The sequence below is a fragment of the Camelina sativa genome, chromosome 1, assembly GCF_030686135.1.
Source record: "Camelina sativa cultivar CO46 ecotype springtype chromosome 1, ASM3068613v1".
NCBI classification, from domain to species: domain Eukaryota; kingdom Viridiplantae; phylum Streptophyta; class Magnoliopsida; order Brassicales; family Brassicaceae; genus Camelina; species Camelina sativa.
The window spans coordinates 21,935,183-22,007,271 of NC_141880.1; the positions used below are offsets into that span (position 1 = coordinate 21,935,183).

The 72,089-nt window shown below is 41.5% G+C and overlaps 5 non-coding genes and 1 pseudogene across 5 annotated transcripts; 4 read left to right on the top strand and 2 right to left on the bottom strand.

Annotated features, from left to right (window-relative positions):
- Positions 1-1,070: 1,070 nt before the first annotated feature.
- On the bottom strand, positions 1,071-36,422 carry LOC147950186 (uncharacterized; annotated as a pseudogene).
- LOC147950187 (small nucleolar RNA R71) lies at positions 5,902-6,008 on the top strand. The gene has a single exon (XR_015565371.1). It is a non-coding gene; the product is annotated as a small nucleolar RNA R71 (small nucleolar RNA).
- On the top strand, positions 18,746-18,852 carry LOC147950188 (small nucleolar RNA R71). Its single transcript, XR_015565101.1, has one exon. It is a non-coding gene; the product is annotated as a small nucleolar RNA R71 (small nucleolar RNA).
- LOC147950189 (small nucleolar RNA R71) lies at positions 28,439-28,545 on the top strand. The gene has a single exon (XR_015565144.1). It is a non-coding gene; the product is annotated as a small nucleolar RNA R71 (small nucleolar RNA).
- Positions 36,423-37,140: 718 nt separating the features above from the next.
- Positions 37,141-37,247, top strand: LOC147950190 (small nucleolar RNA R71). The gene has a single exon (XR_015565063.1). It is a non-coding gene; the product is annotated as a small nucleolar RNA R71 (small nucleolar RNA).
- A 14,704-nt stretch (positions 37,248-51,951) lies between these two features.
- LOC147950191 (small nucleolar RNA R71) lies at positions 51,952-52,058 on the bottom strand. Its single transcript, XR_015565102.1, has one exon. It is a non-coding gene; the product is annotated as a small nucleolar RNA R71 (small nucleolar RNA).
- Between the last annotated feature and the right edge of the window lie 20,031 nt (positions 52,059-72,089).

Sequence of the window (72,089 nt, forward strand, 5' to 3'; positions counted from 1 at the left end):
CTGCTCCCCTGACGGTGTGGCTGGCGGTGTGTATTCCTCTGAATCTGTTAAATCCTCCTGAATCTGCCTTACTCGCCCCACTGGTCTTTTTCCTTGAGCTATTTCAGCTCTCCTACGTGACGACTCCCCAGAGCTAACAACTCGATCCTGAGTTTGTGGGTTTCTATCGTGAGACAGTGACCGCCGTGGATGGATTGTTCGTCGAGCTGTTGTATCCAGTGATCTCCTAGAAGGTTGCACTGGCTCCACGTTTTGTACGTCGTCTACTTGAGGTTCGGCTGAAGCGCGTGACCCTCTAGCTTTGGCAAGCCTTATTACTTTGGCTGCAGCTTCCTTTCGTGTCAGACGCGAACCCTCTGCTTCTTCTTCTGCCTCAACCACTGGTGGTTCCTCCTCTTCTTCATCTACTGCCTCAATGTATCTCCGCCTCTTGTCAGTGATGCTTCTAGCTAGCTCAGCATCAAGTGGCTTGGTATTGGGTTTCCATCTAAGCTTGTTAAACATGGTGAGAAACAGAGATGAAGCTTAGAGAACTTGAGAGAGAGCAAGAATCGCAAAAGCTAAGGTTGATGAAATGTATGGCTAAGCTTAAACGATTTAGGGAGAGAGACGAGATATGCAAAGTTGAGTGAAGAAGAGTGTGACTTAGTCTTTTGTTTATAGTGGAGAGATGATAGAACTCGACTTGATGGGTGAGAGGAGACAGCTTTGTGTTGTCTTGTGGGAGACATGGTGGAGTTGGAGGAGACATGTGGTGGGACCGAGCTTGAGTTTGGTGGACAAGATTTAAAACGTGTTCTACCCACTTTTAGGAGCTGTGCGAAAATGGGAAGGAATCCAATGCTGCTATGTTGACTTGTGTTGACTCCGTCTCCAGCTCGATCACCACGCTGCATTGGGCCAAGCTACATAGTGTACGAACTTGATTTTTCTTTTAAAAACCTGAGAAAATCATAAAACTAACAAAAACAACCTAAATAGCAATAAAAAGAAATATATACAAGGATAAACATGGGACTTCCTCCCAAGTGAGCTTGTTTTAAGTCTATAAGCTTGACTTCCTGTTTCTTTTAGGCTTTTGGAGGATCACAGAGAGGCACAGAGGACCCCTCCGGAATCTTTTGATCTGCAAGGTACTTCTTGACCCTTTGTCCATTTACTGTGAATTCACTACCATCCTTGTTCAGCAGAGTTACTGATCCGTATGGCAAAAGCTCTTTAATCTCAAATGGTCCAAACCATCTTGACTTGAGCTTGCCAGGAAACAACTTAAGTCTGGAGTTGAAAAGCAAGACTTGATCTCCAGACTTTAGTTCCTTCACAACAATCTTCTTGTCATGAAAAGCATCAAGTCTGATTTCCTCAAGCTCATGTAGATCAACAACTCTCTTGGCTTGTGCTTTGTCAATGTTCAGATTTAACATCTTAATAGCCCAAAGCGCCTTGTATTTAACCTCCACAGGAAGGTGACATGTTTTACCATACACTAACTGAAACGGTGTTCTTCCAATTGGTGTCTTATAAGCTGTTCTATAAGCCCAGAGAGTCTCATCCAGCTTCATAGACCAATCCTTCCTAGACAACCCAACAATTCTTGACAGGATCCCCTTAATCTGCTTGTTGGAGACTTCTACTTGCCCACTGGTTTGGGGGTGATAAGCAGTCGCTACTTTGTGTTTCACCCCATACTTCTTCAGCATACCATCAAAAACCTTGTTGACAAAGTGACTTCCTCCATCACTGATTACAGCTCTTGGTACTCCATACCTTGGGAAGATGATGCTTTTGAACAGCTTCAAGACAACCTTATGATCGTTGGTGGGACTTGCAATAGCTTCAACCCACTTAGAAACATAGTCAACTGCCACTAAGATGTATTTGTTGCCATTTGATTTAGGGTTGAAGGGACCCATGAAGTCAATCTCCCAGACATCGAATATTTCCACTTCCAAGATTGGGTTCTGAGGCATCTCATTCCTTCTTGTGATATTACACATCCTTTGGCAAGCATCACACTTGGTGATGAATGTGTGAGCATCCTTGAATAGAGTAGGCCACCAGAGACCTGCTTGTAAAACTTTCTGGGCCGTCTTGAATGCAGCAAAGTGTCCTCCATACGTTGACCCATGACAGTGCTCAAGCACACCCTGTACTTCCTCTTCTGCTATACACCTTCTGAACAGACCATCAGACCCTCTCTTGAACAAGTAAGGCTCATCCCAGAAGTAGTGGTTGACATCTCTGAAGAACTTCTTCCTGTTGTAGCTGTCCAAACTCTTGGGAACCTCTCCACAGATCAAGTAGTTGACAAGGTCTGCATACCATGGAAACTTGTCTTCCTTCAGTGACAGTGCTTCAACCATCTCCAACTCTAACCCAGCGTATGTACTCTTATTCAGAGTCTCAAACACCATTAGTTGCTCTTCAGGCATTGAGTCATTAATGGGGACCATGTCTTCAATCCGCATTCTTGAGAGGTGATCAGCGACTCCATTCTCAATCCCCTTTTTATCGAGGATCTCCATATCAAACTCTTGCAAAAGAAGTATCCATCTCAGAAGTCTAGGATTGGTGTCCTTCTTTGCGTAGATGTAACGCAGTGCAGCATGGTCCGTGTAGACAATCACTTTTGAACTAACCAAGTAGCTCCTGAACTTCTCAAATGCAAACACTACTGCCAGCAACTCCTTCTCAGTGGTGGCGTATCTTCCTTGGGCGTCGTCAAGGGTCCTGCTTGCATAGTAGATGACATGCAACTTCTTATCAATTCGCTGTCCCAGAACAGCTCCAACTGCGTAATCAGAAGCATCACACATGATCTTGAAAGGATAGTCCCAGTTCGGTGCTTGGACTATTGGAGCAGAAATCAGAGCTTCCTTGATAAGCTTGAAGGCTTCCAAACATTCATCATCAAAGATGAACTCTGTCTCCTTGCAGAGCAACCTGGTAAGAGGTCTGGCTATCTTGGAGAAATCCTTGATAAACCTTCTGTAAAACCCTGCATGCCCAAGGAAACTTCTGATATCTTTCACATTGGTTGGGGGTTGCAACTGCATCATAACCTCAACTTTGGCCTTATCAACCTCTATCCCTTTCTCGGAAATCTTGTGCCCAAGGACTATTCCTTCTCTGACCATGAAGTGGCATTTCTCCCACTTCAGCACCAAGTTTGTTTCCTCGCACCTGGTAAGTACCCTGCACAGATTCAACAAACAGGAGGAGAAGGAGGAGCCATACACAGAAAAGTCATCCATGAACACCTCCACTATCAAATCCGAGAAAATAGAGGTCATGCACCTCTGAAAAGTAGCAGGTGCATTACAAAGACCAAAAGGCATTCTCCTGTAGGCGAATGTGCCATAAGGACAAGTAAAAGTGGTCTTTTCCTGATCATTTGGATGTATAGGGATTTGAAAGAATCCACTATACCCATCAAGGAAACAGTAGTAAGGATGATTAGCCAATCTTTCTAACATTTGATCAATGAAAGGCAATGGGAAGTGATCTTTCCTAGATGCAGCATTCAACTTCCTATAGTCTATGCACATTCTATGCCCTGTAATGGTCCTAGTGGGGATGAACTCATCTTTTTCGTTTTTCACTACAGTTATCCCACCCTTCTTAGGAACACAATGTACAGGTGAAACCCATGTACTGTCAGAGATAGGATAGATAATACCAGCATCTAGCAACTTAAGGATTTCTTTCTTGACTACCTCCTTCAGGTTTGGGTTTAATCTACGCTGGAGTTCTACACTAGAGTATGCTTCATTTTCAAGATGAATCCTATGTGTGCATAGACTAGGAGAAATCCCTTTAATATCATCTAGTGAATACCCTATTGCCCTTATAAACCTTTTCAGTTCAGTTAACAACATTTCCAATTCATCATGGCTAAGCTCAGCATTTACTATGACAGGGTAAGTAGAGTTAGGGCCTAAGAAAGCGTACCTTAGCCCTTTCGGTAGAGGTTTGAGTTCTACCTTTGGTGCTTTGAGTTCAGTCCAGTCATCAGGCGCAGGACTGCTTGTAGAGCTTTGCAGGTCGAGTGAAAGCATCAAACCTTGATTTTCTGCTTGGTCTGCACACTTGACATTCACTGCTTGTAGAGCTTTCAAGTCCTCAAAGACTGCAGATCCTTCTTCCTCTTTGTGAGAGTCCAAAATCTTCTGATAAGCTTCAGTTTCCAAGTGTAAGTACCCATCTTCACCAAGGTTCAGCTCTATCAGACCTTTCTTGCAATCAATGATTGCTCCAGCTGTTGCCAAGAATGGCCTTCCCAAAAGCAGAGGATCCTTTGGTCCTTCATCCATCTCCAATACTACGAAGTCAGTAGGAATCTCCACATCTCCAACTCTGACAGGTAAATCCTCTAAGATACCATTAGCATACCTCACAGACCTGTCAGCCGAAATCATAGCGATATTGCATTGTTCAAACTTCGTGAATCCTAATCTTTTAGCCAAGGAGAGTGGCATCAAGCTGATAGATGCTCCAAGATCGCAGAGACAATTATTGAAAGCGAATGGACCAAGGGAGCATGGCAGAGTGAAGCATCCTGGATCACCGAGCTTTTCCATGACAGACTTCCTTTGTATGAGAGCACTACACTCATGAGTTAGTACCACCATCCCCCGAGTCTCCTTGATTCTTTCATTTACCAGATCTTTCAAAAACTTGTGGGACTGAGGTATGAGAGCAATAGCATCGAGTAAAGGCATTTTCACTTCGATCTCCTTCATTTGTTTATCAAAAAGCGCTTTGTACTTTGCCACCAACTCTTTCTTGAACCTTCCTGGGAATGGAAGTTTAGGCTTGTAAGGAGGTGGGATGAACACTGACTTCTTTGCTTCAGGAACTGTTGCTTTTTCAGTCGAGGTTTTAGCTTGTAACTCTGGTTGAACTTGGATCTTGTCTTCCTCTTCCTTCTGCTCAGCTTGAATCTCTGGTTCACAGAAGTCCTCCCCATCTTGTTCATCACTGTCCACAGTGATTGCAGTAGGTCCTGTTTGAGATGGGAGTTTTCTGCCACTGTGAAGGGTAATACTTTGAGCTTGGTTGTACTCTTTCGGGGTTTGGATAGCTTTTCCTGGAAGTTGGCCTTGAGGCTTTGCAGAAGAAGTTGTAGCGTGGTTGCTCTCTAGGTACTTCACTTTAGAGTTCAGTGCCTCAACTTTGGTGTTCAAATCGTGAAAATTATGTTGCATTTCAGAGAACTTCTTGGCAACATCCTGAGCACCAGCTGCTTGTCCTTGAAGAAGTTGCTGAAGCATAGTTGTCATATCGGGAGGTGGTGCCTGAGGTGGAAAACCTGGAGGTGCACTCATGTTGCCCTGCTGCTGTGGTTGAAAGTACTGCTGCTTCGGAGCAAAATTCTGATACTGGTTGTAAGGAACGAAGGGCTTGTGCGGCTGCTGCGCCTGCTGTTGTTGAGGTTGTTGTTGCTGAGGGTAGACTTGATCCTGTGGATTAGCAACGTTTGTGCTTCTGTAGGAGAGATTCGGGTTAGCTCTATAGTTGTTGAAACCTCTATTGTAGCCACCTTGGTTCTGCATGTAGCATAACTCCTCAATTGGATCAACCTCCCCATCTGGGACCTGTATCTGCGCAACTTCACAGACAGAAATAACCTGCTTCTGTTGACCCAACAAAATCCTGACAAATTTCTCCTGAAGAGCCTTGATTTCCTTCCTGGTGTTGTCATCAGTATCGTTGTTGCTCCTAAAAGTCCTATCATAATCCTCATTGTAGTTCCCGTCAGATTGAGCTAAGTTCTCAACAAGCTCCCAACCATCTTCAACATCCTTGTTCAGGAAGTTGCCATTGCTTGCAGTGTCAAGCATCATCCTGAACTTAGGCAGAACGCCCCGGTAGAGAGTACTAAGGAGGGATTCCTGACTAAAACAATGGTGAGGACATTTAGTAGTGGAGCTCTTGAATCTTTCCCAAGCTTCACAGAAGGTTTCACCATTTTTCTGAGCAAAGCTGGAGATTGCATTGCGGAGCTTAGCAGTCCGCGAGTTAGAGAAGAACTTCGCAAGAAAAGCCTTCTTACAATCATCCCAAGAGGTGATGGATCCCTGAGGTAAAGCTTTTTCCCACTGATGTGCTTTGTCACCAAGAGAGAATGGGAACAAGCGCAGCTTGAATGCATCTTTGCTGACACCATTGATCTTTGTGAGGCTGCAGAGCCTGTCAAACTCGTCCAGGTGATCAAGAGGGTCTTCCATCGGCAAGCCATGAAATTTGTTGCCTTGAATCATAGAGATGAGACTACTCTTGATTTCAAAATTATTGTTTGGGATGGGAGGCACAATTCCCTGACGCTGCGTGTGGGTGTTAGGAGCATCACCAGCGCCAATGTGTCGTGGTTGGCGTGGCAGATTGTTTTGTGCACCAGGTGCATGAGGGTCGTGCTGTTGGTTATCCATACCAACGTGATCTTGTTGATCTAATCCGACTGGATTCCTTTGCTGTCTCAACGCGCGGGGTAAACGATCGATGTCGTCACAGAAAAGGAGATTATGACTGCCTTGGGAGCGTGTTTGCATGCAAGAGAGAACTCAACAGCACTGCTCGAGCTGTGTGTCGAAGGAGTGTTCCTGAAGCAAAAAGATAGACAGCCAACAAGTCAGTAAACGAAAATAAAAGAAAAACAGCTTGATCTTAAGAGATCGGAAATCTTAAATGTAACAGACAAACACCCAATTGGCAACGGCGCCAAATTGATAGTAAGATTTTACTACTCTACTGAAGTTCAATTCCCTAAGCACTTAAATTGTCATTGTAGTACAAAGGGTGTCAAACCAAATGGGTGAGCTATTAACCACAAAAGATGCAATCAAATCTAGCTAAGTCAAGCGAACCTTAGTTTTGATTTTCTAACAACCTAAGTGAGCAAGCAACAAAAGAAAAGGAGAACTAATAGCAAAACTAAGCAGTGTCTAACAAAAGTAAGCAGAGCTAAGCGAAACAAGCAAAACGTAAACTGATGCAAACAGATGATAAAAGAGAGCTCATGAGGCTGGGTATCAATGATCCATGAAGTAACTTAGTCTTAATACAAAGATTCGATAAAACTTTAAACAAAGCTATCCCTAGACGAAAGATTCAACAACAGGTCAATCCACTCTCGTGATAGAGACCCTCAAGCCAAGTTACCTCCAGACCTAAATCTCTTTAGCGAAGCATAACAAGGCAGGCATTAACAACCAATCAATCAATGTCAATAAACACCCTAGACAACTAATCTCTTAGGCTAGGCACGTAAATCTCCGGTATTAGCTAGATCAGACATTTCACCAAGCCCCCTCGGGTGGAAATGCCTCGGGTCAAGCTTCAGATGATCAGAAAGAAGCTAGCATGAAGAACACTAATCCAGAAGGGATCTAAAAGATTTAAACATCAAAACCCTAGAAAAGACTAAGAAAACCTCATGGATCTCACCCAACCTCAAGAACTTTAAGAACACTACTCAGAAATCATGAAGCTCAAGAACCCAAACCTAGAAAATTCAATAAGCAACATTATGAAAAGAGATTATAATAACGCATAAAAGAGAGATGTAAAACTATGAAAACTTGAAAGATTAAAAGAGAATTCGAATTACAAAGCCTTAAACACGTTTTGTTTCTTGAGAGAAGTTCTAGAAATAGCTAAAAAAAAGCTCCTCTCAAGTCTAAACAAAAGAGACATATTTATACTAAACTTGTGAAAACCCTAGTCAAAGTCAACGAATTTTATGTCGGTTGATGCTTAGCACGATCTCGCTCTCCTCTGCTCCCAACAGCTTGATCGAGCTATGCTTTCTCCTCTTGTCCAGCGTTGGTTTCGCGTTCCACTTCAGCTCGATCGAGCTCTTCTTTGTCTCAGACAGCTCGACCGTCTTTTCTTTCAATCAGCTCGATCGAGCTCTGCCTCTTGTGTCAGTCGCTCCGCCTTGTCTTCTGCTCTGCATGCGTTAGGCTAGATTCCGCTTCAGTTGGTCATTCTGCCTTGGTTCGACTTCCTCTGCTTCACTTCGTCTTCCCAGCTCGATCGAGCTCTCTTTCGCCTTGCACTCTGCTCAGCTTCGTGTTCCCAAAAGCTCTCCAAAACTTGATAACAACTCCATATGCAACAATGTATGCAATGCTAATGGAAAACTACTAAGTGAGTGAATTTATGCAAGAATGAGACGCAAATGCTACAAACACAGGATGAAATGATGCTAAAGTGAATGCAAATGAGGATCTAAAACAAGTAAAATGCAGATACATCAACTCCGCCAAACTTATTTCTTGCTTGCCCTCAAGCAAATAATCAAGATTAAGCTTGAAGAAGAAGTTTGAATGAGGGGGCTCAGAACCAAAACATGCTGATAAAATAGGTAAAATCAATGTCCAAGTTAGTAATTGTAAAACGCAAAGAGAGAGAGAGTCCTACTTAAAAACTTTAGCCATGCTCTTCCTTACACGCCTTAGCCTCTGTTTAAACTTTGACATGCATTCAAATCAACCTATCCCTTTAACATTCATTGAATTGGAACCGTGAATCAAGCTTAAACATTGCCTATGAACTCATTTGGTTTGGTAAGAAAAGGATGGAGATAAAGGTGATCTCCTTTAGAGTAGGTTCATCGTTTTTGATCAGGGTTCTCTCAAGAAAATGGATTGAGCTTTTGGGAGAAGGCTAAAGGTAAGGACCAACAAATGCATACAGGAATAAAACCTTGTCTACGCGAGAGTACCCAAGCGTTTGACTCCTAATTCTCTAAACCCAGATTGTCCTAACTCTACCCTTCAGCTTTTAGCTCTTTGATCATACCCATTCACCCTTTTGTACCAAGTCTCAGGAGAGGTTTCTTTTTGATTTTGCCTAGCGGATTTGGGGTTTCTTTTATAAAACACTATGGTCCTCTTTTCCTTCTTATTTCTTAAGACTTCAAAAGCTTTTGCTATACATTCTTTGACAACTTTCTTTTCTTTTCTTAGAACCATCTTTCTTTTTTTTCTATACTTTGCATTCCCCAAATCCTTTACTAGACATTCATATTTAGAGACAGATTACCCCTCCTAGAGACTTTATCCTTTCTTTTCATTCTTTTCTTTTCCTTTCTGCACACATTGAATCCCAAACCCCTGTAACAAGTTCCCACCTAGTCCTATCTAGTCCGGATAACGCGAACTAGAACTACACAAGGTTCCATTCTTGTCGGCTCAGACCTAACACTTTCTACCAATAATGGGAATCAGCTACTTGGATTAGCCTAGAGTGGTATAAAGGTGAAAGAAAATCCAAGTATGTATATTGGTATCCATGAGTTCAGATTCAGTGCTTAAAACATGATAATTATGAGTCAAGATTAAGTTCAAGTAAATAGGGAAGGCATCAGATCGCAACATGTTTCCATCTAGACAAGAATGCAGAGTTGTGAATTCTAAACATGGTGCGGTTTTACTTCAGGTTCGCTAGATCATGCGTTAGACAACTAATAACTTGGGCATTGAATTTATCTAGTAAATCAGCATGTCTACGAGGCAAACTCATCACAGACCCCTAACACATATGCACAAACTACTGCATATGTACAAACTACTAAAAACAAAGCAAGACTTAATCTAAAATGCAACTACAACTATATGAACACTCTTTTTTTTTATAGAAAATTTAAAAAAATTTCAAATTTTTTTGGGTTTTCTATGGCTTATATGTATGCAGACTCAATGATGCAAAATTTGAAAATAAGAGACAAAGAAAACAAGTTATATACATCTCAAACCCTCCCCCAAACTTAAATTACACAGTCCCTTGTGTAACAAAAATTTGAAGGAGAGTTCAAAAGACAAAGAAAACAAACTAAATGAAATGCAATGGTATAAACAGATGAGTGAGGAGTGTTACTTGGTCGTTTAGGAGAATTGGGAGTCAAGGTAGGCCTCCATGCTCTCCAGGGTGTAACCAGCGGTGGGAGGGTAGGATGATGGATCGTGTTGGGTCGAGCTGGCGTGTTCATCTTCGAGATCCAGTGGGACAGGGCGAGCCTCTCTTCGAGCTTGATGGTGGTTTAGTTGCTCTGCGCTTTCTCTGGTTTTGCTCAAAGGAACTGGTTCTGGCAGGTTCGAAGGAACTAGCTCTGGCTGGCTCAAAAGAAGTAGCTCTAGCGGGTTCAGCTGGGTTGGAGCCTCGCCTGAGTAGGCTTGCAGAGTTGCTTCTCGGGAGCACATTGCTCGATGAGGGTGGAGGTGGAGGAGTTCTTCCCTCTTCAAGTTTAGTGACCCGAAGCGTCAATCCTTTCACAGAATTTGTTAACTCCTTCACCGTTCCTCGCAGAGCTTTGTAAGATTTATCCTGAAGTTTGTTCCATCGCTGCAGAAGGCTGATATTCCTGTTGGTGCCTTTCATGTGCCTGCTCTGCTTAGGAGAAGGCAAACTGCTGAGGTGACTCTTCTTCAGATATGTCCATAGGCTGCGGGTCAGGCGAGTGAACAGCTTCTGCCGTGTCAGGTTGAGTGCCTTCAGGGTAGTGGAGATCCGCAGGTGAAACTGACTTTCTTTGTGGTGTATGAATGAATGATGTATGGAATGATGATGTATGGAGTGAATAGAAGTCAGGGTGTTTCAATTCCCCTTATGCAGTTGCAGTATAAGAGGTGTCAATCCTATCTGAGTGATTGTGAACAATTAAGATGTGCATATGAGTCTAAGTCAAGCCAATTGTAAAGATTGTTTGTCACTAACAATCCTAAAATGAGATAAGAAATGCAGAAAGTAAAAACAACTAGAACAAGATACTAAATGCAAACAGAACAGACAAATTAAAGCTATAATGAAACTAGAACAGAGATAGACACTATGCTAATGAACTAATGCAAGACAAGTAATGAATAGGAAACTACGTGAATGCAATGGAAATGAAACAGGAATGAAACAAGACAATCACAAATCAAAAACACAAGTTCTGGGGATGAACTCGAGCAGCACTCGACCGAGTGTAGGTCGAGTACGTGGTCGAGCTAGACTTAAACGTGAAAACAGAGCAACACAAGAAAAACAGAGCAATGCTAAAACTATCAAACAACAAGCAAGCAATGATATTTAGACTAAGATTTCAATAAACAAAGAAGGCCTTGAGGAGGGATTCATGGGCTGAGCTAATCATTGTGGTTATCTAACTTGGTCAACAAATCTCAAGCAAACATTGAGCTGATCTCTAGACATACTATTCTAAGACATGTTTAATCCACTCTCATGGCAAGAAACAATCAAACCTATGCATTTCTAGACTTGTTCTCACAAAGAAAAGAATCTACACAAACAGGCATTAAGCAATACATCTCAAACCAAACAAGACTTCTAATCTCTTAGCAAGCCTAATGGTAAGCTCTAGATCTAGCCTTATGTATGCTCCTTAAACATTGTTGTGATGCTAAGATGCTTGAAATCAAACCCTACCTTCTCAGATATAGGATCAGCATTAAGATCATCTAGCCTAGAAGAGATCTACAACAATCAAGCTTGACCAAATCAAACAAACCACAAGATCAACCCAGCCTAACCCATCCTCAAGGTCCTAAACAAACTACTCACAAGAACACATGGTGAAATATGTCAAAAACCCAGAAAATAATGAAACTTGCATCATTGGAAAGATGAAACAGAGATCTACAATATTGATGAAGGAATAAAACTCGAAATCTTAATACTTTGAAAGTTATGAAACAAACAAAATATAAGAATCTAGTCTTTCTCTCTCAAACAAGTACAAAATCTAAAATAAAAGAAAAGTGCCAAAGGAATAATATCTAAAAAAGGTAAAAACTAGGTTTTAGACTCTCTAAAAAGCTGGAGTCCTTGGTGGCTGCAGGTACAAGGGCTTTTTATAGGAGATGAGGTGGAAGCCCTAAAAATACAAAAAGTCAAAGTAGTCAACGGCTCGGTCAACTCGACCAGTGCTCGGTCGAGTGGCTGGTCGAGCTGGCTTCTCTCGTGCATTCTCCACTCGGTCGAGTCCTTCTCAGCACACGGTCGAGTGGTGCGGTCGAGTTGGACTCCGGACCTTGATTCTACAGCCTTAACTCTCTTGTTTTCTCCTCAGGATTGCTTCCATGCTCCTTAAGCTCCAAAATCACCTGTTTATGCATGAAAAGATGCAAATGCAATGCAACTATACTCTAATGCATGATTAGTCCTAAAGCTACACAATAATGGCCTAAATGGATAGCAAAAGATGCAAAAGTTGTGAATAAACTAAGGGAAAACAAGGTAAAATATATTAACATCAACACCCCCAAACTTAGTCTTTGCTTGCCCTCAAGCAAATAATCAAGACAAAAGAAGGTAGGTGAGGTTTGAAAGTGGGATCTCAGCTCCTAAAGCTTGCAAATAGACTATCTAGAATCAATGTCCAAGTTACTAGTACTATGATGCAAGTTGAATGAGCTATACTTAAAGACTTTAGACAAGCATATCACAACCTTCACTGATTTGAGCCTTAGACATCCACATGCATTCAAATCAACCATTTCCTTTAACATTCATTAATCAAGAACATGAATCAATTCTATGCAATGCATAAACTCATTTGGCTTGGCAGTAAAAGGTTTAGAGACAATGATGGTCTCTTTTTAGAGTAGGGCTTATCAATATCAAGGTTCTCTCATAAAAAAAATTGATTGAGCTTTAGAAGAATGCTAAAGGTAAGAACACTTAGACACATACAAGAACAAAACCTTGTCTAAACAAAGGCACCCAAAGTGTTTATCCTATCAATCTAAACCCAATTGATCCTAGTGCTACCCTTTAACTTCTTTTCTTCTTTTTCACCCTTTTCTCTTTTGGTTTTAAAGTCTTAGGAGAGGTTTCTTATTTGATCTTTCTAGTGGAATGGGGGATTCTTACTTATTTGCTATGGTTCTCTTTTCTTCTTATTCTTAAGACATATAAGCATTTTGCTAGACTTCTCTTTTCTTTCTTTCTTTTCTTTAACTAGAACCATCTTTAAACAACCTTATTCTTCCCATTCTTTCACTAGACTTTAAATTTACTTAAACACATTCCCCTCCTAAAGACTCTAACCTTTTCTTTCTCTTTTTCCTCTTTTCTTTTCATGACAGCCAAGTCCCAAACCCAACAAGTGAACCACCTAGTCCTATCTAGTTTGAAAAATGCAAACTAGAACTACACAAGGCTTTACTCTTGTCAGTTCAAACCTAACACTTTCTACCAAGCTCAATCCCAAAAATAGGCCTCACACATACAAGAATAAACATGGCTTGAAAGAAGGTTTGGTTTAGGGGTAGGGGAACTGATTCTTAATGAGGAAATCAGCTACTTGGATCAACAAGAGTGGTAAAAAGGAAGAAGATGATCCAAATATGTATATGGTATCCATGAGTTTAAAGCAATGCACACATTGATAATTGAAAATCAATATTAGGTTCTTATAAATAGGAAATGGTTTCAAATCTCAACATGCTTCAATTTAGACCAAATGCAATGTAGGAATTCAAGGCTTGGTTCAATCTTATTCTTCTAACCACTCAACTAGCATCAAAGTACTATTAACTTGGGCATTGATCCTAGTCTAGTGAATAAACAAGCTAACAAGGGAATACTCATCATAGATCCCTAATGCAAATACTATACAATCCTACATGAAACATGCTAAACAAGATCCTAATGTGCAGTGCAAACTACATGAACACTCTTTTTTTTATAAAGATTTTTGCAAAAATTTTCAAATTTTTAGGGTTTTTCTATGCCTTAGATGCTATGCAAGTATTAACATGATGATGCTAAAAATTTGAAATAAGAATCACAAAACACAATGTCAAATGCTATCTCAAACCCTCCCCCAAACTTAAATCACACAGTCCCTGTGTGAAAGAAATTTGATTGAGGATTCAAGATGAAAAAAAAAAAAAAAAAAAAAAAAAAAACACAATGTCAAATGCAATGATATCTACAAGTGAAGGTGATAGTGGTACCTTAGGGATTGTGGAAGTAGTTGTCCACATCCATCTGCATGCTGTCATAGGAGTAGTTGGGGTCTTGCTGGTGACTTGGAGGTGGAGATTGGGGCAGCTCGACGATGGGAATCGACCGGGACTCGGTCGAGTACGTGCTCGAGTGGGGGGGTCGAGCTGGACCACGAGTTTCAAAATGTTGACCGTGCTGCTGGTAGAACTGCTGGTAGAGTGCTGGATCCATGAAGTACTGGGGTGGGATGGGAGGGTAACCTTGATATCCTGGATAAGCAGCTGGAGGTGGAAAGCCATAGGTTGATCTGGGCTGGAACTCGGCCGAGTGCATTGGAGGTGCTCGGTCGAGTGGGTGCTCGAGTGACCCGGTCGAGTACCTTGAAAATGGTTGTTCTCGGGTAGTTGAGCTCCTCTTCCTCTGATTTGGCTCATACATTGAGGCCCTAGCTGGTTCCACAGGGTTCACAACTCTAGAAAGTGCTCTAGTTGAGCTACTCCTCCTCAAAGGGCTTGATGGTGTAGGTGAAGAATTCCCACTCTTCAACTCAGCGATCTCCTTCTTTAAGCCCTTGATGGACTTAGCCATGTTGGTCACCTTCTTCTTTAGCTTATCAAACCTCTTCCCATGCCATTTGTTCCATTTTTGCAGAAGGGTTAATCTCTTGGTAGCCTCCCTCACTCCTCTACTATCTCTTGGGTTGAGCTCATAATCCTCAAAGTAAAATTGCTCCTCCCCATCAGCCATTTGCACATCTCCAGCTTCATCAACTCTAAGTTGAACTATCCCATCAAACAAATGCTCCTCAGCTGGCCAAAAGTCAATGTTGGCTCCTTCTTGAATGGTGGTGAGCTCTTGGTTAGGCAAAATCAGTTGCTTTTTCCCAAGTGTTGGAAGTTCAAAGTTGAAAATGTGATTCCCTTGATGCATCTCCTTGACTAGGATGAGAGTAGAGGTGAGGTAGCTAGAGTCAATCCATCTTGGTGAAACCCTTTCTCCTCTAAGTGGAACCTTAGCAGCTTGTAGGATTGGAGTAATGATGCCTCTAATGGTTAGTGCTCCTCTTGATCCTTTGTTCTCCAACTTGCCTACCCAACTTCTCAAGTAAATCATGTGGTCAATGAGCACCATTGCTAGGTCAGTCTCCACAGTGCTCCCAAGAATGATGGTGCCATTTCTTGCTTGGAAGATGACTCCATTGAGAGCCAAATCAATCATCTTTAGCTCCCTCTCATTAATATTCCCAGTTTCCTTCCTAGCAAAGAAGGTGTTGGCAAGAGCTTTGTGGAGGTACCTTAGGACTGGGCTCCTTATCCTTGAACTCTTGGAATTGGAGGATGAGTAGTATTTGTTGTCCCCAATGGTTTCCCACACAGCATAGAGCTCTTCTCTTGGAATCATCAAACTCCTATTGCTCCCAACCTCAAAACCAAACACATTGGCTATCTTCTTCATTGAAAGTTCATACCTTTTCCCTTTGATTGTGAAAGCAATGTGACCAGCTCCAAACTCAGCATCCTTCCTTGCATATGTATGCAGCTTGACTGTGGCTAGAAACTCACAACTCTCTTCTTTGTATCCCTCCATGCAAAGCCCCATAAACTTAGTTAGGTTGCTCTTCTCAAAGAGATACTCCACATCTTCACCAATGGCTAGCTTCTCCATGGTTTCCTTGTGTGGATATCTAGTCCCTAAGAACTCCATTCTCATGAAAGCATCATAGAGTTGTCTCTTTGACAACCCACAGAACTCAGCTTCTCCATCATCCTCTATCTCTTCTTTTTCACTTTCTTCCTCACTCTCATTCTCACTCTCCTCTTGTTCAACCTCAACTGCTGGCCTCTTCCCTTTGGCCTTGTGTCTCCTCATGAACTCATTGAGAGTTGACTCCCTTTCCTCCTCACTTTCAGTCCTCTCAGGATCTTCCTCAACTCTCTCTCTCCTTGGACACGACATCTGGCTTGACCGGCTGCTCGAACCACCACTCGGTCGAGTGCATGATCGAGTGGGGCGTTGAGTGGCCCTTCCAGCTTCTCCTCTTGATTCAAGGCTAGCATCATGACGTTCCATGTAGGTTGCAGCGGTTTGTTGAGACTTCCTAGTGATTCTTGAAGACATTTTTCAAATAGAACTAAAGGGAATAGACTCAAAGCTCAAAGTTAATGGGTTAGTGAACCAAAAAATTGAAAGAACTAAGCTTGAGCAAAAGATAAGCTATGAGAGAGACTTTAAAACTTGAATTCAATGGTTTTGAGCAAATGAGAGAATGTGAGAGGTATAATTTCGTGCAAGGTCTATATAAAGAAGCTAAGGGGACAAAGAGATAAGGGTGGAGCGTCCATACCATTCAAATTTGAATTGGGAATCTTTGACCTGCTTTTTGCTGCCACTCGACCCCACACTCGACTGTACACGGTCGAGCACCTTGACCAAACTTTGAAATTTCAAAATTTTTCTTCTTGTTCTTCCCTCTACTTGATCGTTCTAGCGATTTGAAGATCAAATGGGCCTCAATTCCTTTCCAGCTCGGTCGAGTACCTCTTGTGGGTAGGTCGAGTGGGCTTGCGAGTCTCCTTCTCCAAGTCTAATTCCCTCCTTACCCAACTACATTCTCACCGAAAGGCCTGTCCAACACAAACAAAAAAAGAAAACACATCAAAACTACAAGGAAAAATAAACCATATTTACAAAGGATACCTTAGGGACTTCTTCCCTAGTGAGCTTGTTTAAAGTCACTAAGCTTGACTTTGGTTTCCTTTTTAGACTTGGTTTGGATACCAAGGAGGTGATGAAATCCTCCCTGGAACCTCCTGATCACTGTGAAGTTGATCCTTGATCACCTCACCCTTAACACACAAACCATGTTTCTTCTTGATTTTGAGCCTTGGTCTTGCCTTCCATAAGGACCTCTTGTTCAGCTTAACTTGAAGATCCTCAACCATACTAGTCAACTCTTGAACTGACCTCTTAAGCTTTTCCACAGAATCATCTTGAAAGGAGAGCTTAGCCTTTGGAGTTGCTTCACCACTTGAACCTTCTTGACCTCCTTTGTCCTTGATAGTAAAAGGTTGATCATCAATGGTAGGAAGGTTGGTTGGGTTATAGATGTTAAACTTCATGGCTATATCTTCAGCAATGTTCAAGGTCACAAGACCCTCTTTGACATCAATAACTGCTCCAACTGTGGCTAGGAATGGCCTTCCAAGAATGATTGGATCTTCAGGTTCCTTGTCCATCTCCAACACCACAAAATCAGTGTGAACCCTTGCCTTCCCTATCTTGACTGGGACATTCTCCAACCTTCCAACTATCTCCTTGTTTGACCCATCAGCTAAACATATATGAAGGTTGGTGAACTTGAAATCAGTTCTCCCAAGCTTTTGTGCTATGGAGTATGGCATCACACTTGTTGAAGCTCCCAAATCACAAAGGCATTGGTTGTAGTGAAGATAGCTAAGTGTGCAAGGCAGATAGAATAGACCTGGATCCTTAAGCTTGATTGGAATGATAACTCCTCCAAGGTCCTCAAGATCCTTCTCATCTTGAGCTTCAGCCTTCTTCTTTGACAAATCAAGCAAAAAGTCTTTGTAGAGAGGATATGGATCATACTGTTCCAAGGCAGGTCCTCTCTCTTCTTCTTGGTAAGCAATGGTGATCTCTTGTATGGCCAACACTTCCTCAACCACAGCTTCTTCCTTTAAAACCCTCTCTTCTTCTTGTTGCTTAGCCATCATCTCCTTTCTCTCAATGATTTCCCTAAGCTCCTTAATCTTTTGTGCTTTGAAACGTCCTGGGAATGGAAGAGGTGGCTTGTAAGCAGGAGGAGTGTACTTAGGAGGCTTGACAGCTTCTGAGTCTGCAACTCGATCGACCACTCGAGCATGCACTCGATCGAGTGGCTGTTCGAGTACTTGGTCGAGTGCAATAACGGACTCCAGATGCTTTGCACAAACGTCACTTGGGGCTTCAGTAACTAATGAATTCCCCCAAACTTGGACTACACTATCCTCAGTGACCTCCTCATCAGAGATATGAATGGCTTTTGCAGTGAACTCCCTTGGATTTTGAACAGCTTTTCCAGGGAGTTGGTTGGGTTTAGGACTTCATGTTCAGATCATTGTACTGTAATGTGAGCCTTTGATTCAACTCAGCAAACTGCTTGGCTTCCTCAATCTTGCCTTCTGTTTGCCCAATCAACAACTATTGCATCATTGCTATTAAGTCTTGTTCCTGGCCCTGGTTAGTCTGAAACCCTGGTGGGGGACACAATTAGGGCTGGAACACTTGGTGTTGTTGCTTGGGGATGTAGTTTTGTTGTTGTTGAGGTTGTTGAGGTGGATAGACTTGGTCTTGAGGGTTGGCCACATTGCTGCTCCTATAAGAGAGATTGTTGTTCTTGAAACCTCCTTGGTTGTAGCCTTTGAATCCTCCCTGGTTTTGCATGTAGCACAACTCAGCAAAGTCAGGCTCCCCCTCTTGAACTGGAGCTTCCTCTTCACCAATGAAGTGAATGGACTTGGATTGGCTGAGGAGGATCTTGTCAAGCTTCTCATTGACCATCTTCAAATCCTTCTTATACTTGTCCTCTTGATCAGTTGAGGAGCTCCTTATGGTCCTATCATAGTCCTCATTATAATTGCCATCAGATTGAGCAAGATTCTCAACTAATTCCCATCCTTCTTCCACATTCTTGTTGAGGAAATTGCCATTAGAGGCTGTGTCAAGAAGCATTCTTATCTTTGGAAGCACTCCTCTATACAAGGTGCTTAGAAGTGACTCATTGCTGAAGCCATGGTGAGGACACTGAGTTTGGAATCCTTTAAACCTCTCCCAAGCTTCACAAAAGCTCTCATTATTCCTTTGAGCAAACCCAGAAATCTCATTCCTCAGCCTAGCAGTCCTTGCATTGGAGAAGAACTTGGCCACAAAAGCTTTCTTGCATGCATCCCATGTGGTGATAGCTCCAGTAGGTAGAGTCTTCTCCCAAAGGTGAGCTTTGTCTCCAAGAGAAAATGGGAAGAGCCTTAATTTGAATCCATCTTCACTCACTCCATTGATCTTTGTGAGGCCACATATTCTGTCAAACTCATCAAGGTGATCTAGTGGATCCTCCATTGGCAACCCATGAAACTTGTTTGCTTGTATCATTGAGATCAATCCACTCTTGATCTCAAAGTTATTGTTTGCTACTGAAGGTGGCACAATTCCAGCCCTTTGGTTGTGGGTATTGGGTGCATCTCCTGCACCAATGTGCCTTGGTCTTTGCTCATAGATAGCTTGTTGCTCCATGATGTCTTGACCTTGTTGTTGTTGAACTACTCTTCCTTGCTTATGTCTCAAACCCTTTTGTAGCCTGTGGATGTTGTCAATAGGCTGTTGAAGACTATCTTTGCCTTTTGACCTTGTGTGCATCAACAAACTCTACTACAGACTCGAACAGGTACACGGTTGAGCGCAGGCTCGAGTAATGGCTAATTGGATCCGGCTTCTGGCTCGATCAAGTGCTCGATCATAGCCCGGTCGAGTGGTGGTCGAGTAGGTGGTCGAGTGGGTACCTGAAACACAAAACAGCCAAGCAAAGGAAGATTCGAGTTCAGTAACTGCACAAGTGTGTAAAACGAACTTAATCTTAGACTAATAGGGATCCTAAATGTCACAAAACACACTCAAATGGGCAACAGCGCCAAATTGAAACTGACTTTCCTTGTGGTGTATGAATGAATGATGTATGGAATGATGATGTATGGAATGAATAGAAGTCAGGGTGTTTCAATTCCCCTTATGCAGTTGCAGTATAAGAGGTGTCAATCCTATCTGAGTGATTGTGAACAATTAAGATGTGCATATGAGTCTAAGTCAAGCCAATTGTAAAGATTGTTTGTCACTAACAATCCTAAAATGAGATATGAAATGCAGAAGGTAAAAACAACTAGAACAGGATACTAAATGCAAACAGAACAAACAACTTGAAGCTATAATGAAACTAGAACAAAGATAGAAACTATGCTAATGAACTAATGCAAGACAAGTAATGAACAGGAAACTACGTGAATGCAATGGAAATGAAACAGGAATGAAACAAGACAATTACAAATCAAAAACACAAGTTCTGGGGATGAACTCGAGCAGCACTCGACCGAGTGTAGGTCGAGTGGGTGGTCGAGCTAGACTTAAACGTGAAAACAGAGCAACACAAGAAAAACAGAGCAATGCTAAAACCAATCAAACAACAAGCAAGCAATGATATTTAGACTATGATTTCAATAAACAAAGAAGGCCTTGAGGAGGGATTCATGGGCTGAGCTAATCATTGTGGTTATCTAACTTGGTCAACAAATCTCAAGCAAACATTGAGCTGATCTCTAGACAAACTATTCTAATACATGTTTAATCCACTCTCATGGCAAGAAACAATCAAACCTATGCAATTCTAGACTTGTTCTCACAAAGAAAAGAATCTACACAAGCAGGCATTAAGCAATACATCTCAAACCAAACAAGACTCCTAATCTCTTAGCAAGCCTAATGGTAAGCTCTAGATCTAGCCTTATCTATGCTCCTTAGACATTGGTGTGATGCTAAGATGCTTGAAATCAAACCCTACCCTCTCAGATATAGGATCAGCATTAAGATCATCTAGCCTAGAAGAGATCTACAACAATCAAGCTTGACCAAATCAAACAAACCACAAGATCAACCCAGCCTAACCCATCGTCAAGGTCCTAAGCAAACTACTCACAAGAACACATGGTGAAATATGTCAAAAACCCAGAAAATAATGAAACTTGCATCATTAGAAAGATGAAACAGAGATCTGCAATATTGATGAAGGAAATAAACTCGAAATCTTAATACTTTGAAAGTTATGAAACAAACAAAATATAAGAATCTAGTCTTTCTCTCTCAAACAAGTACAAAATCTAAAATAAAAGAAAAGTGCAAAAGGAATAATATCTAAAAAAAAGGTAAAAACTAGGTTTTAGACTCTCTAAAAAGCTGGACTCCTTGGTGGCTGCAGGTACAAGGGCTTTTTATAGGAGATGAGGTGGAAGCCCTAACAATACAAAAAGTCAAAGAAGTCAACGGCTCGGTCAACTTGACCAGTGCTCGGTCGAGTGGCTGGTCGAGCTGGCTTCTCTCATGCATTCTCCACTCGGTCGAGTCCTTCTCAGCACACGGTCGAGTGGTGGTCGAGTGGTGCGGTCGAGTTGGACTCCGGACCTTGATTCTACAGCCTTAACTCTCTTGTTTTCTCCTCAGGATTGCTTCACTTCTCCTCAGCATTGCTTCCATGCTCCTTAAGCTCCAAAATCACCTGTTTATGCATGAAAAGATGCAAATGCAATGCAACTATACTCTAATGCATGATTAGTCCTAAAGCTACACAATAATGGCCTAAATGGATAGCAAAAGATGCAAAAGTTGTGAATAAACTAAGGGAAAACAAGGTAAAATATATGAACATCAGCAGGGTTTGGGAGGAACCAGATGTTGTGAATGTCCTCCAGCGTAGTGAGAGTTGGGTTAGGAAGTAAGACCCTAGCGTCACCAATGCGTGGGTGATGGAAACGAAACATAAGCTTGTCTTCATGCACTCCCTGGTCAAGAAACAGTGCTTTCTTCAGATACCCCATATCCAACGAGCGAGGTTCATGAAGATCTGAGCACAAGGGGACACCACGATTGGATAGGATAGGAGTGATTATCCCGCCAACAGTCAACGTGTTATTCTTCTTCCCACGGTTTTTGACTACCCAATTGCGGTAGGCTAGGAACTGCCTTAACAAATATACGAAAAGAGGTGTGTCTGACCCGTCTCCCCGAAGCACAGTGCCATCTGTTGTGGTTGGGAGGAGGCTCTGAAGAGCGAGATCAATCATCTGAAGCTCACTCTCGTTGACTGTCCCGGTAGCTTGGCGCGCAAAGAAAGTGCTTGCAACACATTTGTGAAAGTATCTGATGGCCGGACTCCTAATTTCGTTGCTCTTGCTTCTCGAGGATGTGTAACCACCATTGCTGATAGTTTCCAAAGTGCCTTCAACTCTTTGTCGTCAAAGTCGGGGCAGGTTTCCGTCCCGCTAGGGAAACCAAACAACTTCTCTAAGTTGGTGATGCTGCAAGAGTAGCGCTTTCCGTGGATCGTGAATGTAAAATAGCCTAGCCCACACTTGTCTTCATCGCTTTCTTCATAGTAGTACACGTTGAGAGAAGCGAGGAACTGGCAGGTTTCATCTTTGTATGCTTCACGGTTACACCTCATAAAATTTCCAAGACCACAATTTTTGAATAGGAGCTCAACGTCCTCTTTAATTCCAAGCTTGCGCATGGTAGAGCGATGCAGGTATCTTGTTGCAGTGAAATCGCATTCCATGAAGAGCTTATAGTAGTCTTGTGGAGTGAGCTGCTCCCCTGACGGTGTGGCTGGCGGTGTGTATTCCTCTGAATCTGTTAAATCCTCCTGAATCTGCCTTACTCGCCCCACTGGTCTTTTTCCTTGAGCTATTTCAGTTCTCCTACGTGACGACTCCCTAGAGCTAACAACTCGATCCTGAGTTTGTGGGTTTCTATCGTGAGACAGTGACCGCCATGGATGGATTGTTCGTCGAGCTGTTGTATCCAGTGATCTCCTAGAAGGTTGCACTGGCTCCACGTTTTGTACGTCGTCTACTTGAGGTTCGGCTGAAGCACGTGACCCTCTAGCTTTGGCAAGCCTTATTACTTTGGCTGCAGCTTCCTTTCGTGTCAGACGCGAACCCTCTGCTTCTTCTTCTGCCTCAACCACTGGTGGTTCCTCCTCTTCTTCATCTACTGCCTCAATGTATCTCCGCCTCTTGTCAGTGATGCTTCTAGCTAGCTCAGCATCAAGTGGCTTGGTATTGGGTTTCCATCTAAGCTTGTTAAACATGGTGAGAAACAGAGATGAAGCTTAGAGAACTTGAGAGAGAGCAAGAATCGCAAAAGCTAAGGTTGATGAAATGTATGGCTAAGCTTAAACGATTTAGAGAGAGAGACGAGATATGCAAAGTTGAGTGAAGAAGAGTGTGACTTAGTCTTTTGTTTATAGTGGAGAGATGATAGAACTCGACTTGATGGGTGAGAGGAGACAGCTTTGTGTTGTCTTGTGGGAGACATGGTGGAGTTGGAGGAGACATGTGGTGGGACCGAGCTTGAGTTTGGTGGACAAGATTTAAAACGTGTTCTACCCACTTTTAGGAGCTGTGCGAAAATGGGAAGGAATCCAATGCTGCTTTGTTGACTTGTGTTGACTCCGTCTCCAGCTCGATCACCATGCTGCGTTGGGTCAAGCTACATAGTGTACGAACTTGATTTTTCTTTTAAAAACCTGAGAAAATCATAAAACTAACAAAAACAACCTAAATAGCAATAAAAAGAAATATATACAGGGATAAACATGGGAATTCCTCCCAAGTGAGCTTGTTTTAAGTCTCTAAGCTTGACTTCCTGTTTCTTTTAGGCTTTTGGAGGATCACAGAGAGGCACAGAGGACCCCTCCGGAATCTTTTGATCTGCAAGGTACTTCTTGACCCTTTGTCCATTTACTGTGAATTCACTACCATCCTTGTTCAGCAGAGTTACTGATCCGTATGGCAAAACCTCTTTAATCTCAAATGGTCCAGACCATCTTGACTTGAGCTTGCCAAGAAACAACTTAAGTTTGGAGTTGAAAAGCAAGACTTGATCTCCAGACTTTAGTTCCTTCACAACAATCTTCTTGTCATGAAAAGCCTTGGTTCTCTCCTTATAGATTTTGGAGCTTTCATAAGCATCAATTCTGATTTCCATAAGCTCATGTAGATCAACAACTCTCTTGGCTTGTGCTTTGTCAATGTTCAGATTTAACATCTTAATAGCCCAAAGCGTCTTGTATTCAACCTCCACAGGAAGGTGACATGTTTTACCATACTCCAACTGAAACGGTGTTCTTCCAATTGGTGTCTTGTAAGCTGTTCTGTAAGCCCAGAGAGTCTCATCCAGCTTCATAGACCAATCCTTCCTAGACAACCCAACAATTCTTGACATGATACCCTTAATCTTCTTGTTGGAGACTTCTACTTGCCCACTGGTTTGGGGGTGATAAGCAGTCGCTACTTTGTGTTTCACCCCATACTTCTTCAGCATACCATCAAAGACCTTGTTAACAAAGTGACTTCCTCCATCACTGATTACAGCTCTTGGTACTCCATACCTTGGGAAGATGATGCTTTTGAACAGCTTCAAGACAACCTTATGATCGTTGGTGGGACTTGCAATAGCTTCAACCCACTTAGAAACATAGTCAACTGCCACTAAGATGTATTCGTTGCCATTTGATTTAGGGTTGAAGGGACCCATGAAGTCAATCCCCTAGACATCGAATATTTCCACTTCCAAGATTGGGTTCTGAGGCATATCATTCCTTCTTGTGATATTACCCATCCTTTGGCAAGCATCACACTTGGTGATGAATGTGTGAGCATCTTTGAATAGAGTAGGCCACCAGAGACATGCTTGTAAAACTTTCTGGGCCGTCTTGAATGCAGCAAAGTGTCCTCCATACGTTGACCCATGACAGTGCTCAAGCACACCCTGTACTTCCTCTTCTGCTATACACCTTCTGAACAGACCATCAGACCCTCTCTTGAACAAGTAAGGCTCATCCCAGAAGTAGTGGTTGACATCTCTGAAGAACTTCTTCCTGTTGTAGCTGTCCAAACTCTTGGGAACCTCTCCACAGATCAAGTAGTTGACAAGGTCTGCATACCATGGAAACTTGTTTTCCTTTAGTGACAGTGCTTCAACCATCTCCAACTCTAACCCGGCGTATGTACTCTTATTCAGAGTCTCAAACACCATTAGTTGCTCTTCAGGCATTGAGTCATTAATGGGGACCATGTCTTCAATCCACATTCTATCAGCGACTCCATTCTCAATCCCCTTTTTATCGAGGATCTCCATATCAAACTCTTGCAAAAGAAGTATCCATCTCAGAAGTCTAGGCTTGGTGTCCTTCTTTGCGTAGATGTACCTCAGTGCAGCATGGTCCATGTAGAAAATCACTTTTGAACCAACCAAGTAGCTCCTGAACTTCTCAAATGCAAACACTACTGCCAGCAACTCCTTCTCAGTGGTGGCGTATCTTCCTTGTGCGTCGTCAAGGGTCGTGCTTGCATAGTAGATGACATGCAACTTCTTATCAATTCAATGTTCCAGAACAGCTCCAACTGCGTAATCAGAAGCATCGCACATGATCTCGAAAGGATAGTCCCATTTAGGTGCTTGGACTATTGGAGCAGATATCAGAGCTTCCTTGATAAGCTTGAAGGCTTCCAAACATTCATCATCAAAGATGAACTCTGTCTCCTTGCAGAGCAACCTGGTAAGAGGTCTGACTATCTTGGAGAAATCCTTGATAAACCTTCTGTAAAACCCTGCATGCCCAAGGAAACTTCTGATATCTTTCACATTGGTTGGGGGTTGCAACTGCATCATAACCTCAACTTTGGCCTTATCAACCTCTATTCCTTTCTCGGAAATCTTGTGCCCAAGGACTATTCCTTCTCTGACCATGGAGTGGCATTTCTCCCAGTTCAGCACCAAGTTTGTTTCCTCGCACCTGGTAAGTACCCTGCACAGATTCAACAAACAGGAGGAGAAGGAGGAGCCATACACAGAAAAGTCATCCATGAACACCTCCACCATCTCCTCTATCAAATCCGAGAAAATAGAGGTCATGCACCTCTGAAAAGTAGCAGGTGCATTACAAAGACCAAAAGGCATTCTCCTGTAGGCGAATGTGCCATAAGGACAAGTAAAAGTGGTCTTTTCCTGATCATTTAGATGTATAGGGATTTGAAAGAATCCACTATACCCATCAAGGAAACAGTAGTAAGGATGATTAGCCAATCTTTCTAACATTTGATCAATGAAAGGCAATGGGAAGTGATCTTTCCTAGATGTAGCATTCAACTTCCTATAGTCTATGCACATTCTATGCCCTGTAATGGTCCTAGTGGGGATGAACTCATCTTTTTCGTTTTTCACTACAGTTATCCCACCCTTCTTAGGAACACAATGTTCAGGTGAAACCCATGTACTGTCAGAGATAGGATAGATAATACCAGCATCTAGCAACTTAAGGATTTCTTTCTTGACTACCTCCTTCAGGTTTGGGTTTAATCTACGTTGGGGTTCTACACTAGAGTATGCTTCATTTTCAAGATGAATCCTATGTGTGCATAGACTAGGAGAAATCCCTTTAATATCATCTAGTGAATACCCTATTGCCCTTCTAAACCTTTTCAGTTCAGTTAACAACATTTCCAATTCATCATGGCTAAGCTCAGCATTTACTATGACAGGTTAAGTAGAGTTAGGGCCTAAGAAAGCGTACCTTAGCCCTTTTGGTAGAGGTTTGAGTTCTACCTTTGGTGCTTTGAGTTCAGTCCAGTCATCAGGCGCAGGACTGCTTGTAGAGCTTTGCAGGTCGAGTGAAAGCATCAAACTTTGATTTTCTGCTTGGTCTGCACACTTGACATTCACTGCTTGTAGAGCTTTCAAGTCCTCAAAGACTGCATATCTTTCTTCCTCTTTGTGAGAGTCCAAAATCTTCTGATAAGCTTCAGTTTCCAAGTTCTTTGTCAAAGCACTCTGAAGATGATCCTGTTCATTGAGCTCTTCAAGTAGCTCATCTGCCAACTGATCCATCCTTTCTATGTAGAACAGTTGCTCTTCTATGGTAGACTTCTTCATGACATCTTTAATGTCAAAGTTCATCTTGAAGTCCTTACCAAGGTTCAGCTCTATCAGACTTTTCTTGCAATCAATGATTGCTCCAGCTGTTGCCAAGAATGGCCTTCCCAAAAGCAGAGGATCCTTTGGTCCTTCATCCATCTCCAATACTACGAAGTCAGTAGGAATCTCCACATCTCCAACTCTTACAGGTAAATCCTCTAAGATACCATTAGCATACCTCACAGACCTGTCAGCCAAAATCATAGCGATATTGCATTGTTCAAACTTCGTGAATCCTAATCTTTTAGCCAAGGAGAGTGGCATCAAGCTGATAGATGCTCCAAGATCGCAGAGATAATTATTGAAAGCGAATGGACCAAGGGAGGATGGCAGAGTGAAGCATCCTGGATCACCGAGCTTTTCCATGACAGCCTTCCTTTGTATGAGAGCACTGCACTCATGAGTTAGTACCACCATCCCCCGAGTCTCCTTGATTCTTTCATTTACCAGATCTTTCAAAAACTTGTGGGACTGAGGTATGAGAGCAATAACATCGAGTAAAGGCATTTTCACTTCGATCTCCTTCATTTGTTTATCAAAAAGCGCTTTGTACTTTGCCACCAACTCTTTCTTGAACCTTCCTGGGAATGGAAGTTTAGGCTTGTAAGGTGGTGGGATGAACACTGGCTTCTTTGCTTCAGGAACTGTTGCTTTTTCAGTCGAGGGTTTAGCTTGTAACTCTGGTTGAACTTGGATCTTGTCTTCCTCTTCCTTCTGCTCAGCTTGAATCTCTGGTTCACAGAAGTCCTCCCCATCTTGTTCATCACTGTCCACAGTGATTGCAGTAGGTCCTGTTTGAGATGGGAGTTTTCTGCCACTGCGAAGGGTAATACTTTGAGCTTGGTGGTACTCTTTCGGGTTTTGGATAGCTTTTCCTGGAAGTTGGCCTTGAGGCTTTGCAGAAGAAGTTATAGCGTGGTTGCTCTCTAGGTACTTCACTTTAGAGTTCAGTGCCTCAACTTTGGTGTTCAAATCGTGAAAATTATGTTGCACTTCAGAGAACTTCTTGGCAACATCCTGAGCACCAGCTGCTTGTCCTTGAAGAAGTTGTTGAAGCATAGTTGTCATATCGGGAGGTGGTGCCTGAGGTGGAAAACCTGGGGGTGCACTCATGTTGCCCTGCTGCTGTGGTTGAAAGTACTACTGCTTCGGAGCAAAATTCTGATTCTGGTTGTAAGGAACGAAGGGCTTGTGCGGCTGCTGCGCCTGTTGTTGTTGAGGTTGTTGTTGCTGAGGGTAGACCTGATCCTGTGGATTAGCAACGTTTGTGCTTCTATAGGAGAGATTCGGATTAGCTCTGTAGTTGTTGAAACCTTTATTGTAGCCACCTTGGTTCTGCATGTAGCATAACTCCTCAGTTGGATCAACCTCCCCATCTGGGACCTGTATCTGCGCAGCTTCACAGACAGAAATAACCTTCTTCTGTTGACCCAACAAAATCCTGTCAAATTTCTCATGAAGAGCCTTGATTTCCTTCCTGGTGTTGTCATCAGTATCGTTGTTGCTCCTAAAAGTCCTATCATAATCCTCATTGTAGTTCCCGTCAGATTGAGCTAAGTTCTCAACAAGCTCCCAACCATCTTCAACATCCTTGTTCAGGAAGTTGCCATTGCTTGCAGTGTCAAGCATCATCTTGAACTTAAGCAGAACGCCCCTGTAGAGAGTACTAAGGAGGGATTCCTGACTGAAACCATGGTGAGGACATTTAGTAGTGGAGCTCTTGAATCTTTCCCAAGCTTCACAGAAGGTTTCACCATTTTTCTGAGCAAAGCTGGAGATTGCATTGCGGAGCTTAGCAGTCCGCGAGTTAGAGAAGAACTTCGCAAGAAAAGCCTTCTTACAATCATCCCAAGAGGTGATGGATCCCTGAGGTAAAGCTTTTTCCCACTGATGTGCTTTGTCACCAAGAGAGAATGGGAACAAGCGCAGCTTGAATGCATCTTTGCTGACACCATTGATCTTTGTGAGGCTGCAGAGCCTGTCAAACTCGTCCAGGTGATCAAGAGGGTCTTCCATCGGCAAGCCATGAAATTTGTTGCCTTGAATCATAGAGATGAGACTACTCTTGATTTCAAAATTATTGTTTGGGATGGAAGGAGGCACAATTCCCTGACGCTGCGTGTGGGTGAGCTAATCATTGTGGTTATCTAACTTGGTCAACAAATCTCAAGCAAACATTGAGCTGATCTCTAGACATACTATTCTAATACATGTTTAATCCACTCTCATGGCAAGAAACAATCAAACCTATGCATTTCTAGACTTGTTCTCACAAAGAAAAGAATCTACACAAGCAGGCATTAAGCAATACATCTCAAACCAAACAAGACTTCTAATCTCTTAGCAGGCCTAATGATAAGCTCTAGATCTAGCCTTATCTATGCTCCTTAGACATTGGTGTGATGCTAAGATGCTTGAAATCAAATCCTACCTTCTCAGATATAGGATCAGCATTAAGATCATCTAGCCTAGAAAAGATCTACAACAATCAAGCTTGACCAAAACAAACAAACCACAAGATCAACCCAGCCTAACCCATCCTCAAGGTCCTAAGCAAACTACTCACAAGAACACATGGTGAAATATGTCAAAAACCCAGAAAATAATGAAACTTGCATCATTAGAAAGATGAAACAGAGATCTACAATATTGATGAAGGAATAAAACTCGAAATCTTAATACTTTGAAAGTTATGAAAAAAACAAAATATAAGAATCTAGTCTTTCTCTCTCAAACAAGTACAAAATCTAAAAATAAAAGAAAGTGCAAAAGGAATAAAATCTAAAAAAGGTAAAAACTAGGTTTTAGACTCTCTAAAAAGCTGGACTCTTTGGTGGCTGTAGGTACAAGGGCCTTATATAGGAGGTGAGGTGGAAGCCCTAAAAATACAAAAAGTCAAAGTAGTCAACGGCTCGGTCAACTCGACCAGTGCTCGGTCGAGTGGCTGGTTGAGCTGGCTTCTCTCGTGCATTCTCCACTCGGTCGAGTCCTCCTCATCACACGGTCGAGTGGTGGTCGAGTGGTGCGGTCGAGTTGGACTCCGGACCTTGATTCTACAGCCTTAACTCTCTTGTTTTCTCCTCAGGATTGCTTCACTTCTCCTCAGCATTGCTTCCATGCTCCTTAAGCTCCAAAATCACCTGTTTATGCATGAAAAGATGCAAATGCAATGCAACTATACTCTAATGCATGATTAGTCCTAAAGCTACACAATAATGGCCTAAATGGATAGCAAAAGATGCAAAAGTTGTGAATAAACTAAGGGAAAACAAGGTAAAATATATGAACATCAACACCCCCAAACTTAGTCTTTGCTTGCCCTCAAGCAAATAATCAAGACAAAAGAAGGTAGGTGAGGTTTGAAAGTGGGATCTCAGCTCCTAAAGCTTGCAAATAGACTATCTAGAATCAATGTCCAAGTTACTAGTACTATGATGCAAGTTGAATGAGCTATACTTAAAGACTTTAGACAAGCACATCACAACCTTCACTGATTTGAGCCTTAGATGTCCACATGCTTTCAAATCAACCATTTCCTTTAACATTCATTAATCAAGAACATGAATCAATTATGTGCAATGCTTAAACTCATTTGGCTTGGCAGTAAAAGGTTTAGAGACAATGATGGTCTCTTTTTAGAGTAGGGCTTATTAATATCAAGGTTCTCTCATAAAAAATGGATTGAGCTTTAGAAGAATGCTAAAGGTAAGAACACTTAGACACATACAAGAACAAAACCTTGTCTACCCAAAGGCACCCAAAGTGTTTATCCTATCAATCTAAACCCAATTGATCCTAGTGCTACCCTTTAACTTCTTTTCTTCTTTTTCACCCTTTTCTCTTTTGGTTTTAAAGTCTTAGGAGAGGTTTCTTATTTGATCTTTCTAGTGGAATGGGGAATTCTTACTTATTTGCTATGGTTCTCTTTTCTTCTTATTTTTAAGACATATAAGCATTTTGCTAGACTTCTCTTTTCTTTCTTTCTTTTCTTTAACTAGAACCATCTTTAAACAACCTTATTCTTCCCATTCTTTCACTAGACTTTAAATTTACTTAAACACATTCCCCTCCTAAAGACTCTAACCTTTTCTTTCTCTTTTTCCTCTTTTCTTTTCATAACAGCCAAGTCCCAAACCCAACAAGTGAACCACCTAGTCCTATCTAGTTTGAAAAATGCAAACTAGAACTACACAAGGCTTTACTCTTGTCAGTTCAAACCTAACACTTTCTACCAAGCTCAATCCCAAAAATAGGCCTCACACACACAAGAATAAACATGGCTTGAAAGAAGGTTTGGTTTAGGGGTAGGAGAACTGATTCTAATGATTCAATCAGCTACTTGGATCAACAAGAGTGGTAAAAAGGAAGAAGATGATCCAAATATGTATATGGTATCCATGAGTTTAAAGCAATGCACACATTGATAATTGAAAGTTAATATTAGGTTCTTATGAATAGGAAATGGTTTCAAATCTCAACATGCTTCAATTTAGACCAAATGCAATGTAGGAATTCAAGGCTTGGTTCAATCTTATTCTTCTAACCACTCAACTAGCATCAAAGTACTATTAACTTGGGCATTGATCCTAGTCTAGTGAATAAACAAGCTAACAAGGGAATACTCATCATAGATCCCTAATGCAAATACTATACAATCCTACATGAAACATGCTAAACAAGATCCTAATGTGCAGTGCAAACTACATGAACACTCTTTTTTTTATAAAGTTTTTTGCAAAAAATTTCAAATTTTTAGGGTTTTTCTATGCCTTAGATGCTATGCAAGTATTAACATGATGATGCTAAAAATTTGAAATAAGAATCACAAAACACAATGTCAAATGCTATCTCAAACCCTCCCCCAAACTTAAATCACGCAGTCCCTGTGTGAAAGAAATTTGAGTGAGGATTCAAGATGAAAAACAAAAAACAAAACACAATGTCAAATGCAATGATATCTACAAGTGAAGGTGATAGTGGTACCTTAGGGATTGTGGAAGTAGTTGTCCACATCCATCTGCATGCTGTCATAGGAGTAGTTGGGGTCTTGCTGGTGACTTGGAGGTGGAGATTGGGGCAGCTCGACGATGGTAATCGACCGGGACTCGGTCGAGTACGTGCTCGAGTGGGGGGGGGGGGGTCGAGCTGGCTGTCGAGTCTTCTTTTCCTCTTCTATCTGGTCTCCCTTGCTTCCCTGATCATGAAAATACCAAAACAAAAATCAAAATACCAAAAACCTTAAACAATATGTACATGGATACCTTAGGAACTTCCTCCCTAGTGAGCTTGTTTAAAGTCACTAAGCTTGACTTTGGTGTCCTTTTTAGGCTTGTGGAGCATCTTGGAGAAGCATTGTGAACTTCTCAGGTGTTTCCTTTTCTCCCAAATACTTTTTAACTCTCTGACCATTGACTGTGAACTCACTACCATCCTTGTTGAGAAGTGTGACAGCCCCATATGGTAGGATCTCCTTTATCTTAAAAGGGCCTCCCCATCTACTTTTCAACTTCCCAGGGAATAACTTGAGTCTTGAATTGTAAAGCAAAGCTTGGTCTCCAGCCTGTAAGTCTTTGATGAGAATCTTCTTATCATGGAAGGCTTTAGTTCTTTCCTTGTAGATTTTGGAGTTTTCATAAGCTTCCAATCTGATTTCCTCAAGCTCATGCAGTTCAAGGCTTCTCTTAGCTTGTGTTGTCTCTAGATCCAAGTTCAAAAGTTTGATTGCCCATAGGGCTTTGTACTCAACTTCAACTGGGAGATGGCAAGACTTTCCATAGATCAGTTGGAATGGGGTTCTTCCTATAGGTGTCTTGAAAGCTGTTCTATAGGCCCAAAGTGTTTCATCAAGTTTACTAGACCAATCCTTTCTTGTTGTTCCTACTCTTCTTGATAGAATGGCCTTGATTTGTTTGTTTGACACTTCAACTTGTCCACTTGTTTGGGGATGGTAGGCTGTAGACACCTTGTGTTTGACTCCATACTTCCTTAGCATTCCTTCAAAGATCTTGTTGATGAAGTGTGTTCCTCCATCACTAATCACAGCTCTTGGAATTCCATACCTTGGGAAGATTATGGTCTTAAAAAGTTTAAGTACCACTTTGTGATCATCAGTAGGGCTGGCAATAGCCTCTTCTCACTTGGGGACATAGTCCACTGCCACTAATATGTAGACATTCCCATTTGAAGGAGGATTAAAAGGTCCCATGAAATCAATTCCCCACACATCAAATATCTCAACTTCCAGAATTGGGTTTTGGGGCATTTCATTCCTTCTTGTGATATTTCTCATTCTTTGGCAAGCATAACACTTTGTGATGAACTTGTGAGTGTCTTTGAATAGTGTAGGCCACCATAGACCAGCTTGTAAGACTTTCTGGGCAGTCTTGAAAGTTGCAAAATGGCCTCCATAAGTGGAACCATGACAATGCCCTAGCACTCCTTCAACTTCATTTTCTGCTATGCACCTTCTAAACAACCCATCTGATCCCTTTTTGTATAAGTAAGGTTCATCCCAATAGTACCCATTGATGTCCTTGAGGAGCTTTTTCTTCTTATAAGGGTCCATATCTGCTGGGACTTCTTCACACACCTTGTAATTGACTATGTCAGCATACCAAGGTAGATCTTCACTTTCAAGTGCCATCCACTCCTCCATCTCATCCTGCTCGATCGTGTGCCCAAACATACTCGATCGAGTGCATGCTCGAGTAGGCGGTCGAGTTGGAGGCCGAGTTGTCCCTATCTGCATCAGCTTCTCCTCAGGCATTGAATCATCGATTGGAATCTCCTCCTCTATCCTCATTCTGGACAAATGATCAGCTACTCCATTCTCTATCCCTTTTTTATCAACTATTTCCATGTCAAACTCTTGGAGAAGCAGAATCCATCTTAATAACCTTGGTTTTGTGTCCTTCTTTGAGTAGATGTGCCTCAAAGCAGCATGATCGGTGTACACAATTACTTTGGACCCTACTAAGTAGCTTCTGAATTTTTCAAAGGCAAAGACCACTGCTAGAAGCTCTTTCTCTGTTGTTGAATATCTTCCTTGAGTTTCATCCAAGGTCCTGCTGGCATAGTGAATAACATGCAGCTTCTTATCCTTCTTCTGTCCCAGAACTGCTCCTACTGCAAGGTCTGAAGCATCACACATAATCTCAAATGGAAGATCCCAGTTTGGAGCTTGGACTATTGGGGCTGATATTAGAGCAGCCTTGATCTCCTTGAAAGCCTTCAAACAATCTTCATCAAAGTTGAACTCAGTCTCCTTGCAAAGCAACCTTGTCAATGGCCTAGCTATCTTTGAGAAATCCTTGATGAACCTTCTATAAAATCCAGCATGACCAAGAAAGCTTCTTATGTCCTTAACTGTTTTTGGTGGTTGAAGTTGAACCATGACCTCAATTTTTGCTTTGTCAACCTCAATACCCTTCTCTGAAATCTTATGACCAAGAACTATCCCTTCTTCAACCATGAAGTGACATTTTTCCCAATTTAGGACTAGATTTGTCTCCTCACATCTCTTTAAAACTCTGCATAGATTAGTAAGACAAGAAGAAAAGGAATCTCCATAGACAGAGAAGTCATCCATAAAAACTTCAACCACATCCTCAATAAGATCAGAGAAGATTGACATCATGCACCTTTGAAAGGTAGCTGGAGCATTACATAATCCAAATGGCATCCTCCTATATGCAAAGGTACCATATGGACATGTGAATGTTGTCTTCTCTTGATCATTGGGATGAATAGGAATTTGGAAAAATCCAGAATATCCATCCAAGAAACAGTAATGAGTATGATTGGCTAATCTTTCCAACATTTGATCAATAAATGGAAGAGGAAAATGATATTTCCTAGTAGCAGAATTAAGCTTCCTATAGTCAATGCACATTTTATGTCCTGTTATGGTTCTAGTGGGAATTAACTCATCATGATCATTCTTTACTACAGTGATTCCTCCTTTTTTAGGGACACAGTGGACTGGTGAGACCCAAGTACTATCAGAGATAGGATAGATCATACCAGCTCCAAGCAATTTTAGAATCTCCTTTTTGACTACTTCCTTTAGGTTAGGATTAAGCCTTCTTTGAGGTTCAATACTAGAGTAGGATTCATTTTCAAGGTGGATCCTATGCATGCAAAGACTAGGTGAAATTCCTTTAATGTAATCCAAAGTATAACCAATAGCTTTTCTAAACTTCCTTAGCTCAACAACTAGCAAATCAAGCTCTTTCCTACTCAAGTTAGCATTTACTATCACAAGATAAGTAGAGTTCTCACCTAAAAAGATGTACCTTAGCCCAGAAGGGAGAGGTTTTAGCTCTACTTTTGGTGCGTTCAGTTCAGACCAGTCGTCTGTGTGGGATTCGGTAGTGCACTCGGTCGAGTAGTGTTGGCGCTCGGCCGAGTGTGTGCTCGAGTGGGTGGTCGAGCTATCCGTATCTGCTGTTTGAACTGCCCAAACTTCCTCTCTTAATGCTGGTAACCCCTCAAAAACCTTTGGATGGTGTGATTCTTCACAGGAGTCCAATATGTCTTCATAGGCCTTAGTTTCTTCATGGATAAACCCTTCCTCTCCACTTTTGGTCAAAACAGTTCTAAGGTGATCTTGTTCTGCTAGCTCTTCCATCAATTCTCCCGATAAGTTGTCCAACTCTTCTACCCAAAAGACTTGTCCTCCAATTGTTGGTTTCTTCATAGCCTCTACAATGTCAAATGTCATTTTGAGGTCTTCTCCCAAGTTGAGATCAATCTTCCCTTGTCTCACATCAATTATTGCTCCTGCTGTAGCTAGGAAAGGTCTCCCCAAGATCAAAGGATCTTTTGGTTCTTCATCCATTTCCAAGACTACAAAGTCTGTTGGGACTTCCACTACTCCAACTCTAACTGGTAGATCTTCCAAAACACCATGTGGTAATCTTATTGATCTATCAGCTAGGATTAGGGAGATGTTGCATGGTAAACCCTAGGCACTTAGCAACTGATAGAGGCATTAGGCTTACTGAGGCTCCCAAATCACAAAGGCATCTATTGAAGGTTAAGGGCCCTATAGAGCAAGGTAGAGTAAAGGAACCAGGATCTCTTAGCTTTTGAGGGTTCACTTGCTTTTGGATTATGGCACTACACTCATGGCTGAGAATCACCATTCCTTGAACTTCCTTGATCCTTTCCATCACAGCATCTTTCAAGAATTTTTGGTAAGGAGGAATCATCACAAAGGCATCTATTAGAGGCATCCTAAGCTCAATCTCTCTAACTTGTTTGTTAAACAATGCCTTGTACTTTTCAACCATCTGTTTCTTAAATCTTCCTGGGAAAGGTAGTGGAGGCTTGTAAGGACGAGGAATGAACCGGACTTCTTTTTCTTTGGAGGTGACTGGATTGATTTTCTCCTGAGAATCAGCTCGATCGGGTACTCGACCACCTACTCGGTCGAGTGAGTGGTCGAGTGGTACATCGAATTCAATGGTGTGTTCATCCTGAGTTTCTTCCTGTTGGAAACCCTCCCCTTCCTGAATTCCACTGTCCTCAGTGTTGGGATGTGCTCCTAGCCGTGTTGGTAAGACTCTTCCACTGCGAAGATTGATAGCATTGGCAAATTCAGTAGTTTGTACAATGGTTGTGCCCTTGTGATGGTCATTCTTTGAGGCAGAAGCTTGGTGGTTCTCCATAGTCACAATCCTGGATGTCAGTGTGTCATACTTGGCATGAAGTTCACTGTAAATATCATCTATCCACTTGTTCAGCTCAGCAATCCTGTTTGTTGTCTCAATCTTGCCTTGTGTTTGCCCAATCAACAACTGTCGCATCATTGCTCTTAAGTCTTGTTCCTGGCCTTGGCTAGTCTGAAACCCTGGTGGGGGACACAATTGGGGCTGGAACACTTGGTGTTGTTGCTTGGGGATGTAGTTTTGTTGCTGTTGTTGAGGTTGAGGAGGTGGATAGACTTGGTCTTGAGGATTGGCCACATTGGTGCTCCTATAAGAGAGATTGTTGTTTTTGAAACCTCCTTGGTTGTAGCCTTTGAATCCTCCCTGGTTTTGCATGTAGCACAACTCAGCAAATTCAGGCTCCCCCTCTTGAACTAGAGCTTCTTCTTCACCAATGAAGTGAATAGACTTGGACTGGCTGAGGAGTATCTTGTCAAGTTTCTCATTGACCATCTTCAAATCCTTCTTATACTTGTCCTCTTGATCAGTTGAGGAGCTCCTTATTGTCCTATCATAATCCTCATTATAATTGCCATCAGATTGAGCAAGATTCTCAACCAATTCCCATCCTTCTTCCACATTCTTGTTGAGGAAGTTGCCATTAGAGGTTGTATCAAGAAGCATTCTTATCTTGGGAAGCACTCCTCTATACAAGGTGCTTAGAAGTGACTCATTGCTGAAGCCATGGTGAGGACACTGAGTCTGGAATCCTTTAAACCTCTCCCAAGCTTCACAAAAGCTCTCATTATTCCTTTGAGCAAACCCAGAAATCTCATTCCTCAGCCTAGCAGTCCTTGCATTGGAGAAGAACTTGGCCAAAAAAGCTTTCTTGCATGCATCCCATGTGGTGATAGCTCCAGTAGGAAGAGTCTTCTCCCAAAGGTGAGCTTTGTCTCCAAGAGAAAATGGGAAGAGCCTTAATTTGAATCCATCTTCACTCACTCCATTGATCTTAGTGAGCCCACATATTCTGTCAAACTCATCAAGGTGATCTAGTGGATCCTCCATTGGCAACCCATGAAATTTGTTGGCTTGTATCATTGAGATCAATCCACTCTTGATCTCAAAGTTATTGTTTGCTACTGAAGGTGGCACAATTCCAGCCCTTTGGTTGTGGGTATTGGGTGCATCTCCTGCACCAATGTGCCTTGGTCTTTGCTCATGGATAGCTTGTTGCTCCATGATGTCTTGACCTTGTTGTTGTTGAACTACTCTTCCTTGCTTATGTCTCAAACCCTTTTGTAGCCTGTGGATGTTGTCAATAGGCTGTTGAAGACTGTCTTTGCCTTTTGACCTTGTGTGCATCAACAAACTCTACTACAGACTCGAACAGGTACACGGTCGAGTACAGGCTCGAGTGGGTGGTCGAGTCGACTGGGAAGTAATGGCTATTTGGATCCGGCTTCTGGCTCGATCAAGTGCTCGATCACAGCTCGGTCGAGTGGTGGTCGAGTAGGTGATCGAGTGGTACCTGAAACACAAAACAGCCAAGCAAAGGAAGATTCGAGTTCAGTAACTTCACAAGTGTTTAAACGAACTTAATCTTAGACTAATAATGATCTTAAATGTCACAAAACACACTCAAATGGGCAACGGCGCCAAATTGAAACTGACTTTGTTTGTGGTGTGGTGAAAGAAAGATGTATGGAATGATGATGTATGGAATGAATAGAAGTCAGGGTGTTTCAATTCTCCTTATGCAGTTGCAGTATAAGAGGTGTCAATCCTATCTGAGTGATTGTGAACAATTAAGATGTGCATATGAGTCTAAGTCAAGCCAATTGTAAAGATTGTTTGTCACTAACAATCCTAAAATGAGATATGAAATGTAGAAAGTAAAAACAACTAGAACAAGATACTAAATGCAAACAGAACAGACAAATTAAAGCTATAATGAAACTAGAACAGAGATAGACACTATGCTAATGAACTAATGCAAGACAAGTAATGAACAGGAAACTACATGAATGCAATGGAAATGAAACAGGAATGAAACAAGATAATCACAAATTAAAAACACAAGTTCTGGGGATGAACTCGAGCAGCACTCGACCGAGTGTAGGTCGAGTACGTGGTCGAGCTAGACTAAAACGTGAAAACAGAGCAACACAAGAAAAACAGAGCAATGCTAAAACTAATCAAACAACAAGCAAGCAATGATATTTAGACTCAGATTTCAATAAACAAAGAAGGCCTTGAGGAGGGATTCATGGGCTGAGCTAATCATTGTGGTTATCTAACTTGGTCAACAAATCTCAAGCAAACATTGAGCTGATCTCTAGACATACTATTCTAATACATGTTTAATCCACTCACATGGCAAGAAACAATCAAACCTATGCATTTCTAGACTTGTTCTCACAAAGAAAAGAATCTACACAAGCAGGCATTAAGCAATACATCTCAAACCAAACAAGACTTCTAATCTCTTAGCAGGCCTAATGGTAAGCTCTAGATCTAGCCTTATCTATGCTCCTTAGACATTGGTGTGAAGCTAAGATGCTTGAAATCAAACCCTACCTTCTCAGATATAGGATCAGCATTAAGATCATCTAGCCTAGAAGAGATCTACAACAATCAAGCTTGACCAAATCAAACAAACCACAAGATCAACCCAGCCTAACCCATCCTCAAGGTCCTAAGCAAACTACTCACAAGAACACATGGTGAAATATGTCAAAAACCCAGAAAATAATGAAACTTGCATCATTAGAAAGATGAAACAGAGATCTACAATATTGATGAAGGAATAAAACTCGAAATCTTAATACTTTGAAAGTTATGAAACAAACAAAATATAAGAATCTAGTCTTTCTCTCTCAAACAAGTACAAAATCTAAAAATAAAAGAAAGTGCAAAAGGAATAAAATCTAAAAAAGGTAAAAACTATGTTTTAGACTCTCTAAAAAGCTGGACTCTTTGGTGGCTGCAGGTAGAAGGGCCTTATATAGGAGGTGAGGTGGAAGCCCTAAAAATACAAAAAGTCAAAGTAGTCAACGGCTCGGTCAACTCGACCAGTGCTCGGTCGAGTGGCTGGTCGAGCTGGCTTCTCTCGTGCATTCTCCACTCGGTCGAGTCCTCCTCATCACACGGTCGAGTGGTGGTCGAGTGGTGCGGTCGAGTTGGACTTCGGACCTTGATTCTACAGCCTTAACTCTCTTGTTTTCTCCTCAGGATTGCTTCACTTCTCCTCAGCATTGCTTCCATGCTCCTTAAGCTCCAAAATCACCTGTTTATGCATAAAAAGATGCAAATGCAATGCAACTATACTCTAATGCATGATTAGTCCTAAAGCTACACAATAATGGCCTAAGTGGATAGCAAAAGATGCAAAAGTTGTGAATAAACTAAGGGAAAACAAGGTAAAATATATGAACATCATTTCTCTCGGTTTTAGCCTGTTTTCTCGGTTTAAGCCTATTTTGGGATAAAACGGGTTTAAGTGTTGTTTAAACACTCCAAATTCATCCCAAATTCTTATAATTAGTCAAATGCATTGGATTGTTACATATTTTTACCCAGAAAGAGTGACATAGCTGGTTACTGCTTCAAATCAATGTTTCGCTCTGTTTTAGCCTGTTTTCTCGGTTTAAGCCTATTTTGGGATAAAACGGGTTTAAGTGTTGTTTAAACACTCCAAATTCATCCCGAACTCTTACAATTAGTCAATTGCATTGGGTTGTCACACATTCTGACTCTAGAAGCAGTAACAAAGTAATTTACTGCTTCAAATCAATGTTTTCTTGGTTTTAGCCTATTTTGGGAAAAAATGGGTAAACTTAGTGTCTAAACACTCCAAATTCAATCCAAACTCTTATAATTAGTCAAATGCAATGTATTGTTATATATTTTGACACTAGAAACAGTAATATAGTTGTTTACTACTTTGGTTCTATGTTTTCTCTCGGTTTTAGCCTGTTTTTTTCGGTTTTAGCCTTTTTCGGTTTTAGCCTGTTTTGGGATAAAACGGGTTTAAGTGTTGTCTAAACACTCCAAATTCAACCCGAACTCTTATAATTAGTCAAATGCATTGGATTGTTACATATTTTAACGCTAGAAAGAGTAACATAGCTGTTTATTGCTTCAAATCAATGTTTCTCTCGGTTTTAGCCTGTTTTCTCGGTTTAAGCCTATTTTGGGATAAAAGGGGTTTAAGTGTTGTCTAAACACTCCAAATTCATCCCGAACTCTTACAATTAGTCAATTGCATTGGATTGTCACACATTCTAACCCTAGAAACAGTAACGAAGTAATTTACTGCTTCGAATCAATGTTTTCTCGGTTTTAGCCTGTTTTGGGAAAATGGGTAAAAGTTGTGTCTAAACACTCCAAATTCAGTCCAAACTCTTATAATTAGTCAAATGCAATGTATTGCTACATATTTTGACCCTATAAAGAGTAACATAGTTATTTACTGCTTCGAATCTATGTTTTCTCTCGGTTTTAGCCTGTTTTTTCGGTTTTAGCCTGTTTTGGGATAAAATGCATCGTATTGTTACATATTTTGACCCTAGAAAGAGTAACATCTCTGTTTACTGCTTCAAATCTATGTTTTCTCTCGGTTTTAGCCTGTTTTGGGATAAAACGGGTTTAAGTGTTGTCTAAACACTCCAAATTCAACCCAAACTCTTATAACTAGTCAAATGCATTGGATTGTTACATATTTTTACCCTAGAAAGAGAACCATACCTGTTTACTGCTTTAAATTAATGTTTCTCTCCGTTTTAGCCTGTTTTCTTGGTTTAAGCCTATTTTAGGATAAAACGAGTTTTACTGTTGTCTAAACACTCCAAATTCATCCCGAACTCTTACAATTAGTCAATTGCATTGGGCTGTCACACATTCTGACCCTAGAACCAGTAACAAATCAATTTACTGCTTCGAATCAATGTTTTCTCGATTTTACGCTGTTTTGGGAAAAAACGGGTTTAAGTGTTGACTAAATACTCCAAATTCAACCCAAACTCTTATAATTAGTCAAATGCATTGGATTGTTACATATCTTTACCCTAGAAAGAGTAACATAGCTGTTTACTGTTTTGAATCAATATTTTCTCTCGGTTTTAGCCTGTTTTCTTGGTTTAAGCCTATTTTAGGATAACACGGGTTTAAGTGTTGTCTAAAACTCCAAATTCAACCCAAACTCTTATAACTAGTCAAATGCATCGGATTGTTACTTATATTTACCCTAGAAAGAGTACCATAGCTGTTTACTGCTTTAAATCAATGTTTCTCTCCGTTTTAGCCTGTTTTCTTGGTTTAAGCCTATTTTAGGATAAAACGTGTTTAAGTGTTGTCTAAACACGCCAAATTCATCCCGAACTCTTATAATTAGTCAAATGCATTGGGTTGTCACATCTCCTGACCCTAGAAACAGTAACAAAGCAATTTACTTCTTCGAATCAATGTTTTCTCAGTTTTAGCCTGTTTTGGGAAAAATGGGTAAAAGTGGTGTCTAAACACTCCAAATTCAACCCAAACTCTTATACTTAGTCAAATGCAATGTATTGTTACATATTTTCACCCTATAAAGAGTAAAATAGTTATTTATTGCTTCGAATCTATGTTTTCTCTCGGTTTTAGCCTGTTTTGGGATAAAATGCATTGTATTGTTACATATTTTGACCCTAGAAAGAGTAACATCTCTGTTTACTGCTTCAAATCTATGTTTTCTCTCGGTTTTAGCCTGTTTTGGGATAAAACGGGTTTAAGTGTTGTCTAAACACTCCAAATTCAACCCAAACTATTATAACTAGTCAAATGCATTGGATTGTTACATATTTTTACCCTAGAAAGAGTGACATAGCTGTTTACGGCTTCAAATCAATGTTTCTCTCCGTTTTAGCCTGTTTTCTCGGTTTAAGCCTATTTTGGGATAAAAGGGGTTTAAGTGTTGTCTAAACACTCAAAATTCATCCCGAACTCTTACAATTAGTCAATTGCATTGGGTTGTCACACATTCTGACCCTAGAAACAATAACGAAGCAATTTACTGCTTCGAATCAATGTTTTCTCGGTTTTACCCTGTTTTGGAAAAAAATGGGTAAACGTAGTACCTAAACACTCCAAATTCAATCCAAACTCTTATAATTAGACAAATGCAATGCATTCTTACATATTTTGACACTAGAAATAGTAACATAGTTGTTTACTGCTTCGGTTCTATGTTTTCTCTCGGTTTTAGCCTGTTTTTTTGGTTTTAGCCTATTTTGGGATAAAACGGGTTTAAGTGTTGTCTAAACACTACAAATTCAACCCGAACTCTTATAACTAGTCAAATGCATTGGATTGTTACATATTTTTACCCTAGAAAGAGTACCATAGCTGTTTACTGCTTTAAATCAATGTTTCTCTCCGTTTTAGCCTGTTTTCTTGGTTTAAGCCTATTTTGGGATAAAACGGGTTTAAGTGTTGTCTAAACACGCCAAATTCATCCCGAACTCTTACAATTAGTCAAATGCATTGGGTTGTCACATATCCTGACCCTAGAAACAGTAACAAAGCAATTTACTGCTTCGAATCAATGTTTTCTCGGTTTTAGCTTATTTTGGGGAAAAATGGGTAAAAGTGGTGTCTAAACACTTCAAATTCAACCCAAACTTTTATAATTAGTAAAATGCATTGTATTGTTACATATTTTGACCCTAGAAAGAGTGACATAGCCGTTTACTCCTTCGGATCTATGTTTTCTCTCGGTCTTAGTCTGTTTTCTCAGTTTTAGCCTGTTTGGGATAAAACGGGTTTAAGTGTTGACTAATTACTCCAAATTCAACCCAAATTCTTATAATTAGTCAAATGCATTGGATTGTTACATATTTTTACCCAGAAAGAGTGACATAGCTGTTTAATGCTTCAAACCAATGTTTCTCTCCGTTTTAGCCTGTTTTCTCGGTTTAAGCCTATTTTGGGATAAAATGGATTTAAGTGTTGTCTAAACACTCCAATTTCATCCCAAACTCTTACAATTAGTCAAATGCATTGGGTTGTCACACATTCTGACCCTAGAAACAGTAACGAAGCAATTTACTGCTTCGAATCAATGTTTTCTTGGTTTTACCCTGTTTTGGGAAAATAAGTAAAAGTGGTGTCTAAACACTCCAAATTCAACCCAAACTCTTATACTTAGTCAAATGCAATGTATTGTTACATATTTTCACCCTATAAAGAGTAAAATAGTTATTTATTGCTTCGAATCTATGTTTTCTCTCGGTTTTAGCCTGTTTTGGGATAAAATGCATTGTATTGTTACATATTTTGACCCTAGAAAGAGTAACATCTCTGTTTACTGCTTCAAATCTATGTTTTCTCTCGGTTTTAGCCTGTTTTGGGATAAAACGGGTTTAAGTATTGTCTAAACACTCCAAATTCAACCCAAACTCTTATTACTAGTCAAATGCATTGGATTGTTACATATTTTTACCCTAGAAAGAGTGACATAGCTGTTTACTGCTTCAAATCAATGTTTCTCTCCGTTTTAGCCTGTTTTCTCGGTTTAAGCCTATTTTGGGATAAAAGGGGTTTAAGTATTGATCTAGGCCATGAGATCAAGGCTGTCCGTACGGCTGTCCGTACAAGCGTCCGTACGGTCTACTGTCTTGGCCCTTAAGTTATGGTTCGGTCCAAGTAATAAGAGGAAGAGGCCTTGATAACATTGGAGCCCAAAGGGGAGAAAGATCTAGAAGAGAGGCTACCAAAACATCTCATGGGAGAAGTCACATGCTTACCTTGGGAGCGAGTCAACGAGCCAACCAAGGGTTTCCCTCATTAATACGTGTACTATCAGCTCTCTCTCTCCTTCCCTTGTATGCCTAACGGCTATATGCTCTATGTCTACCTATATATGGCCATGTAAACAACAAAAGAAATAACTAGTTAAGTATTTATCCTATACTCTCACTTCTTATTCAGTTCTCTTCATTCTACATTATACATTCCGCAATTCTAACATGGTATCAGAGCTTGGTTCTCGTTCTTGACAAACCAACTCAATCTCTATTCTCTATTCTTTGTTCTTGTTGTTCGCTTTCGATTCTATCTTGATCCCTTTGTGTTTATCCGTTGGTCAACATCTTTACCCAGTGGTCCATAGTACTCAGCCATGGAGAACACCAAACCGCTTGTTCTACCAACTGTCCTCAAGGGAGGAAACTACCTTCTGTGGTCAAGAACCACTAAGACCGCGCTGTGTGGCCGCGGACTCTGGAGCCACATCGAAGGTGGAAGAGCTCCAAAGAAAGTCGCTCAAGAAGATGGAAAAGAACCCATCAAAGAAGATGAAGAAGAGGCTAAGCTTCAAGAAGAAGCTAAATGGTTCCCAGAAGACCAAACCGTCCTCTCCATACTTCAAAACTCTCTTGAAACTCCCATACTAGAAGCCTATTCTTATTGCGAAATGGCCAGTGAACTATGGGAGACTCTTAAGAACGTTTTCGGTAATATCTCGAATCTCACTCGAGTCTTTGAAATCAAGAAGGCTATCAACGACCTGAATCAAGAAGATATGGAGTTCAACAAACATTTTGGGAAGTTTAGGTCACTATGGGCTGAATTTGAGATGCTCCGGCCAAACACCATGGACCCGGCCATACTCAACGAGAGAAGGGAACAAGACAAGGTCTTCGCCCTGCTCCTCACCCTCAACCCTACCTTCAACGACCTCATAAAGCACATTCTAAGGTCAGACAAGCTCCCAAGCCTTGATGATGTGTGTGCACAGATACAAAAAGAACAAGGCTCTGTCGGCTTGTTTAGCGGTAAGGGGGAGCTGGTCACGGCCAACAAAGGAGTCTTCAAGCAAGAGGATCGGAAGCCAAAGGGAGGATGTGAGCATTGTAAGAGGAAGAACCACACTAAGGAGAAATGTTGGTTTCTACACCCTCACTTGCGCCCAAGTCACCATCACAAAGATCCGAGAGCCAACGTGACTCACACCAAGGACGAACAAGTCCAGACCGGCAGTTCCTCAAAGAACGGTGAAGAGGCGGCTTCCGGAGACTATGTGAGGAAATCTGACTTGGAGGCCTTCTTCAAGTCCTTGGCTCTCAAGGAGTCAAGTGGTAAAACGTTTTCTACCCGAAAGCTTAATAACTCCCTAGTAGTAGATTCGGGTGCCTCTCACCATATGATTAGTAACTCGAATTTGCTAAATAATATAGAACCAACTAAGGGAAATTTTGTTATTGCTAATGGTGATAAAATACCAATTCAAGGCATAGGAAACTTAAAATTGTTTAACAAAGAGTCTAAGGCGTTTTATATGCCTAAGTTTACTTCAAATCTTTTGTCGGTTAAGAGAGCTACAAATGATCTAAATTGCTATGCTATATTTGGGCCTAATGATGTTTACTTTCAGGATATTGAGACTGGAAACCTAATTGGTGAAGGTGGAACCAAAGATGACCTTTATATTCTTGAAGATAGTTCACCAAAATCTGTTTCTTTTAGTTCTTGTCTTGGAATTTCTTTGAATGCAATGTGGCATGCTAGGCTAGGTCATCCTCACTCTAGGGCCCTTGAATTAATGATTCCTAATGTTTCTTTTGATCACTCTAGTTGTGAGGCTTGTATACTTGGAAAACATTGTAAAACTGTTTTCTCTAAGTCTACTACATGTTATGAAAAATGCTTTGACTTAGTTCATTCAGATGTTTGGACCTCTCCATGTGTCTCTAGGGATAATAACAAGTATTTTGTGACATTTATAGATGAAAAATCAAAATATACTTGGGTAACCTTACTTCCCTCCAAGGACCGTGTGATTGATGCTTTTATAAACTTTCAAAGCTATGTGACCAATCAGTTTAATGCTAAGATTAAAGTGTTTAGAACAGACAATGGAGGTGAGTATACAAGCAATCGATTCAAAGAACACCTAGCAAAACATGGCATGATACATCAAACAAGTTGTCCCTACACTCCTCAACAAAATGGTGTAGCCGAAAGAAAGAACCGACACTTGATGGAAGTTGCGAGATCAATGATGTTTCACACTAATGTTCCAAGGAGATATTGGGGAGATGCAGTACTGACAGCCTGCTATCTAATCAACCGAACTCCAACGAAGATATTGGATGATAAATCGCCTTTTGAGGTACTAAACCAATTTAAACCATCACTTAGTCACCTAAAGGTGTTTGGATGTGTCTGTTTTGTGTTAGTACCAGGTGAGCTAAGGAACAAACTGGAAGCAAAAAGCACCAAGTGTATGTTCCTTGGTTACTCCATCACTCAAAAAGGCTACAAGTGTTTTGATCCGGTCAACAACCACACCTTTGTCTCTCGCGATGTCAAGTTTCTTGAAGACCAAGGCTACTTTGACAAGAAGGATTGGGCCGGCTTGAGAGATTTGGCGACGCCTATGGATCAGTCAACGGGTCTCAAGTTCCTCCTCGATCATCTTGGAGTCACCACCATTCAGCCGTCTCAACTGTCCCAGGATTCTACACCTGACTCACGTACCGGCTTGTCATTGCCCGAACGGTCTGACATACCGGTTGATGTTGTGGCTCCAGAGCTGGAGGGGGAGAACAGTAGGCTAGATGAACCTGAGGTGGAAGCTGCTGCGTCTGGGGAACCAATATCGACTGAGCCCTCTCCAGACCCACAATCGGTCTTCCAGCCGCGTCGGAGCACACGCGTCCGGTCACATCCGTCTACTTGGAAGGACAAACGCGTCTACTACAACAACAAAGCTATGGCACATCCCATACAAGCTGTCTGTTCTCTTATACACCTCCCAGCTGAACATCAAGTGTTCCTTGGGAAGCTAGACGCACAACCGATACCAAACACTTATGAGGAAGCGAAGGCAAGCAAAGAATGGCTTGGAGCGGTAGACGATGAAGTTGACGCCATGATACGTAATCACACATGGGATGAAACTGACCTACCAGTAGGGAAAAAGGCAGTGAGCTCAAAGTGGGTCTTCACAATCAAACACCTCAGCAATGGAGACATCGAGAGATACAAGGCACGGTTAGTGGCCCGTGGCTTCACACAAACATACGGCCAGGACTACAAAGACACATTCGCACCAGTGGCAAAGCTTCATACGGTGAGAGTAGTCTTATCCTTAGCTACGAACCTATCTTGGGAGTTATGGCAGATGGATGTCAAAAACGCCTTCCTACAAGGAGAATTAAAGGAAGAAGTTTACATGACACCACCACCGGGTCTTGAAGACATGATTGCTCCGGGAAAGGTATTGAGACTAAGGAAAGCTATATATGGTTTAAAGCAATCACCACGAGCCTGGTATCACAAGTTGAGCACCACACTCATTGGATATGGCTTTAAGAGAACTCACTCGGACAACTCTCTCTTTACTCGTCAAAGTGATAAAGGTATAGTGGTTGTGCTCGTTTATGTAGATGATCTTATCATCTCTGGAGACGACCATGAAGGTATAAAAGATATCAAAACTCATTTAAACTCTGTGTTTGATATAAAAGACCTCGGTGAGCTTAAGTACTTTCTTGGGATTGAAGTGTGTCGTTCTCCGGAAGGCTTATTCCTGTCCCAACGAAAGTACACCCTTGATTTACTTTGTGAAACAGGAAAGTTAGGAGCTAAACCGGTTGACACTCCACTCCCTGATGGCTACCAAGTTGAACGAAAGGGGGAGAGGAATGATCCTCCATACGATGACCCCTCTCGCTATTGTCGTCTTGTGGGTAAGCTTATCTATTTAACACTTACTCGACCTGACATTTGCTATGCTGTGAATCAGGTTAGCCAGTACATGAAAGCTCCAACAACATACCACTGGAACATCTTGGAAAGATTACTTCACTACCTCAAGAAGAGTCCAGGCCAAGGCATATGGATGGGCAAGAATGACAACACCGACCTTGTGGGATATTGTGACGCAGATTGGGCTGGTGATAGGACTGATAGAAGGTCTACAACGGGCTACTGCACCTTCATAGGAGGCAACCTAGTTACGTGGAAGACCAAGAAGCAAAAGGTAGTGTCGATGTCCAGCGCCGAGTCCGAATATAGAGCGATGCGGAAGCTAACTACCGAGCTCACTTGGCTCAAGGCGTTATTAGAAGAACTAGGCATCAATCCATCAACACCAATACCTATGCACTGTGACAATGAAGCAGCCATTCACATAGCCACAAACTCGGTGTTCCATGAAAGAACAAAGCACATTGAGTTGGACTGCCACAAGGTTCGCGAGAAGATTGAAGAAGGAGTTACACTCCCATATCACACACCAAGTGTAGACCAACTCGCTGATATCTTCACCAAGGCCGCCTGTCGTAAAGTTTGTGATCACATTCACAACAAGCTTGGACTGGTGGACTTGACACACCCTTGATCGAGTCCTCTACCCATGACCACCACACTCTTTTTTTCTCAAGGGAGTTTTGTCCCATGTGGTCTTCTACGTTGAGGTTTTTAACGAGGTGGTGGCTTATGGGGTTCCAAGCTTAACCGTTCACTTGGTTAAGCTTGAGGGGGAGTATTGATCTAGGCCATGAGATCAAGGCTGTCCGTACGGCTGTCCGTACAAGCGTCCGTACGGTCTACTGTCTTGGCCCTTAAGTTATGGTTCGGTCCAAGTAATAAGAGGAAGAGGCCTTGATAACATTGGAGCCCAAAGGGGAGAAAGATCTAGAAGAGAGGCTACCAAAATATCTCATGGGAGAATTCACATGCTTACCTTGGGAGCGAGTCAACGAGCCAACCAAGGGAAGGAGATGTCGCTTTCCCTCATTAATACTTGTACTATCAGCTCTCTCTCTCCTTCCCTTGTATGCCTAACGGCTATATGCTCTATGTCTACCTATATATGGCCATGTAAACAACAAAAGAAATAACTAATTAAGTCTTTATCCTATACTCTCACTTCTTATTCAGTTCTCTTCATTCTACATTATACATTTGATGTTCATATATTTTACCTTGTTTTCCCTTTGTTTATTCACAACTTTTGCATCTTTTGCTATCCATTTAGGCCATTATTGTGTAGCTTTAGGACTAATCATGCATTAGAGTGTAGTTGCATTGCATTTGCATCTTTTCATGCATAAACAGGTGATTTTGGAGCTTAAGGAGCATGGAAGCAATGCTGAGGAGAAGTGAAGCTGTCCTGAGGAGAAAACAAGAGAGTTAAGGCTGTAGAATCAAGGTCCGGAGTCCAACTCGACCGCACCACTCGACCACCACTCGACCGTGTGCTGAGGAGGACTCGACCGAGTAGAGAATGCATGAGAGAAGCCAGCTCGACCAGCCACTCGACCGAGCACTGGTCGAGTTGACCGAGCCGTTGACCACTTTGACTTTTTGTATTTTTAGGGCTTCCACCTCACCTCCTATATAAGGCCCTTGTACTTGCAGCCACAGAGGTGTCCAGCTTTTTAGAGAGTCTAAAACATAGTTTTTACCTTTTTTAGATTTTATTCCTTTTGCACTTTCTTTTATTTTTAGATTTTGTACTTGTTTGAGAGAGAAAGACTAGATTCTTATATTTTGTTTGTTTCATAACTTTCAAAGTATTAAGATTTCGAGTTTTATTCCTTCATCAATATTGTAGATCTCTGTTTCATCTTTCTAATGATGCAAGTTTCATTATTTTCTGGGTTTTTGACATATTTCACCATGTGTTCTTGTGAGTAGTTTGTTTAGGACCTTAAGGATGGGTTAGGCTGGGTTGATCTTGTGGTTTGTTTGATTTGGTCAAGTTTTATTGTTGTAGATCTCTTCTAGGCTAGATGATCTTAATGCTGATCCTATATCTGAGAGGGTAGGGTTTGATTTCAAGCATCTTAGCATCACACCAATGTCTAAGGAGCATAGATAAGGCTAGATCTTGAGCTTACCATTAGGCTTGCTAAGAGATTAGGAGTCTTGTTTGGTTTGAGATGTATTGCTTAATGCCTGCTTGTGTAGATTCTTTTCTTTGTGTGAACAAGTCTAGAATTGCATAGGTTTGATTGTTTCTTGCCATGAGAGTGGATTAAACATGTATTAGAATAGTATGTCTAGAGATCAGCTTAATGTTTGCTTGAGATTTGTTGACCAAGTTAGATAACCACAATGATTAGCTCAGCCCATGAATCCCTCCTCAAGGCCTTCTTTGTTTATTGAAATCCTAGTCTAAACATCATTGCTTGTTTGTTGTTTGATTGGTTTTAGCTTTGCTCTGTTTTTCTTGTGTTGCTCTGTTTTCACGTTTAAGTCTAGCTCGACCACCCACTCGACCTACACTCGGTCGAGTGCTGCTCGAGTTCATCCCCAGAACTTGTGTTTTTTTTATTTGTGATTGTCTTGTTTTATTCCTGTTTCATTTCCATTGCATTCACGTAGTTTCCTGTTCATTACTTGTCTTGCATTAGTTCATTAGCATAGTTTCTATCTTTGTTCTAGTTTCATTATAGCTTCAAGTTGTTTGTTCTGTTTGCATTTAGTATCCTGTTCTAGTTGTTTTTACTTTCTGCATTTCATATCTCATTTTAGGATTGTTAGTGACAAACAATCTTTACAATTGGCTTGACTTAGACTCATATGCACATCTTAATTGTTCACAATCACTCAGATAGGATTGACACCTCTTATACTGCAACTGCATAAGGGGAATTGAAACACCCTGACTTCTATTCATTCCATACATCATCATTCCATACATCATTCATTCATACACCACAAAGAAAGTCAGTTTCAATTTGGCGCCGTTGCCCATTTGAGTGTGTTTTGTGACATTTAGGATCATTATTAGTCTAAGATTAAGTTCGTTTTAAACACTTGTGAAGTTACTGAACTCGAATCTTCCTTTGCTTGGCTGTTTTGTGTTTCAGGTACCCACTCGACCACCTACTCGACCACCACTCGACCGAGCTGTGATCGAGCACTTGATCGAGCCAGAAGCCGGATCAAATTAGCCATTACTTCCCAGTCGACTCGACCACCCACTCGAGCCTGCGCTCGACCGTGTACCTGTTCGAGTCCGTAGTAGAGTTTGTTGATGCACACAAGGTCAAAAGGCAAAGATAGTCTTCAACAGCCTATTGACAACATCCACAGGCTACAAAAGGGTTTGAGACATAAGCAAGGAAGAGTAGTTCAACAACAACAAGGTCAAGACATCATGGAGCAACAAGCTATCCATGAGCAAAGACCAAGGCACATTGGTGCAGGAGATGCACCCAATACCCACAACCAAAGGGCTGGAATTGTGCCACCTTCAGTAGCCAACAATAACTTTGAGATCAAGAGTGGATTGATCTCAATGATACAAGCAAACAAGTTTCATGGGTTGCCAATGGAGGATCCACTAGATCACCTTGATGAGTTTGACAGAATATGTGGACTCACTAAGATCAATGGAGTGAGTGAAGATGGATTCAAATTAAGACTCTTCCCATTTTCTCTTGGAGACAAAGCTCACCTTTGGGAGAAGACTCTTCCTACTGGAGCTATCACCACATGGGATGCATGCAAGAAAGCTTTTTTGGCCAAGTTCTTCTCCAATGCAAGGACTGCTAGGCTGAGGAATGAGATTTCTGGGTTTGCTCAAAGGAATAATGAGAGCTTTTGTGAAGCTTGGGAGAGGTTTAAAGGATTCCAAACTCAGTGTCCTCACCATGGCTTCAGCAATGAGTCACTTCTAAGCACCTTGTATAGAGGAGTGCTTCCTAAGATAAGAATGCTTCTTGACACAGCCTCTAATTGCAAATTCCTCAACAAGAATGTGGAAGAAGGATGGGAATTAGTTGAGAATCTTGCTCAATCTGATGGCAATTATAATGAGGACTATGATAGGACCATAAGGAGCTCCTCAACTGATCAAGAGGACAAGTATAAGAAGGATTTGAAGATGGTCAATGAGAAGCTTGACAAGATCCTCCTCAGCCAATCCAAGTCCATTCACTTCATTGGTGAAGAGGAAGCTCCAGTTCAAGAGGGGGAGCCTGAATTTGCTGAATTATGCTACAGGCAGAACCAGGGAGGATTCAAAGGCTACAACCAAGGAGGTTTCAAGAACAACAATCTCTCTTATAGGAGCACCAATGTGGCCAACCCTCAAGACCAGGTCTATCCACCTCCTCAACCTCAACAACAACAAAACTACATCCCCAAGCAACAACACCAAGTGTTCCAGCCCCAATTGTGTCCCCCACCAGGGTTTCAGACTAACCAAGGCCAGGAACAAGACTTAAGAGCAATGATGCAACAGTTGTTGATTGGGCAAACACAAGGCAAGATTGAGAAAGCCAAACAGTTTGCTGAGTTGAATCAAAGGCTCACATCACAGTACAATGATCTGAACTTGAAGTTTGAGGGCCTCAACTCCAGAATGAAGTATATGGAGAGTAACATTGCCTCTACTTCAGCTCCTAAACCCAACCAACTCCCTGCAAAAGCCATTCATATCTCTGATGAGGAAGTAACTGAGGACAGTGAAATCCAAGTTTGGGGGAATTCATTAGTTACTGAAGCCCCAAGTGACGTTTGTGCAAAGCAACTGGAGTCCGTTATTGCACTCGACCAAGTACTCGAACAGCCACTCGATCGAGTGCATGCTCGAGTGGTCGATCGAGTTGCAGACTCAGAAGCTGTCAAGCCTGCTAAGTACATTCCTCCTGCTTACAAGCCACCTCTTCCATTCCCAGGACGTTTCAAAGCACAAAAGATTAAGGAGCTTAGGGAAATCATTGAGAGAAAGGAGATGATGGCTAAGCAACAAGAGGAAGAGAAGGCTTTGAAGGAAGTGGTTGTGATTGAAGAAGCTGTGGTTGAGGAAGTGTTGGCCATACAAGAGATCACCATTGCTTACCAAGAAGAAGAGAGAGGACCTACCTTGGAACAGTATGATCCATATCCTCTCTACAAAGACTTTTTGCTTGATTTGTCAAAGAAGAAGGCTGAAGCTCAAGATGAGAAGGATCTTGAGGACCTTGGAGGAGTTATCATTCCAATCAAGCTTAAAGATCCAGGTCCATTCTATCTGCCTTGCACACTTAGCTATCTTCACTACAACCAATGCCTTTGTGACTTGGGAGCTTCAACAAGTGTGATGCCATACTCCATAGCACAAAAGCTTGGGAGAACTGATTTCAAGTCCACCAACCTTCATATATGTTTAGCTGATGGGTCAAAAAAAGAAATAGTTGGAAGGTTGGAGAATGTCCCAGTCAAGATAGGGAAGGCAAGGGTTCACACTGATTTTGTGGTGTTGGAGATGGACAAGGAACCTGAAGATCCAATCATTCTTGGAAGGCCATTCCTAGCCACAGTTGGAGCAGTTATTGATGTCAAAGAGGGTCTTGTGACCTTGAACATTGCTGAAGATATAGCCATGAAGTTTAACATCTATAACCCAACCAACCTTCCTACCATTGATGATCAACCTTTTACTATCAAGGACAAAGGAGGTCAAGAAGGTTCAAGTGGTGAAGCAACTCCAAAGGCTAAGCTCTCCTTTCAAGATGATTCTGTGGAAAAGCTTAAGAGGTCAGTTCAAGAGTTGACTAGTATTGTTGAGGATCTTCAAGTTAAGCTGAACAAGAGGTCCTTAAGGAAGGCAAGACCAAGGCTCAAAATCAAGAAGAAACATGGTTTGTGTGTTAAGGGTGAGGTGATCAAGGATCAACTTCACAGTGATCAAGAGGTTCCAGGGAGGATTTCATCACCTCCTTGGTATCCAAACCAAGTCTAAAAAGGAAACCAAAGTCAAGCTTAGTGACTTTAAACAAGCTCACTAGGGAGGAAGTCCCTAAGGTATCCTTTGTAAATATGGTTTATTTTCCTTGTAGTTTTGATGTGTTTTCTTTTTTTGTTTGTGTTGGACAGGCCTTTCGGTGAGAATGTAGTTGGGTAAGGAGGGAATTAGACTTGGAGAAGGAGACTCGCAAGCCCACTCGACCTACCCACAAGAGGTACTCGACCGATCTGGAAAGGAATTGAGGCCCATTTGATCTTCAAATCGCTAGAACGATCAAGTGGAGGGAAGAACAAGAAGAAAAATTTTGAAATTTCAAAGTTTGGTCAAGGTGCTCGACCGTGTACAGTCGAGTGTGGGGTCGAGTGGCAGCAAAAAGCAGGTCAAAGATTCCCATTTCAAATTTGAATGGTATGGACGCTCCACCCTTGTCTCTTTGTCCCCTTAGTTTCTTTATATAGACCTTGCACGAAATTATACCTCTCACATTCTCTCATTTGCTCAAAACCATTGAATTCAAGTTTTAAAGTCTCTCTCATAGCTTATCTTTTGCTCAAGCTTAGTTCTTTCAATTTTTTGGTTCACTAACCCATTAACTTTGAGCTTTGAGTCTATTCCCTTCAGTTCTATTTGAAAAATGTCTTCAAGAATCACTAGGAAGTCTCAACAAACCGCTGCAACCTACATGGAACGTCATGATGCTAGCCTTGAATCAAGAGGAGAAGCTGGAAGGGCCACTCAACGCCCCACTCGATCATGCACTCGACCGAGTGGTGGTTCGAGCAGCCGGTCGAGCCAGATGCCGTGTCCAAGGAGAGAGAGAGTTGAGGAAGATCCTGAGAGGACTGAAAGTGAGGAGGAAAGGGAGTCAACTCTCAATGAGTTCATGAGGAGACACAAGGCCAAAGGGAAGAGGCCAGCAGTTGAGGTTGAACAAGAGGAGAGTGAGAATGAGAGTGAGGAAGAAAGTGAAAAAGAAGAGATAGAGGATGATGGAGAAGCTGAGTCCTGTGGGTTGTCAAAGAGGCAACTCTATGATGCTTTCATGAGAATGGAGTTCTTAGGGACAAGATATCCACACAAGGAAACCATGGAGAAGTTAGCCATTGGTGAAGATGTGGAGTACCTCTTTGAGAAGAGCAACCTAACCAAGTTTATGGGGCTTTGCATGGAGGGCTACAAAGAAGAGAGTTGTGAGTTTCTGGCCACAATCAAGCTGCATACATATGCAAGGAAGGATGCTGAGTTTGGAGCTGGCCACATTGATTTCACAATCAAGGGGAAAAGGTATGAACTCTCAATGAAGAAGATAGCCAATGTGTTTGGTTTTGAGGTTGGGAGCAATAGGAGTTTGATGATTCCAAGAGAAGAGCTCTATGCTGTGTGGGAAACCATTGGGGACAACAAATACTACTCATCCTCCAATGCCAAGAGTTCAAGGATAAGGAGCCCAGTCCTAAGGTACTTCCACAAAGCTCTTGCCAACACCCTCTTTGCTAGGAAGGAAACTGGGAATATTAATGAGGGGGAGCTAAAGATGATTGATTTGGCTCTCAATGGAGTCATCTTTCAAGCAAGGAATGACACCATCATTCTTGGGAGCACTGTGGAGACTGACCTAGCAATGGTGCTCATTGATCACATGGTTTACTTGAGAAGTTGGGTAGGCAAGTTGGAGAATAAAGGATCAAGAGGAGCACTAACCATTGGAGGCATCATTACTCCAATCCTTCAAGCTGCTAAGGTTCCACTTAGAGGAGAAAGGGTTTCACCAAGATGGATTGACTCTAGCTACCTCACTTCTACTCTCATCCTAGCCAAGGAGCTGCATCAAGGGAATCACATTTTCAACTTTGAACTTCCAACACTTGGGAAAAAGCAACTGATTTTGCCTAACCAAGAGCTCACCACCATTCAAGAAGGAGCCAACATTGATTTTTGGCCAGCTGAGGAACATTTGTTTGATGGGATAGTTCAACTTAGAGTTGATGAAGCTGGAGATGTGCAAATGGCTGATGGGGAGGAGCAATTTTACTTTGAGGATTATGAGCTCAACCCAAGAGATAGTAGAGGAGTGAGGGAGGCTACCAAGAGATTAACCCTTCTGCAAAAATGGAACAAATGGCATGGGAAGAGGTTTGATAAGCTGAAGAAGAAGGTGACCAACATGGCTAAGTCCATCAAGGGCTTAAAGAAGGAGATTGCTGAGTTGAAGAGTGGGAATTCTTCACCTACACCATCAAGCCCTTTGAGGAGGAGTAGCTCAACTAGAGCACTTTCTAGAGTTGCGAACCCTGTGGAACCAGCTAGGGCTTCAATGTATGAGCCAAATCAGAGGAAGAGGAGCTCAAGTACCCGAGAACAACCCTTTTCAAGGTACTCGACCGGGTCACTCGAGCACCCACTCGACCGAGCACCCCCAATGCACTCGGTCGAGTTCCAGCCCAGATCACCCTATGGTTTCCCACCTCCAGCTGCTTATCCAGGATATCAAGGTTACCCTCCCATCCCACCCCAGTACTTCATGGATCCAGCACTCTACCAGCAGTTCTACCAGCAGCAAGGTCAACATTTTGACAATCGTGGTCCAGCTCGACCCCCCCACTCGAGCACGTACTCGACCGAGTCCCGGTCGATCCCCATCGTCGACCTGCCCCAATCTCCACCTCCAAGTCACCAACAAGACCCCAACTACTCCTATGACAGCATGCAGATGGATGTGGACAACTACTTCCACAATCCCTAAGGTACCACTATCACCTTCCCTTGTAGATATCATTGCATTTGACATTGTGTTTTGTTTTTTTTTGTTTTTCATCTTGAATCCTCAATCAAATTTCTTTCACACAGGGACTGTGTGATTTAAGTTTGGGGGAGGGTTTGAGATAGCATTTGACATTGTGTTTTGTGATTCTTATTTCAAATTTTTAGCATAATCATGTTAATACTTGCATAGCATCTAAGGCATAGAAAAACCCTAAAAATTTGAAAATTTTTGCAAAAATCTTTATAAAAAAAAAAGAAAAGAGTGTTCATGTAGTTTGCACTGCACATTAGGATCTTGTTTAGCATGTTTCATGTAGGATTGTATAGTACTTGCATTAGGGATCTATGATGAGTATTCCCTTGTTAGCTTGTTTATTCACTAGACTAGGATCATTGCCCAAGTTAATAGTACTTTGATGCGAGTTGAGTGGTTAGAATAAGATTGAACCAGGCCTTGAATTCCTACATTGCATTTGGTCTAAATTGAAGCATGTTGAGATTTGAAACCATTTCCTATTTATAAGAACCTAATATTGACTTTCAATTATCAATGTGTGCAATGCTTTAATCTCATGGATACCACTTACATATTTGGATCATCTTCTTCCTTTTTACCACTCTTGTTGATCCAAGTAGCTGATTTCCTCATTAAGAATCAGTTCCCCTACCCCTAAACCAAACCTTCTTTCAAGCCATGTTTATTCTTGTGTGTGTGAGGCCTATTTTTGGGATTGAGCTTGGTAGAAAGTGTTAGGTTTGAACTGACAAGAGTAAAGCCTTGTGTCTAGTTTGCATTTTTCAAACTAGATAGGACTAGGTGGTTCACTTGTTGGGTTTGGGACTTGGCTATTATGAAAAGAAAAGAGGAAAAAGAGAAAGAAAAGGTTAGAGTCTTTAGGAGGGGAATGTGTTTAAGAAAATTTAAAGTCTAGTGAAAGAATGGGAAGAATAAGGTTGTTTAAAAATGGTTCTAGTTAAAGAAAGGAAAGAAAGGAAAGAGAAGTCTAGCAAAATGCTTATATGTCTTAAGAATAAGAAGAAAAGAGAACCATAGCAAATAAGTAAGAATCCCCAATTCCACTAGAAAGATCAAATAAGAAACCTCTCCTAAGACTTTAAAACCAAAAGAGAAAAGGGTGAAAAAGAAGAAAAGAAGTTAAAGGGTAGCACTAGGACCAATTGGGTTTAGATTGATAGGATAAACACTTTGGGTACCTTTGGGTAGACAAGGTTTTGTTCTTGTATGTGTCTAAGTGTTCTTACCTTTAGCATTCTTCTAAAGCTCAATTCATTTTTTATGAGAGAACCTTGATATTGATAAGCCCTACTCTAAAAAGAGACCATCATTGTCTCTAAACCTTTTACTGCCAAGCCAAATGAGTTTAAGCATTGCATAGAATTGATTCATGTTCTTGATTAATGAATGTTAAAGGAAATGGTTGATTTGAATGCATGTGGATGTCTAAGGCTCAAATCAGTGAAGGTTGTGATATGCTTGTCTAAAGTCTTTAAGTATAGCTCATTCAACTTGCATCATAGTACTAGTAACTTGGACATTGATTCTAGATAGTCTATTTGCAAGCTTTAGGAGCTGAGATCCCACTTTCAAACCTCACCTACCTTCTTTTGTCTTTGATTATTTGCTTGAGGGCAAGCAAAGACTAAGTTTGGGGGTGTTGATGTTCATATATTTTACCTTGTTTTCCCTTAGTTTATTCACAACTTTTGCATCTTTTGCTATCCATTTAGGCCATTATTGTGTAGCTTTAGGACTAATCATGCATTAGAGTGTAGTTGCATTGCATTTGCATCTTTTCATGCATAAACAGGTGATTTTGGAGCTTAAGGAGCATGGAAGCAATGCTGAGGAGAAGTGAAGCTGTCCTGAGGAGAAAACAGAGAGTTAAGGCTGTAGAATCAAGGTCCGGAGTCCAACTCGACCGCACCACTCGACCACCACTCGACCATGTGCTGAGGAGGACTCGACCGAGTGGAGAATGCACGAGAGAAGCCAGCTCGACCAGCCACTCGACCGAGCACTGGTCGAGTTGACCGAGCCGTTGACCACTTTGACTTTTTGTATTTTTAGGGCTTCCACCTCACCTCCTATATAAGGCCCTTGTACTTGCAGCCACAGAGGAATCCAGCTTTTTAGAGAGTCTAAAACCTAGTTTTTACCTTTTTTAGATATTATTCCTTTTGCACTTTTATTTTATTTTTAGATCTTGTACTTGTTTGAGAGAGAAAGACTAGATTCTTATATTTTGTTTGTTTCATAACTTTCAAAGTATTAAGATTTCGTGTTTTATTCCTTCATCAATATTGTAGATCTCTGTTTCATCTCTCTAATGATGCAAGTTTCATTATTTTCTGGGTTTTTGACATATTTCACCATGTGTTCTTGTGAGTAGTTTGTTTAGGACCTTGAGGATGGGTTAGGCTGGGTTGATCTTGTGGTTTGTTTGATTTGGTCAAGCTTGATTGTTGTAGATCTCTTCTAGGCTAGATGATCTTAATGCTGATCCTATATCTGAGAGGGTAGGGTTTGATTTCAAGCATCTTAGCATCACACCAATGTCTAAGGAGCATAGATAAGGCTAGATCTAGAGCTTACCATTAGGCTTGCTAAGAGATTAGGAGTCTTGTTTGGTTTGAGATGTATTGCTTAATGCCTGCTTGTGTAGATTCTTTTTTTTGTGAGAACAAGTCTAGAATTGCATAGGTTTGATTGTTTCTTGCCATGAGAGTGGATTAAACATGTATTAGAATAGTATGTCTAGAGATCAGCTCAATGTTTGCTTGAGATTTGTTGACCAAGTTAGATAACCACAATGATTAGCTCAGCCCATGAATCCCTCCTCAAGGCCTTCTTTGTTTATTGAAATCCTAGTCTAAACATCATTGCTTGTTTGTTGTTTGATTGGTTTTAGCTTTGCTCTGTTTTTCTTGTGTTGCTCTGTTTTCACGTTTAAGTCTAGCTCGACCACCCACTCGACCTACACTCGGTCGAGTGCTGCTCGAGTTCATCCCCAGAACTTGTGTTTTTTTGATTTGCGATTGTCTTGTTTCATTCCTGTTTCATTTCCATTGCATTCACGTAGTTTCCTGTTCATTACTTGTCTTGCATTAGTTCATTAGCATAGTTTCTATCTTTGTTCTAGTTTCATTATAGCTTCAAGTTGTTTGTTCTGTTTGCATTTAGTATCCTGTTCTAGTTGTTTTTACTTTCTGCATTTCATATCTCATTTTAGGATTGTTAGTGACAAACAATCTTTACAATTGGCTTGACTTAGACTCATATGCACATCTTAATTGTTCACAATCACTCAGATAGGATTGACACCTCTTATACTGCAACTGCATAAGGGGAATTGAAACACCCTGACTTCTATTCATTCCATACATCATCATTCCATACATCATTCATTCATACACCACAAAGAAAGCAAGTTTCAACATTCCGTAATTCTAACAGAAACAGTAACAAAGCAATTTACTGCTTCCAATCAATGTATTCTCGGTTTTACCCTGTTTTGGGAAAAAATGGGTAAACGTAGTGTCTAAACACTCCAAATTCAATCCAAACTCTTATAATTAGTCAAATGCAATGTATTGTTACATATTTTGACACTAGAAAGAGTAACATAGTTGTTTACTGCTTCAGATCTATGTTTTCTCTCGGTTTAAGCCTGTTTTTTTGGTTTTAGCCAGTTTTGGGATAAAACGGGTTTAAGTGTTGTCTAAACACTCCAAATTCAACCCGAACTCTTATAATTAGTCAAATGCATTGGATTGTTACATATTTTAACCCTAGAAAGAGTAACATAGCTGTTTATTGCTTCAAATCAATGTTTCTCTCGGTTTTAGCCTGTTTTCTCGGTTTAAGCCTATTTTGGGATAAAACGGGTTTAAGTGTTATTTAAACACTCCAAATTCATCCTGAACTCTTACAATTAGTCAATTGCATTGGGTTGTCACACATTCTGGCCCTAGAAACAGTAACAAAGCAATTTACTGCTTCGAATCAATGTTTTCTTGGTTTTACCCTGTTTTGGGAAAAAATGGGTAAACGTAGTGTCTAAACACTCCAAATTCAATCCAGGCTCTTATAATTAGTCGAATGCAATGTATTGGTACATATTTTGACACTAGAAAGAGTAACATAGTTGTTTACTGCTTCGGATCTATGTTTTCTCTCGGTTTAAGCCTGTTTTTTCGGTTTTAGACAGTTTTGGGATAAAACGGGTTTAAGTGTTGTCTAAACACTCCAAATTCAACCCGAACTCTTATAATTATTGACCAAGAATAAGCCTAAGGCAACCGTGACCGTCCGTAAGGCAACCGTGACTGTCCGTACGCCTAAGCAATAAGGCCGAGTCATCTATGTGTGTGTGGATAGTGAGGAGGCCTGCATGTCTTAGGCCCATGAGAAGGCTCTAGAATCTCCTTTGTAGCCGTTAGAGAGGAAGAGCAAGTGGAGTCACGGGTGATGTTGGGTTTAAGGAGACTAGGACGGGTCGCTATCAGCCTTGGGATTAGTCTTCTCTCTCTCCCTGTCCCTATCACTTAGACGATCGGTTTTGTAAAGGGGGTAGCCCTAAGTTTTTCCTTGTTATATATAGGCTTTAGCCTACATTGTAAAACACACTTATGGAATGAGAAACTAATCTTATCTCTTTCCTTATTCTCTTTGTCTACCAAATCTCTTTCTACTCTCTAAACTCACTTAATTCTATCTTTACTTCAGCTAATTCTAACATGGTATCAGAGCATGTTCTTCGATTCTTTGCAGTTTAATCTTATCATTCTACTCGTCTCTATACTCTAGCCTCCTTCTCTTCCATTCTTGCTACTAGCACCTTTGTTTATTCTCCGGGTAAACACTTTATCCATCGGTCCATAGAAATCAAACCATGGAAAACGCCAAGCCCATTGTTACACCGATTGTTCTAAAGGGAACCAACTACTTGCTGTGGACAAGAACCACAAGAACCGCCCTTGGAGGTCGCGGCCTTTGGAGTCATGTCGAAACCGACTATGTCCCAAAGCAAAACCTCAAAGGAGAAGAAGCTTCCGAGGTGGAAGAAGAGGAAGAGAGCGAGAGGAAGGCCAAGTGGTTCCAAGAAGACCAAGTTGTCCTATCTGTTCTCCAAAACTCTCTTGACATGCCAATCCTTGAGGCCTACTCATATTGCGAAACGGCCAAGGAACTTTGGGAAACGCTTAAGAGCGTTTATGGGAATGTCTCTAACTTGACCCGAGTCTTTGAAGTCAAGAGAGCCATCAACAGCCTGAGCCAAGATGACTTAGAGTTTACTAAGCATCTTGGTAAGTATAGAGCCCTTTGGTCGGAGCTTGAGGCCTTACGGCCAAGCTCTCTAGATCCGACGGTTCTTAATGAGAGAAAAGAGCAGGACAAGGTCTTTGGCCTCCTACTCACGCTCAACCCAGCCTTTAACGATCTCATGAAGCACATCCTAAGAGGAGACAAGCTACCCAGCTTTGAAGAAGTGTGTTCTCAAGTTCAAAAGGAACTAGGCTCACTCGATCTCTTTAGCGATAAGGGGGAGCTAGTCACGGCCAACAAAGGTGTGTACAAGCAGGAAGATAGGAAGGTCTGGGTGTGTGATCATTGCAAGAAGAGAGGCCATATGAAGGACAAATGCTGGATCCTTCACCCTCATCTCAAGCCCGCAAAGTTCAAAGCGAATCTCTCTAAGGAAGCGGTAGGAGAAAAAGGGGCCGGTTCGTCGAGACAAGGAGAGGAGGTGGCCATGACTGCATCCTATGGGGAGGTGGTAAGGAAGTCTGACATAGAGGCCCTCATTCGCTCCATTGCTTCACTCAAGGAGTCTGGTATCTCCTTCTTTACCTCTAAGCCTAGTAAATCACTTGTTATTGACTCGGGTGCCTCTCATCACATGATTAGTAACCCTAGTCTAATTAACAATATAAAACCGGCTTTAGGGAATGTTATTATTGCTAATGGAGAACAAATACCAGTAAAAGGAATAGGAGACTTGAAACTATTTGATAAAACCTCAAAATCTTTCTTTATGCCTACCTTCACCTCTAATCTTCTATCGGTTAAAAGGGCCACAAATGATTTGAATTGTTATGCAATCTTTGGTCCCAACAGTGTTCATTTTCAGGATATTGAAACTGGAAAAGTTCTTGGAGAAGGGCAAGGGAGTGGAGATCTCTATGTTCTAGAGAAAACCGATCCCAACTTATCTTCTTCTATTAACTCTTGTTTTGTTGTTAATTCGAATATGGTGTGGCATGCTAGGCTAGGCCACCCACATTCTCGTGCTCTTGGGTTAATGTTTCCTAATATTTCTATTGATAACTCTACTTGTGAGTCTTGTATCCTTGGAAAACATTGCAAGTCTATCTTTCCTAAATCAACTACTATTTATGAAAATTGCTTTGATCTAGTTCATTCAGATGTTTGGACATCACCATGTCTATCTAGGGACAATAACAAGTATTTTGTGACCTTTATTGATGAAAAATCAAAATATACTTGGGTCACTTTGTTACCTTCTAAAGATAGAGTATTTGATGCCTTTGTCAATTTTCAGAATTATGTGACTAATCATTTCAATGCTAAACTTAAGGTACTAAGATCGGATAATGGTGGAGAATACACGAGTTGCAAGTTCAAAGAACATCTCTCTAACCATGGCATTCTCCATCAAACTAGTTGTCCCTACACGCCCCAACAAAATGGTGTGGCCGAGAGAAAGAACCGGCACCTCATGGAGGTTGCGCGGTCAATGATGTTCCATTCGAATGTTACCAAGCGATTTTGGGGTGATGCTGTGATGACTGCATGTTATTTGATCAACCGGACACCAACCAAAGTTCTTCATGACTTATCCCCATTTGAGGTATTAAACAAATTTAAACCATCTCTTGATCACTTACGTGTCTTTGGATGTGTTTGTTTTGTGTTAGTACCTGGGGAACAACGGAGTAAGCTGGACGCCAAGAGTACAAAATGCATGTTCATTGGCTACTCCACAACTCAAAAGGGATACAAGTGTTACGACCCGGCTACAAGTCGGCTATATGTCTCTAGAGATGTTCGGTTCCTGGAAAATGTTGGCTACTACGACAAAAAGGATTGGAACAGTCTCAAAGACCTCTCCACCTCACCTAGCGACCGAGCCTCCAGTCTAAGGTTCCTTCTTGATCATCTTGGTAACCCGTCTCCACCGACGAGTACTGTGCGGCCAGCGCTAAGTCCAACACCTACCGAGGGTGGGTCTGACCAAGGGGACACACAAGACAATGTCTTAACCCAAGAGAATGTTTTTACCGAGGCTGGCCTGCCCGTGGCCGGTGCCCCTATTCCTGGCCCTACAACAGCTGCGTCTGCCCCGGCTGCGGCTCCTACCGAGGAACACGTCGAGGCGGTCACTACGGACGGTACTTCCATCGAGTTGCCCACCGTGGAGCCACCTCCTCTACCAGTCTTACGCCGGAGTACCCGACCTCGATCTGATCCCTCCACTTGGAAAAACAAGCGTGTATACTACAACAGTCAAGTCGTCGCTCATCCCATTCAGTCCGTTTGTTCCCTTGAGCTGTTACCGGCCGACCACCAAGCGTTCTTCGGCCAAGTTGACGCCAATTGGATCCCACAAACCTATGAAGAAGCCAAGGATCATCAGGTATGGTTAGACGCGGTCAAAGACGTAACAGGTGCCATGATCCGGAACCATACATGGGATGAATCGGACCTCCCTAAAGGCAAGAAGGAAGTAAGCTCTAAATGGGTGTTTACCATCAAGTATTTGAGCACTGGTGCCATTGAACGTCATAAAGCCCGGTTGGTGGCTCGTGGCTTCACCCAAACATATGGCGCGGACTACACGGACACTTTTACACCGGTAGCCAAATTCCATACGGTTCGGGTTGTGCTGTCCCTTGCCGTCAACCTCTCATGGGACTTATGGCAGATGGACGTTAAAAATGCCTTTCTTCAAGGTGAACTCGATGAAGAAGTGTATATGACGCCTCCTCCTGGCCTTGAAGACTTAGTTGCTCCCGGCAAAGTCTTGAGGCTGCGTAAAGCTATCTATGGTCTCAAGCAGTCTCCGCGCGCCTGGTATCATAAACTGAGCTTCACCCTCAAGACTCATGGTTTTCGGCGGCCGGAGGCTGATCACACTCTTTTCACGCGTCAAACCTCCCTTGGCCGGGTGGTGGTGCTTATCTTCGTTGATGACATCATCATGACCGGTGATGATTCGGCTGGTATTCATGACACCAAAGAGTCTCTCAAGTCTGTGTTTGACATTAAGGACCTTGGTGAACTCAAATACTTCCTTGGTATTGAGATTTGTCGTTCCCCGGAAGGTCTCGTTCTTTCCCAACGGAAGTATACTCTTGACTTGTTGGAGGAGACCGGCAAGCTTGGCGTGTCTCCGGCCTCTACGCCGCTTGATGAGGACTACCAGCTCAAGCGAAAGGGGGAGAGCATTCGGGCAAAAGAGGGCCGACCGAAAGAACCGATGGATGAGCCGTTCCCGGACGTCACGCGTTACCACCGGCTTGTAGGTAAGTTAATCTACCTTACCATTACACGACCTGACATATGTTATGCTGTGAATCAGGTTAGTCAACACATGAAGGCTCCAAGCAAATATCAATGGAGTCAGGTCGAGAGGATCCTAAGCTACCTCAAAGGCAGCCCGGGCCAAGGCATTTGGATGGGCAAGAACGATAACACCGAGATTGTGGGCTATTGTGATGCGGACTATAATGGAGACACCTTAGATAGGAGGTCAACCACTGGATATTGCACCTTCGTAGGAGGAAACCTAGTGACTTGGAAGTCAAAGAAGCAAAAAGTGGTATCATGTTCAAGTGCGGAGGCCGAGTATCGAGCAATGAGGAAGTTGACAAACGAATTAACTTGGTTAAAGGGGCTGCTCAAGGATTTTGGTATCGACTCACAACAACCTATCACTATGCATTGTGACAATGAGGCTGCAATTCACATAGCCACCAACTCTGTCTTCCATGAGCGAACCAAGCACATTGAAAGTGATTGCCATAAAGTTCGGGAAAAGATTGAAGAGGGAGTGATACTACCTTGTCACACTCGAAGTCAAGATCAGTTGGCTGACATATTCACCAAGTCTGCAAGTTCTAAGGTTTGTGATTACATTCATAACAAACTTGGACTTGTAGACCTTACAAGACCTTGATCACACTCCTCTAATCCATGGACGGCACACTCTTTTTCCCTTGGCTTAGTTTTGTCCCATGAGGTTTTCTAAGTCAAGGTTTTTAATGAGGTGCTGCTTCACGGGTTCCAAGCTTAGCCATTGCATTCAGCTAAGCTTGAGGGGGAGTATTGACCAAGAATAAGCCTAAGGCAACCGTGACCATCCGTAAGGCAACCGTGACCGTCCGTACGCCTAAGCAATAAGGCCGAGTCATCTATGTGTGTGTGGATAGTGAGGAGGCCTGCATGTCTTAGGCCCATGAGAAGGCTCTAGAATCTCCTTTGTAGCCGTTAGAGAGGAAGAGCAAGTGGAGTCACGGGTGATGTTGGGTTTAAGGAGACTAGGACGGGTCGCTATCAGCCTTGGGATTAGTCTTCTCTCTCTCCCTGTCCCTATCACTTAGACGATCGGTTTTGTAAAGGGGGTAGCCCTAAGTTTTTCCTTGTTATATATAGGCTTTATCCTACATTGTAAAACACACTTATGGAATGAGAAACTAATCTTATCTCTTTCCTTATTCTCTTTGTCTACCGAATCTCTTTCTACTCTCTAAACTCACTTAATTCTATCTTTACTTCAGCTAATTCTAACAATAATTAGTCAAATGCATTGGATTGTTACATATTTTAACCCTAGAAAGAGTAACATAGCTGTTTATTGCTTCAAAACAATGTTTCTCTCGGTTTTAGCCTGTTTTCTCGGTTTAAGCCTATTTTGGGATAAAACAGGTTTAAGTGTTGTTTAAACACTCCAAATTCATCGCGAACTCTTACAATTAGTCAATTGCATTGGGTTGTCACACAGTATGACCCTAGAAACAGTAACAAAGCAATTTACTGCTTCGAATCAATGTTTTCTCGGATTTAGCCTGTTTTGGAAAAAATGGGTAAAAGTGGTGTCTAAACACTCCAAATTCAACCCAAACTCTTATAATTAGTAAAATGCATTGTATTGTTATATATTTTGACCCTAGAAAGAGTAACATATCTGTTTACTGCTTTGAATCTATGTTTTCTCTCGGTTTTAGCCTGTTTTCTTGGTTTTAGCCTGTTTTGGGATAAAACGGGTTTAAGTGTTGTCTAAACACTCCAAATTCAACCCAAACTCTTATAATTAGTCAAATGCATTGGATTGTTACATATTTTAACCCTAGAAAGAGTAACATAGCTGTTTATTGCTTCAAAACAATGTTTCTCTCGGTTTTAGCCTGTTTTCTCGGTTTAAGCCTATTTTGGGATAAAACGGGTTTAAGTGTTATTTAAACACTCCAAATTCATCCTGAACTCTTACAATTAGTCAATTGCATTGGGTTGTCACACATTCTGGCCCTAGAAACAGTAACAAAGCAATTTACTGCTTCGAATCAATGTTTTCTCGGTTTTACCCTGTTTTGGGAAAAAATGGGTAAACGTAGTGTCTAAACACTCCAAATTCAATCCAGGCTCTTATAATTAGTCAAATGCAATGTATTGGTACATATTTTGACACTAGAAAGAGTAACAAAGTTGTTTACTGCTTCGGATCTATGATTTCTCTCGGTTTAAGCCTGTTTTTCGGTTTTAGACAGTTTTGGGATACAACGGGTTTAAGTGTTGTCTAAACACTCCAAATTCAACCCGAACTCTTATAATTAGTCAAATGCATTGGATTGTTACATATTTTAACCCTAGGAAGAGTAACATAGCTGTTTATTGCTTCAAAACAATGTTTCTCTCGGTTTTAGCCTGTTTTCTCGGTTTAAGCCTATTTTGGGATAAAACGGGTTTAAGTGTTGTCTAAACACTCCAAATTCATCGCGAACTCTTACAATTAGTCAATTGCATTGGGTTGTCACACAGTATTGACCCTAGAAACAGTAACAAAGCAATTTACTGCTTCGAATCAATGTTTTCTTGGATTTAGCCTGTTTTGGAAAAAATGGGTAAAAGTGGTGTCGAAACACTCCAAATTCAACCCAAACTCTTATATTTGGTAAAATGCATTGTATTGTTACATATTTTGACCCTAGAAAGAGTAACATATCTGTTTACTGCTTTGAATCTATGTTTTCTCTCGGTTTTAGCCTGTTTTCTTGGTTTTAGCCTGTTTTGGGATAAAACGGGTTTAAGTGTTGTCTAAACACTCCAAATTCAACCCAAACTCTTATAATTAGTCAAATGCATTGGATTGTTACATATTTTAACCCTAGAAAGAGTAACATAGCTGTTTATTGCTTCAAAACAATGTTTCTCTCGGTTTTAGCCTGTTTTCTCGGTTTAAGCCTATTTTGGGATAAAACGGGTTTAAGTGTTATTTAAACACTCCAAATTCATCCTGAACTCTTACAATTAGTCAATTGCATTGGGTTGTCACACATTCTGGCCCTAGAAACAGTAACAAAGCAATTTACTGCTTCGAATCAATGTTTTCTCGGTTTTACCCTGTTTTGGGAAAAAATGGGTAAACGTAGTGTTTAAACACTCCAAATTCAATCCAGGCTCTTATAATAAGTCAAATGCAATGTATTGGTACATATTTTGACACTAGAAAGAGTAACATAGTTGTTTACTGCTTCGGATCTATGTTTTCTCTCAGTTTAAGCCTGTTTTTTCGGTTTTAGCCTGTTTCGGGATAAAACGGGTTTAAGTGTTGTCTAAACACTCCAAATTCAACCCGAACTCTTATATTTAGTCAAATGCATTGGATTGTTACATATTTCAACCCTAGAAAGAGTAACATAGCTGTTTATTGCTTCAAATCATTGTTTCTCTCGGTTTTAGCCTGTTTTCTCGGCTTAAGCCTATTTTGGGATAAAACGAGTTTAAGTGTTGTTTAAGCACTCCAAATTCATCCCAAATTCTTATAATTAGTCAAATGCATTGGATTGTTACATATTTTTACCCAGAAAGAGTAACATAGTTGTTCACTGCTTGAATCTATGTTTTCTCTCGGTTTCAGCTTGTTTTTTCGGCCTTAGCCTGTTTTGGGATAAAACGGGTTTAAGTGTTGTTTAAACCCCGAACTCTTATAATTAGTCAAATGCATTGGATTGTTACACATTTTGACCCAAGAAACAGTAACAAAGCAATTTACTGCTTCGAATCAATGTTTTCTCGGTTTTAGCCTGTTTTAGGAAAAAATAGGTAAAAGTGGTGTCTAAACACTCCAAATTCAACACAAACTCTTATAATTAGTCAAATGCATTGTATTGTTACATATTTTGACCCTAGAAAGAGTAACATAGTTGTTTTTTGCTTCGAATCTTTGATTTCTCTTGGTTTTAGCCTGTTTTCTTGGTTTTAGCATGTTCAACACAAACTCTTATATTTAGTCAAATGCATTGTATTGTTACATATTTTGACCCTAGAAAGAGTAACATAGTTGTTTACTGCTTCGAATCTATGATATTGAACGTCACAAAGCTCGGTTAGTGGCCCGCGGGTTTACCCAAACATATGGAACAGACTACACGGACACCTTTGCTCTGGTTGCCAAACTCCACACAGTCCGGGTTGTCCTTTCTCTGGCCACGAACTTGTCATGGGATCTTTGGCAAATGGATGTCAAGAACGCCTTTCTTCAGGGGGAGCTGGAGGAGGAAGTGTACATGCGCCCTCCACCTGGCTTGGAAGATATTGTTGCACCCGGCAAGGTTCTCCGTCTTCGAAAGGCCATATATGGTTTAAAACAGTCTCCACGTGCTTGGTACCACAAGCTGAGCTCAACTCTTATGCATCATGGTTTCACCCGCTCGGAGGCTGATCATACACTATTCACTCGTCGCACCGACAATGGCCGTGTGGTGGTTCTTATCTATTGTTGATGACATCATAGTCTCCGGTGATGATAAGGACGGTATACAAAACACTAAAGCTTTCCTTCACTCTACGTTTGATATTAAAGACCTTGGTGAGCTCAAATACTTTCTTGGTATTGAAATCTACCGCTCTTCGGAGGGTTTATTTCTTTCCCAACGAAAGTATGCTCTTGATCTTTTGAGTGAGACAGGAAAACTTGGTGTGAAACCGGCACCTACACCACTTGAAGAAGGATACCAGGCCAAGCGAAAGGGGGAGAATCAGCGCAAAACTGCACCAGAAGCTCCGCTTGACCCATTAGACGCACCATATGACAATGTGACACGATATAGGCGCCTTGTAGCTAAGTTGATTTATCTTACCATAACGAGACCTGATATATGTTATACTGTGAACCAGGTAAGCCAGTTCATGAAAGCGCCAACCAAATATCACTGGAGTATGGTGGAAAGAATCCTAGGCTATCTCAAAGGAAGCCGGGGCCAAGGCATATGGATGGGTAAGAACTCCAATACCGAAATTGTAGGCTATTGCGATGCAGACTATATCGGTGATACATTGGACAGACGCTCAACCATGGGGTACTGTACGTTCATTGGAGGCAACCTTGTTACATGGAAATACAAGAAGCAAAAGGTGGTATCATGTTCGAGTGCTGAAGCTGAGTATAGAGCCATGAGGAAGCTAACCAACGAGCTAACATGGCTTAAGGCATTTCTCAAGGATCTGGGTATCGAGTCAAAGAAGCCAATCATCATGCACTGCGACAATCAAGCGGCAATTCATATTGCAACTAATCCCGTCTTTCATGAGAGAACCAAACATATTGAAGTAGATTTCCACAAAGTTAGAGAGAAGATTCAAGAAGGTGTCACACTCCCATGTTACACCCCGAGTGAAGATCAACTGGCGGACATCTTCACCAAGGCTTCCTGTCCAAAAGTTTGTGAATATATTCCTACCAAACTTGGGCTGGTAGACCTCACACGCCCATGATTGACTTCCCTAACACATGGACATCACACTCTTTTCCCCTTAACATAGTTTTGTCCCATGAGGTTTTCTATGTTAAGGTTTTTAACGAGGCGGTGCTTCATGTGTTCCAGGCTTAGTCATTTCATTCGGCTAAGCTTGAGGGGGAGTATTGATCATGAATCACCTTGGGACTTGGTCATGTCCGTACGGTTGTCCGTACGGCCGTCCGTACGAGTATTCGATATGGCCGAGTTCTATCAATTCATATGGAAGAGAGAAGAGGCCTAGTCTTCTTAAGGCCCAAGAGAAGGATCCATAGTTCTTATTGTAGCCGTTAGGGGAAAAGAAGGAACATGATCACGGGTTGGCTTCGTCCTAGGAGACCATGACCGGTCGCTATCACCATTGGGATCTTCTCTATCTCTCTCTCTCTGTCTCTATCACCTACTTGTCAATTCAAAAGTGTGTAGCCCTAGTTTGTTCTCCTATTTAAAGGTTGTAGCCGACATTGTAATAAACATACTAATGGGATATCATTCTCCCATTATTCTCTTTGTTCTTCACTCATCAAACTCTCTTCACTCTTACAATTCTAGCTTTACTTCCGCTTAAACTAACAAGAAAGAGTGACATAGCTGTTTACTGCTTCAAATCAATGTTTCTCTCCGTTTTAGCCTGTTTTCTCGGTTTAAGCCTATTTTGGGATAAAATGGGTTTAAGTGTTGTCTAAACACTCCGAATTCATCCCAAACTCTTACAATTAGTCAAATGCATTGGGTTGTCACACATTCTAACCCTAGAAACAGTAACAAAGCAATTTACTGCTTCAAATCAATGTTTTCTCGGTTTTAGCCTGTTTTGGAAAAAATGGGTAAAAGGGGAGTTTAAACATTCCAAATTCAATCCAAACTCTTATAATTAGTAAAATGCATTGTATTGTTACATATTTTGAACTTAGAAAGAGTAACATATCTGTTAACTTAGACGAATCTATGTTTTCTCTCGGTTTTAGCCTGTTTTCTTGGTTTTAGCCTATTTTGGGATAAAACGGGTTTAAGTGTTGTCTAAACACTCCAAATTCAACCCAACCCTTTATAATTAGTCAAATGCATTGGATTGTTGCATATTTTTATCCTAGAAAGAGTAACATAGCTGTTTATTGCTTCAAATCAATGTTTCT